The following is a 72,089-nucleotide window of genomic DNA, read 5'->3' as shown; positions in this document are numbered from 1 at the left end:
CTCAGCAATTAGCATGATGTGATCAGAAATTATTATTAATCGTTTTGATTTCCCTCTTAAGAAATCGTAAAAAGTCAGACTTAGTATTTATGCTAAGATATCAGACGCAGGGCTGCAAACAATCACTGTCTTTACTGAAGAGGAGTCAAGGTTCACACTTGTACAAGTGTTTACGTATTCGACTGAATAGAGAGCAGAAATGAGGTTCACAGAAATGGCTGTACCAATCTTCGTAAGTAGAAGTTATGATAAGATAATCTATCAAAGACAACTCTATAATGCAGTCTGGTAGTCTGTATCAAAATTTAAAGTCTAGCGAAAACGATAAGAAATTCTCAAGTCTAGTAACACGTATATTCTCTTACAATATCTATCAGAAATTATCAGGATATATTATAAAGAGAACAACACAAAGTTCTCTCTCTCCAAATGCTTACCCCAGCCATGTGATGTGACATTGACTGACGATTAATCTCTTGTGAGACAATGATGTTATTCCCTTTAGCTATCAACTGGCTAGCTGCCAGGGAAGACTACTATTTCTAATTAGTATCACATGGCTTGATGTCAGGGAAAGATTACTGTCTCTATTTATTACCACATGGCTTGTTGATAGGAAAGACTTTACTGTTTCTTTTTAGAGAAATCTCCCATAGTAGAAAATACATGTGACGACCTTCTTGACCATTCCAGTCCCTTGAATAACCTTTAACTGATGTTACAAATTATGACAAAATCCAAGAAGCACATTAAAAATCCGAAAAGCATTATTTGTCGATTAAGAAGTTATAAAATATTTGAAATACTCGAATATCACATTGATTACTATTTAAAAAAAGTAGTAATGCATGAATAAACACAGGGTAAGTGTGTGTGTGTGTGTTTTTCTTATAGTAAAGTAACATCGGCCTATCTGCTATGCCCACCGAAAGAAATCGAACCCTTAATTTTATAATTGTAATTTCGTATACTTTTTGCTGTCACAAATAAACATACGACACTTACAGAATTTCCCATTGGATTATTTGTTATTATATATATATCAAAATAGCATCGTTTGTTTGCTATCGGACAAAGCCTTATTAGTCTATCTGCTGTGTCCATTTCGAGGAATCGAGCAATGGATTTTCGCGATGTAACGCAGTTAGCTTAACGCTGTCCAATCAGAGGACAAAATATCATTGAATTGTCCATATTTAGGGATCAATATAAACACTGAAAATTTTAGGGGTGACATGTCTCTCTCTTAGTTTTGTTGGGCTCTACCGTCAAGGCAGCTATGAAAAACAATATATTTTTAGGTGATCAAGTATTTGCTGACAAGGAAGTAAAATTATATATTAGTATTATGATACAATAAAATTTTAGGAATTAATAGTTTGATTTCGACTTTTAAAAGCTATTACGCATTTAAAGTATTGGTGCTGAAATAACTTTTTCATAAATATATATAATGTATAGCAAGATTCTCAAGAGTTATTTACTTAGTAATTTTTCATTTTGGAAGATCCTGAAAATGTTATAATTCTTAGGAAGAACGATTTTATTATTATGATTATTTTATAATATTATAGCGCGTTTCTATTTGTTATTAGCAGAGGGAGTATGGGTTTCAAAGTTACAGGTGTGTTTGTTTAGTATAAGGTTAGGGTTATTTTTGGCATTGATGTAATCGAAGTTGTGTAGAATTTTGTTCATGCCTTAAAAAGCCTTTTTATTTTTGACAGGCCTTGTGTAATTTCATAATGATCCTCAACAAACTATTTATTGTAATAATATCGGCTTCTGCTTTCATTCTTTCTTTTGCGACAGTCTGGCAGTTTGTTGTATTTTTATCTTCTCATGATATACTCCGTTACTACCGTTTTAAGCATGTGGGTGCGGCTGGTCAAGAAATTCAGTATCAGTATTCAAGTATGTTACTCACACTACTATTAGTATTAGTAATAATACTAGTAAAATATAAGTATTTAAAGTAATAATAATTAATATGTTGTCGACCTTTGTCTTGGCATCTGTTTAACTCCACAATGTTTTTAAAAGAGCCTCAAACAAGTAGAAAATATGAAGTTTTTCCTTGTGTGAGAATTACTGATTGGTTGTACGTAATAATATCGATGAATGAGTCCGATGATCAGTAAGTAAGGATGTTCCACTAATTGCCTAACTTTATCAAATATAAATTAATACAAGACGTATGTTAATGTTAGTGATCTATTTCAGAAGATAGATAATACAAGTAACAAAATATTCTAATGAAGTGTACACAGCTATTCAAACTTTGTATCTCAGAACGGTTGGTATGGGTGTTAACATTTTTATTGATATGGAGAGAACAACGTTTTGACCTTCCTTGGTCATCTTCTTATCCTGAGATACATTTTTATTTCTAGTGGGTTTCTCGTCATCAAGAATATTCAAACTTTGTATTTGGAAACAATCTCACACATGCTAAGCATATTCACATAGATGAACTAAGGTCACCCATAAATCCTGTAGGCAAGCATTCCAACACTACAGACAATAAAGTAAATGACCATTAACAGAATCTGAGAAAGTATACTAACCAGCTAACCATCTTGGCTACATCAACATATCTGAAAACACAACTTACACTATAATTTAAAACTTAATAGAAAAAAAAAGTAAATATTAAATCACAAGTCTAGAAGCCATGAAATGATAATCCCACTTTAATATCAACTTAACAGAAAAAGTAAGTTCCTTAGGAACATAGCCAACATAATGTCAACAGTACTACAAGCAAATAAAAAGGTATTACTACTGTAATTGTGGATAAAGAATTAAAATGCCAAGAAGTATAAAATTAACCATTACATGAAGTCTAACACAATGAGTAACCTAATAAGAAACATCAAAGAACTTGAAACAGAAGTTGCCAAAGACATTAGTAGTATTCCAGAATATCACCCACATCTATTTGTAGTCAACCTAAAATTCAAAAGGAAGTCTACCTTCTCCATTCCTTAGTTAACTGGAGAAATTCATCATGCCATCCATCAGCTACATATTTGGTAGATATAATAGATAAATCATCAAATATTAAGAACTATGTTAATAAAATGTCATGACACAAAAACAATGTGAATCACACATGAGAACAAGAAGCTTTATACCTCCATGCAACTCATAACACAGTCAGCTAGTATTGGATGGAAGATACTTTAGAGTATTCAAACAAGTTAACTGTGCCAAGACTAGTGGATGGGACACCAGCTTCTGTGATGATGACCCAAAATTGAATCTCAGCCTGTGCTACAACAAAAACTGTAGATTTCTCTAGAGGTGGCAGCATATTAAAATCTAAGATTTAGGATAAAAAGTAGTTAATAACTAACAAAAAGTAATAAATTTTAAGACAAATTAAGAATTAATGACTGTATAAGCTACTAATTGTGGCAGCAATATCTGACTGTTGCAAACCTACTAAATGTAAGTAACAGATTTGCTCATTTTTAATTCTTTGATTAATGATTTTGTAGGTGTGAAAAGATTTTATTCACATGTAGAAAATATTATTTATTTTTAAATCCAGGGAATACTAATGAGGAAAGCCAATGAGACTCGGAATGTATTGTGGTTGTAGACATGAATTTTGTGTATGTGTAAGTATAATTAAGTGACTAAAGCACTTTCTTTGCACATATACAGGTAGTGTTCTGTGGGCTGCTACAGTGGATGTAATCCTGGTTCTTTTGTTTGTTGGACAGCATTCAGTTATGACTCGTCAGTCTATCAAGGAACGTTTAAATCAGTTGAGTCTTGGCATGTTGGCCCGGTCCCTGTATGTTCTCGGGACTTGTTTGACTTTACAAGTAAGTATTTTCGTCAGTGAGTATGATTCAATGTGAAAAATGTATTCCTTAATGGACTTAAGCAGTTTCATAATAAGTCGTTTCTGCTGTTCAGACTACTTCATTTAAATAAATGATGGATACAGTGTGGTAAAACTTTGGTGTAGATCAAAACGGCATTTTGGAAAACAGTGCAGGTACTTGTGATGTGTTGTGATGATATGGTCACACCACATATTAGACATGAGGTACAAAAGCCATCATTCAGGATCCTATTCAGGGAGTTTTGAAAAGTCACCACAACATGTACATTGTCTTCTGCATGATAAATTAGTCTGACACAATTGTTTCTTTAATTCAGTGGTTTTGAACAGTGAAAGTGATTTTCAAAACATCCAAGATAATTTTGGTTGAGTATGCTCCCATTTCAACTAGTTTTGTTATGTTTTAGAAACTCTCCATTATTGAATAAATCTTCTGTATGAAACATGTATCTTTTATTAAGAAAGAGGAGATTAGGTGAAACTATTTAGGAAGACCTTGAAAATGTGTATACATGATGACTGAGAGCTATTCTAAAAATGTGAACCTAAGAGCATGGTTAACGTCCATCTGTACAAGACTTGTTAGACTTCAGCATGGTCCTCCAGTGTGACAGTCTATGGATTTACACACTAAAATCAGGGGCTCAATTCCCCTCGGTGGACACAGCAGATGGTCTGATGTGGCTCGATTCTCCTTTGTGGACACAGAAGATAGCCTGATGTGGCTCAATTCTCCTATATGGACACAGTAGATGGCCTGATTCTCCTCGATGGACACGGCAGATAGCCTGATGTGGTTTTGTTGTAAGAAAACACACACATTACCAAGGCTAATGAAATGTTTCTTATTTCGTATGAAAGTTATTTTACCCATTAATCCTAATAAATATGGCAGTGATTGTATAAACATCTAACAGTGTTTCTATACGATAATAATTTTAAAAAATGCAGTTTATTGGTTCAACATTTGTAGTCACCACTGATTTTCAAAGGATATAGCTTACATTCTATATTCTAACAATGTATTTTATAATAAACATGTTAATAACAAAAAATATTGGATGAAAGAATAATTCTTGACTCATTAATACTGAAGAAAGACCATAATTTAATAACAGCTGTTCTACACAGTGATGTTTTGAACCAGAGCTAATGTGTGCACATCAAAGTTTCTGATAAATAATTTTCTTCTTTCCAACTTGAATGGATGAGAGGGGTAAATCTGAGAAAAGTCTTATATCTAGGCTTTCAAATCTTTGAACTTTAAAAATGAAGTGACCACATTCATATACTAGTAAGCCTTTTTAACTTTTGTCAGTGAAATAAATAGTAATTACTTTAGTCTTCTCTAGTTTTTCCTAATTCCCAAATCTTGTTAGATAACTAGAATATTTTAGTGATTAATTTTCAAATCCTAATCACTTACAAAACATTGACCTATAACTCAGTTGAAACCTTCTTAAAACTAACCATTTGTCAGAGAAGGTATATTTTATTATTATTTTGATATCTCTTGAGAAAGTAAAACCTAGCAGTTAAGTTTTGTTAAAGGTGTGTATGATTTAATAAAATGGTGTTTCTATGAACAGTGTAATGTTAGAAGAACCTCATGTTTACACCTGAATTATCTGTGGTAGCATTACGAGTGTAATTTTTATTCTTATTTCACTAGATTCTAATGAAGTACTGGCACCCACTTCTTTGTGGAACGTTGTGGGAAATAGATACAGTGAATCATCCATTGTGGTGGTGGCTCTTTGTACTGACCCATATAGCAGCATGGGTTGTTGTGTATGGTGGCTCTGTCATGATGGATCTTCCAGAAATGCTTGGAGTTAAACAGGTATTAAAAAAGAAAGTTTTTGAAAATCTATTTTCTTAAATATTTAATTAATATTGGTGCATGTAGTAAAGTTAATATATTTCTTTTCACACAGAATTTGTAAAATACAGGAACTAATTAGTCATAAATTTTTTAAAAACTTTGAAAATTTGAAAAACCACTCAGGTGGCAGCCAGCTACACTACAGATATTCTTCATGAAATAAATATATATGTGCTTCGTAGATATAGGTTCCTGAATACACAATTTCAAAACTGTTTAACAGTAACATTTTTATACTAGTACACAAAGTAGTCTTAGTCGAGAGAAAGGATGAGCTGGGACAATAACTTATAAACTTTTGTGGCACTTAACTAACTGGCTAGTACTGAACTAACTACTCATTTATATTGTGCTTGTTTTTTCAGCTCTTAACTTTCTTGACATTTTCCATTTATAACATCCTGTGTCTTCTAACAAACATTTAAAATATAGCTAAGAATATTACATACAAGTATAAAATCATTAAGTTAATTTTATAGAAGTATTTTCAGGCTGTTTTTTTCTTGGTTTTGTTAAGTATTTTAAATTGAGTAAAAGCTATATTATTAAAAGAATTTTGAAAGCTGGGAACTATTCACGAATTTTGTTTCTTTTCAGGTTTATTACCATGTACAAGGCCTTCCTTCTCCACTTACTCAAAAGTCTGCTTATTTAGTTAGATTGTATAGTCACCTTCGTCATCCAAGTTTTTCTGCTTTAACCCTTATCCTGTGGTTTCACCCAATAATGAGAATTGATCGTTTCCTACTTGCTAGTGGGCTCACACTTTACATGCTCATAGCTTTCAGACCAGATAACCATGACTACAGATACCAACAAGAGCAACTGGAAAGGAAAAAGGTAGAATTATCTCTTTTATAGAGGCTGTTTTCATCATGTGAGAAACAAAGCTAACTATTCTGGAAGTAAATAGATTAGAATTGCCTTACTGCTTCATGAAAAAGCAAAAGTGATATTTAGTTATTTATAAGACTAGCAGATCTGCATCTATTTATTTTGAAGGTAATATGTGAAATCACATGCAATAATATACAAGGGACAGCCTTTTTCTAGCAGGAATTTAATCTAGCATGTGGTCTGAAGTACGTCGTTACAACACTATTAATCCCATCCATGTTCAAGTTACTACTCATAACTTTGAGAAAACTTGGAAATAAGATAACATATACTGCATCTGTCATATCTGAGAGCATCACAGAGACTCAGTTCATCAAACTACTTATTGAATATTTTGAGATGAAATAAGTTTTTAAATGGAATATGTGTGAACTTGCCCAATATTTTTAAAATGGACAGTTCATACTTGCATCCATATATATCTATGTATTATGGAGAATGTAATGTTAGTTAAACATGTTTGAATGTTTTGGTTCAAAGTATGTTGCATTTTTACACGATTATATTAAGCTGTAGTTAGAATTGTCACTAATAATTTACTCTCATTTCAAGAAGTCTTATCCTGAGATTAGTTTTTATTAGTCTGAGTTAGTCGGAAATAAAATTTGTATTTTTTTAGTAATGAATAAATGTATCTGTGTGTGTGTGTGTGTGTGTGTGTGTGTATATATATACTTTTCATAAATTGTGCACACTTAAACAGTCATTAAGATATTCCTTTTCAATGTGATTTTCCTTTTATTACTATAGTAATTACATTGCACAAACATCATGTTAGGAATGTAACATTTTGCATTTTAAATTTTTTAAATGTTTTATTAAATTCCTTCTGGTATCTTTAGTACTGGCCCAGGATGGCCAGGTGGTTAAGGCTGTAATCTGAGGGCTGTGGCTTCAAATCCTCATCACACCAAACATGCTCGCCCTTTCAGCTGTTGGAGCATTATAATGTGATGGTCAATCCCACTATTTGTTGGTTAAAAAAAGTACCCCAAGAGTTGGCAGTGGGTGGTGATGACTAGCTGCCTTCCATCTGGTTTTATACAGCTAAATTATGGACGGCTAGCACAGATAGCCCTAGTGTAGCTTTGCACAAAATTCAAAACAAACCAGTCTTTAGTACTTGAATAAAGTTGAATACTTGGTTCCACAATAAAATGTAATAAAAACAATATGTGTTACAGACATTTTCTATTGATACTCTTTATCAAAGTTTTGTATTACTAAATTTTTTATTAAACATTTAATACACATTTCTTCAAATGTATCAGTTTTAAACAAAGGTAATGGTGATAGAAGTGAAGGTGACATTTGATATGGGTAATTCTTAACTTGGTGGACAGAAATAGCTTATGCATAATTTGTTAAAACACCTTTTGGTGTTAAGAGTTGCTGGTAAAATGAATTATGAAGTTTTAATTATAATTTGTTTTGATCTATTAAAGTTCAGATGTAAATTTGTTACCCAATTAGAGGAAAACTATTGAACAGTTTTTATTTTTTGTAGGATGTTGTACACACTTATTTTTGTAAACGTAGCTTTTGTTTGTGTGTGTTATGTGTATGTGGCCTGGCATGGTCAGGTGGGTTAAGGCGTGTGACTCGTAATCTGAGGGTCGCAGGTTTGCATCCCCATCGCACCAAACATGCTCACCCTTTCAGCCATGGGGGTGTTATAATGTGATGGTCGATCCCACTATTCATTGGTCAAAGAATAGCCCAAGAGTTGGCGGTGGGTGGTGATGACTAGCTGCCTTCCCTCTAGTCTTACACTGCAAAATTAGGGACAGCTAGTGCAGATAGCCCTCAAGTAGCTTTGCATGAAATTCAAAAACAAACAAAAATATGTATGCAAATGTGTAAATCAGAATGTGGTGATAATTGTTAATATACTACCAGCTATCAACATGCTTATAACAGTTTGAATAATCATTAAAACTACAGAACACTATTTATTACAAGTTATAGGTTTTACAGAAAGGAATATTTTTAAAACAGATGTGATGTTTTGATTGGTGATCATTCTCAAGTGTACAAGTTTTAAAGGTAAAGAATGTTTGTATGAAACTTACTGTAACTTGTCATAAAGTAACTGTCTGAGATTACTTGTGTAAAAACTAAAGGTAAAGAATGTTTGTATGAAACTTACTGTAACTTGTCATAAAGTACTGTCTGAGATTACTTGTGTAATTCTCAAGTGCACAAGTTTTAAAGGTAAAGAATGTTTGTATGAAACTTACTGTAACTTGTCATAAAGTACTGTCTGAGATTACTTGTGTAAAAACTAAAGATTTTAAGGCTTGAATCAACATTTCAGTAATCTCAAAAGGAAACTACAGAACACAAATATTTTATTACAAGTTACAGCTTTTACAGTAAATTTCACACCAAAACCTTCTTTACCATTAAAACTGTCCCCCTGCTAGTACAGTGGTAAGTCTACAGATTTACAATGCTAAAATCAGAGGTTTGATTCCCCTTGGTGGACCCAGCAGATAGCCCAAAGTAGCTTTGCTAAATGAAAACTCACTCACTCACCATTAAAACTCGTGTACTCGAGAATGATTGAACCTTTGTTTCTGTTCTCAAAAACAAATCTTTCTTAATGTAAAAACCATACTGCAAAATGCAATGTTTGAGGAAATTAAAGTTCACATATCTGTTATGGTTATCCCCAAATTAGTAGTAAGTTATAACAACAGAATCCAGTGTTATCTTTCAGATAGGTCATTATACATCTTTGTGTTCAAACAAATCCTGTAATAGATCATTTCACAGCATTAACTGTGTGTTGCATGATACAGCTGTACTGGGTCAACAATCTTGAAAGATTACTTTAGTTTCAAACCAAAAACTTGGTAACATCCGATCTTGTAATATAATCAGATTCTTTTTGGGTTCTTGCTTTAAAAATGTATCAACCATTTTGTTATTTACACATCTTTCTTTATTATTACAAAATACTAACTTATATTTGACTTGTGCTCACAGTTGAACCTCAGAACATAAGTCTCTGTGTGGTGTACTTAATTTATTAATCAGGAAACTCTAATATTTACTCAGCTGATAAATGGTTTATAATAGAAGTTTATGATAGTTTTCCCATTATTTAGGTTTGTAGTTTTTGTTTTGTTTTTACCATATTAATGTTCTGAAGACTACAGTTAGGAAGAATATTAATAGCATTCAGAGCTGTTGGAATATAAACATTCTACATCAATATTTAGTTCAGAGTTCCTCAGAACTGTTCTTTAACAATCCAACCCAAACAAGTAGCTTCGAAATGTGAGATACATCATAAAAATCAATACAATGAATAATGTTGGACATGTTAAAACCATCCATCTAGACATGTATAGATAATAAATCTTCTCTGCAAGAGATGCTGTAGGTTTAATTGATGTCTCTTGTAAGACTAGCTAACTGAGACTCTCATACAAAAAGACAACATGAACAGTCAGTTCAAATATTATTACAAATTTTTCTTAAAAGATAACAATGGCCAAAATGAAATCATTCAAAGAGCTAATTTAGTCTTAGAATATATATATACACATATATATATTACACAGTTCATGTTATTTTCAGCAGCATGATCTAGTGATAGTTAGAATCAATTTTGTTAAACCACAGCCTTGGAATGGAAGGGGGGAGAATTGTATATTTGAGATGTTGGTAATGTAACAAACTTTATCATTTTTGTAAGGTATGTAAATGGAGATTAACAGTAGCAATACTGCTTTATAACAGTCATCTACACAGTGAAGTCACATTTTCTCCATTTATTCTATTCATGGTTTGTTGGTGTTGTGATTAAAATACTAATTTGACACTCAATCTTTAAAAATACTCTGATTATTTTTGTAGCTATTTGTACAAAAAAGCATTTCTGTATATTTTAACGTTGTAACATACCTATCTTTCATAAAATAATCAAGGACATAAATTACTACAAAAATAATAATTAACTGATGTTGCAAAGGTTATTGTGTTACTTTTGTCATCACTGACGTTAGGAAGGTTATTGTGCTACTTTTGTTATCACTGATGTTACAAATGTTACGTTTTACATAAAGTACATTAAAATCAGTCTCTGTCTGTCTGAAACTAAGTATTCACATCACTAATTCTTGGATAACTTTTAATTTATATACAGAGGTTTTTACTTCAGCAGACAGAAATCTTTAGGGGTTGTTCACACTTTCTTCAAAAGCACGTGAAACGTACACCTTTTCAGAGCTTTTTTGATAGTATACATATAAAATGGCAAGGTTTTATATTAGATTATCACACTTTAGTCATTGTCAACAAGGTCTGAGGAAAAACAAAGTTGTTTAAGCCCACAAAATTTATTACTTTGAAAAGTATGTTTATTAATAACAAATCACTTTTGATTAGATTTTTTAAAATGTATATGGGATTTGTTTCCTGCATATCTATTTATTTTAAATTATATTACGTAAAAAGAGCATGTTTAATAAATAAATTCAGGACAGAAATATGAAACTCTACAAATTAATAACCTTACTTTTCAGGAGGAATATGAAACTCTACAAATCAATAATCTTACTTCTCAGGAGGAAACTGAGAATAGTTATGTTGATATTCGTGTGTGTGGGTGTGCTTTATAAATGGTACCTTGAGTCCCTGTTTACAATTTTTTTTAAATTTGAGTTATAGACATTTTATAGATTATGAAATGCTTATCAAACACATATTTCCAAATTAGACCAATCCACCTTCTCTCCAGTATTAGTTGAAATAATTTTAAGAAAATATATTGTATTTCTTAGACTATTGTCTGATCCAGAGCAATATTCTACAAGTGTTAACTTTCAGTGTAAATATCATGGTAAAAGATTTAACATGTACATACAAGAATGATTTCAAATTGGAAAAAAAACATGTTAATTTCTTGTTAAAAAGATCAAAACAGTTTTTCTTTAAAAATAAAAAACAATCTTCTATGTAATCATATATTTTACAAAGATTGTAATATACATCATTAAATAATGTTGACTTGAAATGTGACACATTGTCTATAAATATCCAATCCAAAACTGAAGAAATGCACTTTTTAAAATTAGGAATTCAATGCTGTACTCAAATAACTATGTTAAAACACCTGAATACTTGTCAAACATTCTACGCTTTATGCTTTTTGTTGAGCAAACTTTTATATAATAGGTTTTCTGTTGGTATCAAAACTCAATTTTTAGAATTATAAACCTTTAGACTTACTGAGGGAATCCAAGCTTTAGAAACTTAATGTAAGACATCATTTGTAATGATTCACTTCTGTCTTTAGAGTGTTACTAAAATATCTTCCCATTACTTACTTGAAGTGCAAAGTAAGTCACATAAACAAATGAATAAAGATGGAAAATATATGATAATGTGAATAATCGTGGAGATGTATTCCTTTATATCTTGAAAAAAAATGTTCATTTCTACGATGCCCCAAATGTTTTCCAGTTTTCAAAGAGTACAAACTTTTCCATCAAATAAAGTAACACATTTATGACAATCATGTATACAACAGCAAATAAAATCATAAGTAGTTTTTTCACAATTCTTTAATAAATTGTGTTAAAATAACTTATCAAAATAAGTGAATATTAGAAACTTTACAATCCTGTAGGAAATACTGGTTTTGACTTTCATCAGTTTAACCACAAATTTAAGAAACCACAAACAAAATGACCAGTTCTTAGGCCTAAATTTCAGGTGTGGCAAACACAATAATATTAACAAAATATAAATTGTTAACAAGAAATAAACCTACAGCTACATTAATTACACCACCAAAATATTCCAATGTTGCTAATTTCAAATATATAAGAAGTCACTTCCTTATAAAAAAAACAAAAAACTTTTACATAATTCTATATTTGAGGTAAACTTTAAGATTTTGTATTGTACTTTTAATATATTTTAAAAAGTTAATAGTGAAATTAAATAATAAACGTATCTGATACATCAAACACTAGGCAAGTTCTGAAGGATCATGTAACGTCAGAAAGAATTATGTATGATGGGAATATGCAATAGTTAAACTTGTTAGTTTGCTTAGAAAAACATGGCTTAAATAAAGTTTAGTCCAGAATTTCTAAATTCAGCTATACACACATGCAAACACACTGTTAGCATTGTTTTCCATTATTAACCCTGTCAACACCACTGCAACAAGGAATAATTGACAAGTGAAAATTGAAACAGTAGCCTACACTTTATTGTTACTTCTTCAACCTATATTTACACTAATTAGTAGTTTTCAACACAGAGTTCATTAATTGTGTTTACGTACAATTCATTTAATTATTACACTGTAAATACTCCTTTCAATTATTTTACACATTAACTGTCTGACAGATTTACTCAGAGGACATCATTAGATGGGAACTGTTTACAAAGAGACTGTCATTTTATTTCATCTTTGCACACAAAAAAAATATTGTTCTTAACACAATGAAATTCTAAGTTTATATTAACTATTTCTTTAAATATAAAAATCATACTAGACCTGACAGATACATAATGTAATGTGACAGACATCTGAATCAGGTAGTTCTTAAATTTTTTATACTGCTGCAGCTGATGGGAAAGAGATTTGAGATTACTTCACATTCCTCTGAATGAATCCCAAAACAATATGCTACAGGACTGAAGCAGATATTTGATTAGATGGAGGAGATGCTATTATCAAAAAAGGATTTTCTAGGTTTTGTCTGAGAAGCTTGAGAAATCTGGCGGCAACTTCATCGTCTACGGCTCGTACATCGTACGACAAAGAGATGGTGATTGTGGCTTCAGGTTGTCCATCTTCACCAAGACTAAGCTGTGTTGAGCCAATTCCTAAGATAGCTGCTTGGTGAGTGTTAACTATGTCAATTAGCTCTCTTACACCCTCTACGTCTACACTGGAGATGCTACACCAAGAAATAATATTAGCTTCTAATTAGGATAAGCCATATACTTAGAGCAAAACTACAAATTAATCTGGCCATTAACATAGCTAATTAAACATACTTTTATTCGTATTTACTTATAATGATTAGAATGGTAACAATATTTTCAGTTGTATAAACCCATTAACATCTTACTAGGTTTGGCCAGCCTAGAATATTAAGGTTAATTCTAAACTAACAATACAAATCAATCTTTATAGTGAAAGCAGAGCAACAATCAAAAAATTAAAATAAAGTAAAAGTAAGACTGAACAATTCAAAATTAGTACACAAAAAACATAGATAACATCTTCAGGCCTAATCATCACAAAATACATAGACAACATCATCAGGCCTCATCATCTATGGAAAATACAGGAAAATAATCAAATTTTGTACAATTTAAGCTTCTGACAACAAGTTAGGTCTGTTGTGGATCCTACTTATTAATAATAGAGTTCATTTTGAAAATTAAAATGACTAATTGACATTTTTAAACCAAACATTTATTCACCCCACAAACTTATCCCAAGTAATATTTTTATCAACATACTTGTTATACAATAAAATAGACTTTTTCCGATACTTCCTGCTAAAGCCATCAAATGTCAAAATGTTTTCAGAGCTGACTAAAGAATGGAAACCATTTTTAATGAAGGCAAACAACTTCAGATAAATGTTTTTTTCTACTTAACTGTTATGGAATGTGTGAAATTCATAGACCCTTGAAAAACATGTAAATTGATATGTTGGGTAGAGTAAAAAAAATATTATCCGAAGTTGTTTGTTGTCTTCATTGAAAATATAAAAAACATCTACAAGTCACTGACATTTTTTAATGATGTTCCAAGAAATGCTGAAAAACCATGAATAGTCATACATGTCTTTAAATCTACTGTTTTTTTACTACTGCATGATTCATTATGTATCTCAGAACAACTGATAATGGTATTAACACTTTTATTGACAAACAAAACCTTTTTGTTGACCTGAGGATGACCTAGGAAGGTCAAAACATTATTCTCTGCTTATCAATGTGTTAACACCCATACCAGCCATTCTGAGATACATTTTTATTTCAAGTGGGTTTCTCGTCATCAAGCATGATTCATTAGTTTCTGCAGGTTCTAGGAATGGCAGTTTACCCTCTTCTCTATTTTAGGTTCTAGTGTACCTCAGAGATAATGTAAATGTGGCCAAGTATTTGCATCAGCAATAACTCTGGCTTTATTAGAAAAGATAGTTAATGTACAGCTCACATTGAATAAACTTTCCTTTTAGTAAAGTTTGAACTCAGTTGAATATTCTGCCTTCACCATCCCTGAAGGCAGCTCATTCCAAAAGTTAACTACCCTGTTTGGAAAGTAATACTGTCTAAGTTGTGGATGACAGTACAAACTAACTATGTTGCAGATGACTATACACTGCCAAAAATTGAATTTTTGACCCCTTATCCTATTTTTTTCACTGTTAAAACACAAAGTTTGATGGATGTATATTATCAGTACCATTAATCTTAAACACCAAAATCATGTCCTCTCTGAGTCTTCTCTTCTCCAGAGAAAACAAGTTTAGAGATTTTAATCTCTCCTGATAGAACAATCCCATCATCCTAGTGGCTCTCTGAACCTTCTCCAACAATTCCAGGTACATCTTGAGGAAGGGAGCCCAGAACTATACACACTACTCTAACTGAGGCCTTACAAGTGATCTATACAGTGAGACAGTAATAAACCTTGTCTTGTATTCAGTATTTATATACATAATACCCAAAATTCCATTAGTCCTATAGCTAGATACAATACAATAAAATTGCTAATAATTTAATGCACTTCATAATTTACTAGCCCTCAATAACTTTTCATTGAGAATGTTGAACAGTTTCAAAAACAAAACTCTTCAGGCCAGCTGGGGTACATCATGCAAAGTCTTATTTGATACTATTTATATCTGTGAAAAATTGAAAAGAAACTGGTAAAACAACCTGATGGTTTTATTTATGTGTACACCAAGAAATAGAATCACTAAATAAATTACTAACATAAAAAAAGACATTCATTTTTATAGATTCTGTAATGGATCAGTGATTATGGAGCTCTCCACTAATCAGCTTTCTCTTCCTGCATTAGTTAATAAAAAATTAACCAATCACAGCTTATTTTGATTATTAATTTTTCCTACGTCTACACTATTCAACAAAACTTGTGACATTCTATAAAACGTTTCTATTTTGTTAAAGTTTACTTTTGGTTTCTCTCTGATCAACATTTGTTTGGATTTGGAGTGGAGACATGTTCTCAAGTGTCACAGAATATAAAATTACATTTAAAAAAAATCGTCTATTTGTTTTTTTGTATCTGAAACAAACTGACCTGAATGATCCGTCAACAGTGTCATGTGGCTCAAGTGTCCCTTTGTGAGCTTTATCTGACAGTTCCTGAAAAATAAAATATATTTTTAGCTATATAAATGATTGTAACCCATAAATAACAGTTTAAACTTGTGTTTAGGACTGATTAAACAATAATATTTTCCTTTTAGTTATTATTCAAAAGGTAGGTATGATTGGGCTCAAAATGGCATACTTTAGAATGGCCAGCAAACACAAATTTATAATGTATCTGTGGAATTTATATCACAGAAAAGTGGATCATAAATGGGTTAAAATAACTAATTCAAGAGTCCCACATTTTGAAAAATGAAATAAAGTTAATTTACTTTAGTCTACTGAAAGTTACCAGTTGAGAACAATCTTTACCTATCAACAGAAACAATTACTATTCACATATTATATACAACAATAAAATAAAAATAGTTGTCACTGTCCATTTTTTTTTTCAGAACAGTGAATACTTTCCAGTTTCATCTACATCACCCAGTTGGTCCTAAAAATAACAACTTTGTAGATGTTCTAAAAAATAGTGGTCACTGTCTAGTTTAACAAGACAGTTTGAAAATGGTGGACACTATCTAGTTCTACAAAACAGTGGTCACAATCTAGTTCATTCAACAAAATAGTGGTGTCCCTCCAATTTGTTCTAAAAGTTACTTATAAGTTATAGATTCACATCATGTATATATTACAATTGTAGCACTATTTTTGGAATGAAATTAATGATAAATTTCAAGTTTCTGTTTGTTGTTTGTGAATTTTTGTTGTGACTTCTGAGTAAGTTATCAAACCAACCATACCTTTCATGAAATACAAGTTTCACTATTTAAGGTATTTCCAAATCCATACTGACTTAATGTATTGTCAAAAATCATTTTGGAATTAGAACAGTACTTCAGGCTTTTCCAATAAAAGGTATCTTTTCTGAAATGTTTTGACCAACCTTTGAAAATTAAGCTAATGGTTTTTTTTTAATTTCAGTCTATAACATTTATTTCAATTATAGATCAGTATAAGATATGAAAAACATATCAAGTAAACATTTTTGTGTCTTTGACCATGGACCTCTATCCACTGTGGTACTCAATTTTTCAAAGAAATTTCCTTGATCAGAAGATGCTAGACAGAGAAGTACACGTAGATTAGAGCAGGTTTTAAATAAATAAAAAAAACATATATTGTATTACAAAAATTATAATTCACGTTAATATAAATAAAAAGAACAAACTACATGTTTAGTACCAAAATGCAAGTAGGGGTTATTAGCCAATGAGGTATAATAATAGAGCTGTACTGAATAAATAAATGATGAAATGTTAGAAAGACCACTTGTTTTCTTGTATATGCTAAAAACCAAAGAAATATTTGATTAGATTTGCTGGTCTGTTTGAAATAGCTCATCGGTGTTAAAAGTGTAATTTCAACCGAATAACTGAAAATATATGAATGGATATATATTTGGTAAAGCAGAGAATCCTTGAATACCACAGCCACGCTTTTACATCTAATCCTTGACGTTGACAAGCTGGAACTGTTATTTATTATTTTCCTTTTCATCAAGTACTACAATACCAGTGAAATCGTTTAACCCCTTTCAGCACTGTTCATAATGTTTCAATCTTACTGTGCAGTGCCTTCCTGGTTACTGGTCAAAGACATTTCCTGCTGTCACCTTGCCGTGCAGTGCTTTCCTGGTCATTCATCAAAGATGTTTGTGGCCGTCACATAGATTTTTATCTCCAAAACTAATGAAAGTTTGTGCTCATATGGCTGGCCAGTCTCTAATTACATCTACTCAGCAGAATGTTTGTGGGACTCATCAGGCATACTGCAGCAAAAACAAATTCATCTTCTTTGACTGATTGTTTAGGTAGACATGATGAGTTCAGTGGAATGGATGACAACTGCCCTTTTGCAGAAAAACACGAATGTAGAAGATATAAAATTCTTTTGTCTAATTCTCCTTTATAAAATCACCAACACTTTTCACACAAAGGTTATCCAAATTACTATGATTTAAATATTCAAACACAGGCCATGCTAGCAAAGTCAAATGGTATACTTCATGTGGTACCAAGCAAGATGGTAACATGCATCAACATCTTAATGGTTATAGAATTTCCATACTTCATATATGTTTCCATACATTACTCTCATTCATTCCTTAAACCCCAACACACTTCTAACCAAATTACAAACATCAATAAGCCAAGAAAGATTAACAACCAAGAATAATATTTGTTTTTTTGTGCTTGCACAAGAAGTTTTAATAACCTAATAACTTTACAATAAAGTCACTAGTCTTTAATGTTAAAACTAATACACAATAAGGAATCATAGATTTATTCTTGATAAATTAAAGATATGCAAAGCACGACTACTAATTTTCCAAAGCAGTAAAACCACTGGTACCTTTTCTCACAAACTGGCTGTTAAAAAAACCCAGTTGTCTGTGATAGTTACATACAATCTCTAAGACGTTATTTTGTTCTCAAACAAATGAAATTTATATCACGTCTGATGAAACAGATATCAACCTAAACAGTGCCCCAAAACCGTAACATATTACATTCTCATTCTACTATAAATGTACATTCTAATTCTTACCTTTACAATATCTGCTATATCTACAATACCCATACTGCTGACATTCCTTAGAGTTGGGGTGACCATTCCAAATGCTGTGGAGACATTGAAAGAAATGTTTATAGAGGGCAATACCTGTACACTTTCTCCAGTCCAGGTTACATTGACTTCTGGAACAGACTATGTGAAGAAAGTTATAGCATTAATAGTTGCAAATTGATTCACAAAGTAAACAGTTTCCATAATTTATTCACTCAGGGAAGAGTATTCCACAGAAAAGCCAGCTTTGAAAAAAGTTTTTCAAGTACAGCACCTGAGTACTTCTTGTTCTTTATTATTTTTGTATAAATAATGAACACCATGCATGTTTTAGTCTTTAGCATTAAAATAAAAACTCTGTAGCTGAGTGTTTATGAAAGGTGGACCTTTCTTCTTCAGGGATAATCTGGGAGTTTATAGCGAGATAAAGACATCTTTATATACCATACAATACATGGTATATAACATAATAAATTCAAGATTCCTGCATTTTGAAAAATGGCAGTTACATACATGTTTTTAATCAGCTATAAACTCTTATTTATCAATATTTATATTGGTTATAACAAACTAATATATATATATATACATACACATACAAGTCTTTTAAATCTAAAGTAACCAAATGTGTAAAGTGGAAACAAAGAGAGAAGTTGCTTTACCTGAATCGTAGCAGCGACAGCCTTAATGATACATTCGTTTACAGTCACCTCAACGCCTTCATCTGGAACAAACATTCATAGTTCAGTTTCTCTAACATATAATTTATGTCACAATTCTTACTGCTTGTTTTAATTATTCTTATGATACTTTATAAATTACAAGGTTAGTCCTTTCTTATACACAGCTATTTTGAAGCATATTCTTAAACCACAACTAACAAGCTCAAAACAAACTGGATGCCTCGCTCCACCATTAACTGTATCATACATAACAAACACTTAAACCTTATCATGGAAGATTTTCATACTTGGGGGAAAAAAAAAATCCATCATTAAATATGTTGGTTATACATTACATGAAACCAACACCCATAAAAACATACTAATACTAGTTCTGTTCTTCAAAGACATTATACATAGTTAATAAAAAAACCTGTAAATATGCAAATTGTAGAATTTGTGATGACGAGAAACCCACTTGTTGAGAAATTTATATGCAAAAACGGCTCGTTTGGGCTGAGAAAACACTTTTACATAGAAGAGCGAACAACGTTTCGACCTTCTTTGGTCATCGTCAGGTTCACAAAGAAAGAGGTAACTGACCGGAAGCTGACCACATGTTTGAAAGGGGTTGTGTAACTGTGTGTTGAAATGTATAAATGCCTTTATACCTATATTAATAAAATAAAATAAATAAAATTATATATTCAAACATCTAATACCGCCCTCTACATTTCGACACACAGTTACACAACCCCTTTCAAACATGTGGTCAGCTTCCGGTCAGTTACCTCTTTCTTTGTGAACCTGACGATGACCAAAGAAGGTCAAACGTTGTTAAGCTCTTCTATGTAAAGTGTTTTCAGCCCAAACGAGCCGTTTTGCATATAAATTATAGAATTTAATTACTAAATGTCTAGCCTAACTGTATTTATTGTCAATAACATTTCCATAGTTTAAGGAACAAATTCCATTAGAATTTAAAGTAAAAACACCATTTTGGTAACTCACAAGCTGCTATATTAACAATCAATATCTTTCACTATTAGGTTGTTCATAAAATAATGGTGGATTTTTATAATAAAATTTTAGTCTTTTATAGGTATAAAAAAACCTCTCTTTTTATGACTTCATATATACCATTGAAAACTAAAGCTTCCTTCTATTCATTAATGTTTTTATTCTAAACCTTTATTTCCAATATTTCAAACCCTTACAATTAATGATGGATAAAAAAATGTTATGCATCACAAACAGCTTGCAACATCGACCAATCATGCATAGTGCATCACAAACAGCTTGCAATATTGACCAATCATGCACAGTGCACCACAAACAGCTTGCAATATTGACCAATCATGCACAGTGCATCACAAACAGCTTGCAACATCGGCCAATCATGCATAGTGCATCACAAACAGCTTGCAATATCAACCAATCATGCACAGTGCACCACAAACAGCTTGCAATATTGACCAATCATGCACAGTGCACCACAAACAGCTTGCAATATCAACCAATCATGGTGTGAAGGAACCACTTATGAATGTACAGTACAGCATTGGCTCCAAAAGTTTTGTAACGTAGATGTGAGTCTTGAACATGAGGAGGGCAGAGAACATCCTTCTGCTATTGAAAACTACTAACTGAAAGCATTAGTGCAAAGAAATCTACCCCGAACTGTTCCAGAAATAGCACATGAATTGAGTGTTGCCATTTCCACAATTTCAAACCGTCTTGAGCAAATTGGTAAAGTTCATAAGTGCGATAAGTGAGATCCACATGAACTCAGTAAAAACTGGAATAAGTGCCATTCTTGAACTGTATTCTATGCTGATTTTGTGCAACAGAAATGACCCATTCTTAATCGAATTGTCACTTGTGACTAAAAGTGGATCTTTTACAACAACAGAAAGTGGTCTGCACAATGGCTCAATCATGACAAGGCTCCAAAACATTTTCCAAAGCCAAAGTTGTACCAACAGAAGATTATGGTCACTGTATGGTGGTCTGTGGCCATTATTATCTATCACAGCTTGCTAAACCAGAGCCAGAACATCACTGCAAAGGTTTACTGTAGAACACTAGAAGAAATGCATAGAATGCTGCATGAGAAACTATCAGCATTAGTCAATCGAAGAGGACCAATCTTGCTTCATGACAATGGTCAGCCACATGTTGCTCAAATGACCCTCCAGAAGCTCAACGAATTGGGCTATGAAATATGCCTTATCCTCCTTACTCCCAAAACCTGTTGCCTGCTCACTTCTACTTTTTGAAGCATTTAGACAACTGTTTACAGGACAAAAGTTTTAAGAACACAGTAACAGCAAAAAATGGCTTTAAAGAATTTTTTAGTCCTAGGACTTCAGAATTTTATTGTCATGGCAAAAATAATCTTGTTTCTTATTGTTTAGATTCACTGGATCCTTTTTAATTAATAAAGCTGCTTTTAATTTTTTAATTTCTTATTAAAGTTAAAATTTAATATCCACCATTATTTTTCAAACAATCCAATAGTAAAGCAGTGTTTTGGTTTGAGATTAATAGACGTTACTTTAAATACAAGATAAATAAAAAATTTTGTTTTCATTGAAGAAAACATCTCTAACATAGTATATCTTTTTCCATAATTTTATTAAACAGACCAAAAAATTTGTCCTGTATAAATGTGCATCCAAATCCATCACTCACTTACTCTGTATAGGAACTGTTTAATAACCGATACACCTTAGTGTGGTTCTCAAAATAACTCTTGTTTCAAATACTCACCTTCGAATTTCTTGCAAATTTCATTCAGTTTTCCTACATAACAATCGATATTCATGTAAGAGTGAGGAATTGTTTTCTGGAATAAAAGTCACATTAAGTTTTTAAATAATTACACACCAGTCAGTTATACATTAATTTCACATTTTAGACACAAATGTTTTCTATTCAAACCATACTAAGTTTTAAAAACAACAATGTTTTCTATTCAAATCATACTAAGTTTTAAAATCAATGTTTTCTATTCAAACCATACTAAGTTTTAAAATCAATGTTTTCTATTCAAACCACACTAAGTTTTAAAATCAATGTTTTCTATTCAAACCATACTAAGTTTTAAAATCAATGTTTTCTATTCAAACTATACTAAGTTTTAAAATCAATGTTTTCTATTCAAACCATACTAAGTTTTAAAATCAATGTTTTCTATTCAAACCATACTAAGTTTTAAAAACAACAATGTTTTCTATTCAAACCAAACTAAGTTTTAAAATCAATGTTTTCTATTCAAACCAAACTAAGTTTTAAAATCAATGTTTTCTATTCAAACCATACTAAGTTTTAAAAACAACAATGTTTTCTATTCAAACCATACTAAGTTTTAAAATCAATGTTTTCTATTCAAACTATACTAAGTTTTAAAATCAATGTTTTCTATTCAAACCACACTAAGTTTTAAAATCAATGTTTTCTATTCAAACCATACTAAGTTTTAAAATCAATGTTTTCTATTCAAACTATACTAAGTTTTAAAATCAATGTTTTCTATTCAAACCATACTAAGTTTTAAAATCAATGTTTTCTATTCAAACCATACTAAGTTTTAAAAACAACAATGTTTTCTATTCAAACCAAACTAAGTTTTAAAATCAATGTTTTCTATTCAAACCAAACTAAGTTTTAAAATCAATGTTTTCTATTCAAACCATACTAAGTTTTAAAAACAACAATGTTTTCTATTCAAACCATACTAAGTTTTAAAAACAACAATGTTTTCTATTCAAACCATACTAAGTTTTAAAATCAATGTTTTCTATTCAAACTATACTAAGTTTTAAAATCAATGTTTTCTATTCAAACCATACTAAGTTTTAAAAACAACAATGTTTTCTATTCAAACCATACTAAGTTTTAAAATCAATCTTTTCTATTCAAACTATACTAAGTTTTAAAATCAATGTTTTCTATTCAAACCATACTAAGTTTTAAAAACAACAATGTTTTCTATTCAAACCATACTAAGTTTTAAAAACAACAATGTTTTCTATTCAAACCATACTAAGTTTTAAAATCAATGTTTTCTATTCAAACTATACTAAGTTTTAAAATCAATGTTTTCTATTCAAACCATACTAAGTTTTAAAAACAACAATGTTTTCTATTCAAACCATACTAAGTTTTAAAAACAACAATGTTTTCTATTCAAACCATACTAAGTTTTAAAATCAATGTTTTCTATTCAAACTATACTAAGTTTTAAAATCAATGTTTTTTATTCAAACCATACTAAGTTTTAAAAACAACAATGTTTTCTATTCAAACCATACTAAGTTTTAAAATCAATGTTTTCTATTCAAACCATACTAAGTTTTAAAAACAACAACGTTTTCTATTCAAACCATACTAAGTTTTAAAAACAACAATGTTTTCTATTCAAACCATACTAAGTTTTAAAATCAATGTTTTCTATTCAAACCATACTAAGTTTTAAAACCATACTAAGTTTTAAAATCAATGTTTTCTATTCAAACCATACTAAGTTTTAAAATCAATGTTTTCTATTCAAACCATACTAAGTTTTAAAAACAACAATGTTTTCTATTCAAACCATACTAAGTTTTAAAATCAATGTTTTCTATTCAAACCATACTAAGTTTTAAAATCAATGTTTTCTATTCAAACCATACTAAGTTTTAAAATCAATGTTTTCTATTCAAACCATACTAAGTTTTAAAATCAATGTTTTCTATTCAAACCATACTAAGTTTTAAAATCAATGTTTTCTATTCAAACCATACTAAGTTTTAAAATCAATGTTTTCTATTCAAACCATACTAAGTTTTAAAAACAACAATGTTTTCTATTCAAACCATACTAAGTTTTAAAATCAATGTTTTCTATTCAAACCATACTAAGTTTTAAAATCAATGTTTTCTATTCAAACCATACTAAGTTTTAAAACAACAATGTTTTCTATTCAAACCATACTAAGTTTTAAAATCAATGTTTTCTATTCAAACCATACTAAGTTTTAAAATCAATGTTTTCTATTCAAACCATACTAAGTTTTAAAATCAATGTTTTCTATTCAAACCATACTAAGTTTTAAAACAACAATGTTTTCTATTCAAACCATACTAAGTTTTAAAATCAATGTTTTCTATTCAAACCATACTAAGTTTTAAAATCAATGTTTTCTATTCAAACCATACTAAGTTTTAAAACAACAATGTTTTCTATTCAAACCATACTAAGTTTTAAAACAACAATGTTTTCTATTCAAACCATACTAAGTTTTCTATTCAAACCATACTAAGTTTTAAAATCAATGTTTTCTATTCAAACCATACTAAGTTTTAAAATCAATGTTTTCTATTCAAACCATACTAAGTTTTAAAAACAATGTTTTCTATTCAAACCATACTAAGTTTTAAAAACAATGTTTTCTATTCAAACCATACTAAGTTTTAAAATCAATGTTTTCTATTCAAACCATACTAAGTTTTAAAATCAATGTTTTCTATTCAAACCATACTAAGTTTTAAAATCAATGTTTTCTATTCAAACCATACTAAGTTTTAAAACAATGTTTTCTATTCAAACCATACTAAGTTTTAAAACAACAATGTTTTCTATTCAAACCATACTAAGTTTTAAAATCAATGTTTTCTATTCAAACCATACTAAGTTTTAAAATCAACTATTCTATTCAACCATACTAAGTTTTAAAACAATGTTTTCTATTCAAACCATACTATTCAAACCATACTAAGTTTTAAAATCAATGTTTTCTATTCAAACCATACTAAGTTTTAAAATCAATGTTTTCTATTCAAACCATACTAAGTTTTAAAATCAATGTTTTCTATTCAAACCATACTAAGTTTTAAAATCAATGTTTTCTATTCAAACCATACTAAGTTTTAAAATCAATGTTTTCTATTCAAACCATACTAAGTTTTAAAATCAATGTTTTCTATTCAAACCATACTAAGTTTTAAAATCAATGTTTTCTATTCAAACCATACTAAGTTTTAAAATCAATGTTTTCTATTCAAACCATACTAAGTTTTAAAATCAATGTTTTCTATTCAAACCATACTAAGTTTTAAAATCAACAATGTTTTCTATTCAAACCATACTAAGTTTTAAAATCAATGTTTTCTATTCAAACCATACTAAGTTTTAAAATCAATGTTTTCTATTCAAACCATACTAAGTTTTAAAATCAATGTTTTCTATTCAAACCATACTAAGTTTTAAAACAACAATGTTTTCTATTCAAACCATACTAAGTTTTAAAATCATACTAAGTTTTAAAATCAATGTTTTCTATTCAAACCATACTAAGTTTTAAAATCAATGTTTTCTATTCAAACCATACTAAGTTTTAAAACAACAATGTTTTCTATTCAAACCATACTAAGTTTTAAAATCAATGTTTTCTATTCAAACCATACTAAGTTTTAAAATCAATGTTTTCTATTCAAACCATACTAAGTTTTAAAATCAATGTTTTCTATTCAAACCATACTAAGTTTTAAAAACAACAATGTTTTCTATTCAAACCATACTAAGTTTTAAAATCAATGTTTTCTATTCAAACCATACTAAGTTTTAAAATCAATGTTTTCTATTCAAACCATACTAAGTTTTAAAATCAATGTTTTCTATTCAAACCATACTAAGTTTTAAAACAACAATGTTTTCTATTCAAACCATACTAAGTTTTAAAATCAATGTTTTCTATTCAAACCATACTAAGTTTTAAAATCAATGTTTTCTATTCAAACCATACTAAGTTTTAAAATCAATGTTTTCTATTCAAACCATACTAAGTTTTAAAATCAATGTTTTCTATTCAAACCATACTAAGTTTTAAAATCAATGTTTTCTATTCAAACCATACTAAGTTTTAAAAACAATGTTTTCTATTCAAACCATACTAAGTTTTAAAATCAATGTTTTCTATTCAAACCATACTAAGTTTTAAAATCAATGTTTTCTATTCAAACCATACTAAGTTTTAAAATCAATGTTTTCTATTCAAACCATACTAAGTTTTAAAATCAATGTTTTCTATTCAAACCATACTAAGTTTTAAAATCAATGTTTTCTATTCAAACCATACTAAGTTTTCTAAAAACCATACTAAGTTTTAAAACAATGTTTTCTATTCAAACCATACTAAGTTTTAAAATCAATGTTTTCTATTCAAACCATACTAAGTTTTAAAATCAATGTTTTCTATTCAAACCATACTAAGTTTTAAAATCAATGTTTTCTATTCAAACCATACTAAGTTTTAAAATCAATGTTTTCTATTCAAACCATACTAAGTTTTAAAATCAATGTTTTCTATTCAAACCATACTAAGTTTTAAAATCAATGTTTTCTATTCAAACCATACTAAGTTTTAAAATCAATGTTTTCTATTCAAACCATACTAAGTTTTAAAACAACAATGTTTTCTATTCAAACCATACTAAGTTTTAAAATCAATGTTTTCTATTCAAACCATACTAAGTTTTAAAATCAATGTTTTCTATTCAAACCATACTAAGTTTTAAAACAACAATGTTTTCTATTCAAACCATACTAAGTTTTAAAACAACAATGTTTTCTATTCAAACCATACTAAGTTTTAAAATCAATGTTTTCTATTCAAACCATACTAAGTTTTAAAATCAATGTTTTCTATTCAAACCATACTAAGTTTTAAAACAACAATGTTTTCTATTCAAACCATACTAAGTTTTAAAATCAATGTTTTCTATTCAAACCATACTAAGTTTTAAAATCAATGTTTTCTATTCAAACCATACTAAGTTTTAAAATCAATGTTTTCTATTCAAACCATACTAAGTTTTAAAACAACAATGTTTTCTATTCAAACCATACTAAGTTTTAAAATCAATGTTTTCTATTCAAACCATACTAAGTTTTAAAAACAACAATGTTTTCTATTCAAACCATACTAAGTTTTAAAATCAATGTTTTCTATTCAAACCATACTAAGTTTTAAAAACAACAATGTTTTCTATTCAAACCATACTAAGTTTTAAAACAACAATGTTTTCTATTCAAACCATACTAAGTTTTAAAATCAATGTTTTCTATTCAAACCATACTAAGTTTTAAAATCAATGTTTTCTATTCAAACCATACTAAGTTTTAAAATCAATGTTTTCTATTCAAACCATACTAAGTTTTAAAATCAATGTTTTCTATTCAAACCATACTAAGTTTTAAAATCAATGTTTTCTATTCAAACCATACTAAGTTTTAAAATCAATGTTTTCTATTCAAACCATACTAAGTTTTAAAATCAATGTTTTCTATTCAAACCATACTAAGTTTTAAAATCAATGTTTTCTATTCAAACCATACTAAGTTTTAAAAACAATGTTTTCTATTCAAACCATACTAAGTTTTAAAATCAATGTTTTCTATTCAAACCATACTAAGTTTTAAAAATGTTTTCTATTCAACAATGTTTTCTATTCAAACCATACTAAGTTTTAAAAACAACAATGTTTTCTATTCAAACCATACTAAGTTTTAAAATCAATGTTTTCTATTCAAACCATACTAAGTTTTAAAATCAATGTTTTCTATTCAAACCATACTAAGTTTTAAAACAACTATTCAAACCATACTAAGTTTTAAAATCAATGTTTTCTATTCAAACCATACTAAGTTTTAAAATCAATGTTTTCTATTCAAACCATACTAAGTTTTAAAATCAATGTTTTCTATTCAAACCATACTAAGTTTTAAAACCATCAAGTTTTAAAATCAATGTTTTCTATTCAAACCATACTAAGTTTTAAAATCAATGTTTTCTATTCAAACCATACTAAGTTTTAAAATCAATGTTTTCTATTCAAACCATACTAAGTTTTAAAATCAATGTTTTCTATTCAAACCATACTAAGTTTTAAAATCAATGTTTTCTATTCAAACCATACTAAGTTTTAAAATCAATGTTTTCTATTCAAACCATACTAAGTTTTAAAATCAATGTTTTCTATTCAAACCATACTAAGTGTTTTCTATTCAAACAATGTTTTCTATTCAAACCATACTAAGTTTTAAAATCAATGTTTTCTATTCAAACCATACTAAGTTTTAAAATCAATGTTTTCTATTCAAACCATACTAAGTTTTAAAACCATACAAGTTTTAAAATCAATGTTTTCTATTCAAACCATACTAAGTTTTAAAACAACAATGTTTTCTATTCAAACCATACTAAGTTTTAAAATCAATGTTTTCTATTCAAACCATACTAAGTTTTAAAACAACAATGTTTTCTATTCAAACCATACTAAGTTTTAAAATCAATGTTTTCTATTCAAACCATACTAAGTTTTAAAACAACAATGTTTTCTATTCAAACCATACTAAGTTTTAAAATCAATGTTTTCTATTCAAACCATACTAAGTTTTAAAATCAATGTTTTCTATTCAAACCATACTAAGTTTTAAAATCAATGTTTTCTATTCAAACCATACTAAGTTTTAAAATCAATGTTTTCTATTCAAACCATACTAAGTTTTAAAATCAATGTTTTCTATTCAAACCATACTAAGTTTTAAAACCATACAATGTTTTCTATTCAAACCATACTAAGTTTTAAAATCAATGTTTTCAAAACCATACTAAGTTTTAAAATCTATTCAAACCATACTAAGTTTTAAAATCAATGTTTTCTATTCAAACCATACTAAGTTTTAAAATGTTTTCTATTCAATGTTTTCTATTCAAACCATACTAAGTTTTAAAATCAATGTTTTCTATTCAAACCATACTAAGTTTTAAAATCAATGTTTTCTAAAACAACTAAGTTTTCTATTCAAACCATACTAAGTTTTAAAATCAATGTTTTCTATTCAAACCATACTAAGTTTTAAAATCAATGTTTTCTATTCAAACCATACTAAGTTTTAAAATCAATGTTTTCTATTCAAACCATACTAAGTTTTAAAATCAATGTTTTCTATTCAAACCATACTAAGTTTTAAAATCAATGTTTTCTATTCAAACCATACTAAGTTTTAAAATCAATGTTTTCTATTCAAACCATACTAAGTTTTAAAATCAATGTTTTCTATTCAATGTTTTCTATTCAAACCATACTAAGTTTTAAAATCAATGTTTTCTATTCAAACCATACTAAGTTTTAAAATCAATGTTTTCTATTCAAACCATACTAAGTTTTAAAATCAATGTTTTCTATTCAAACCATACTAAGTTTTAAAATCAATGTTTTCTATTCAAACCATACTAAGTTTTAAAATCAATGTTTTCTATTCAAACCATACTAAGTTTTAAAATCAATGTTTTCTATTCAAACCATACTAAGTTTTAAAATCAATGTTTTCTATTCAAACCATACTAAGTTTTAAAATCAATGTTTTCTATTCAAACCATACTAAGTTTTAAAATCAATGTTTTCTATTCAAACCATACTAAGTTTTAAAATCAATGTTTTCTATTCAAACCATACTAAGTTTTAAAATCAATGTTTTCTATTCAAACCATACTAAGTTTTAAAATCAATGTTTTCTATTCAAACCATACTAAGTTTTAAAATCAATGTTTTCTATTCAAACCATACTAAGTTTTAAAACCATACTAAGTTTTAAAACAACAATGTTTTCTATTCAAACCATACTAAGTTTTAAAACTGTTTTCTATTCAAACCATACTAAGTTTTAAAATCAATGTTTTCTATTCAAACCATACTAAGTTTTAAAATCAATGTTTTCTATTCAAACCATACTAAGTTTTAAAATCAATGTTTTCTATTCAAACCATACTAAGTTTTAAAATCAATGTTTTCTATTCAAACCATACTAAGTTTTAAAATCAATGTTTTCTATTCAAACCATACTAAGTTTTAAAATCAATGTTTTCTATTCAAACCATACTAAGTTTTAAAATCAATGTTTTCTATTCAAACCATACTAAGTTTTAAAATCAATGTTTTCTATTCAAACCATACTAAGTTTTAAAATCAATGTTTTCTATTCAAACCATACTAAGTTTTAAAATCAATGTTTTCTATTCAAACCATACTAAGTTTTAAAATCAATGTTTTCTATTCAAACCATACTAAGTTTTAAAATCAATGTTTTCTATTCAAACCATACTAAGTTTTAAAATCAATGTTTTCTATTCAAACCATACTAAGTTTTAAAATCAATGTTTTCTATTCAAACCATACTAAGTTTTAAAATCAATGTTTTCTATTCAAACCATACTAAGTTTTAAAATCAATGTTTTCTATTCAAACCATACTAAGTTTTAAAATCAATGTTTTCTATTCAAACCATACTAAGTTTTAAAACAATGTTTTCTATTCAAACCATACTAAGTTTTAAAATCAAATGTTTTCTATTCAAACCATACTAAGTTTTAAAAACATCAATGTTTTCTATTCAAACCATACTAAGTTTTAAAATCAATGTTTTCTATTCAAACCATACTAAGTTTTAAAATCAATGTTTTCTATTCAAACCATACTAAGTTTTAAAATCAATGTTTTCTATTCAAACCATACTAAGTTTTAAAATCAATGTTTTCTATTCAAACCATACTAAGTTTTAAAATCAATGTTTTCTATTCAAACCATACTAAGTTTTAAAATCAATGTTTTCAAAACCATACTAAGTTTTCTATTCAAACCATACTAAGTTTTAAAATCAATGTTTTCTATTCAAACCATACTAAGTTTTAAAATCAATGTTTTCTATTCAAACCATACTAAGTTTTAAAATCAATGTTTTCTATTCAAACCATACTAAGTTTTAAAACAACAATGTTTTCTATTCAAACCATACTAAGTTTTAAAATCAATGTTTTCTATTCAAACCATACTAAGTTTTAAAATCAATGTTTTCTATTCAAACCATACTAAGTTTTAAAATCAATGTTTTCTATTCAAACCATACTAAGTTTTAAAATCAATGTTTTCTATTCAAACCATACTAAGTTTTAAAATCAATGTTTTCTATTCAAACCATACTAAGTTTTAAAATCAATGTTTTCTATTCAAACCATACTAAGTTTTAAAATCAATGTTTTCTATTCAAACCATACTAAGTTTTAAAATCAATGTTTTCTATTCAAACCATACTAAGTTTTAAATTCAAACCATACTAAGTTTTAATGTTTTCTATTCAAACCATACTAAGTTTTAAAATCAATGTTTTCTATTCAAACCATACTAAGTTTTAAAATCAATGTTTTCTATTCAAACCATACTAAGTTTTAAAATCAATGTTTTCTATTCAAACCATACTAAGTTTTAAAACAACAATGTTTTCTATTCAAACCATACTAAGTTTTAAAATCAATGTTTTCTATTCAAACCATACTAAGTTTTAAAATCAATGTTTTCTATTCAAACCATACTAAGTTTTAAAATCAATGTTTTCAAAACCATACTGTTTTCTATTCAAACCATACTAAGTTTTAAAATCAATGTTTTCTATTCAAACCATACTAAGTTTTAAAATCAATGTTTTCTATTCAAACCATACTAAGTTTTAAAATCAATGTTTTCTATTCAAACCATACTAAGTTTTAAAATCAATGTTTTCTATTCAAACCATACTAAGTTTTAAAATCAATGTTTTCTATTCAAACCATACTAAGTTTTAAAATCAATGTTTTCTATTCAAACCATACTAAGTTTTAAAATCAATGTTTTCTATTCAAACCATACTAAGTTTTAAAATCAATGTTTTCTATTCAAACCATACTAAGTTTTAAAATCAATGTTTTCTATTCAAACCATACTAAGTTTTAAAATCAATGTTTTCTATTCAAACCATACTAAGTTTTAAAATCAATGTTTTCTATTCAAACCATACTAAGTTTTAAAACAACAATGTTTTCTATTCAAACCATACTAAGTTTTAAAATCAATGTTTTCTATTCAAACCATACTAAGTTTTAAAATCAATGTTTTCTATTCAAACCATACTAAGTTTTAAAATCAATGTTTTCTATTCAAACCATACTAAGTTTTAAAATCAATGTTTTCTATTCAAACCATACTAAGTTTTAAAACCATACAATGTTTTCTATTCAAACCATACTAAGTTTTAAAATCAATGTTTTCTATTCAAACCATACTAAGTTTTAAAATCAATGTTTTCTATTCAAACCATACTAAGTTTTAAAATCAATGTTTTCTATTCAAACCATACTAAGTTTTAAAATCAATGTTTTCTATTCAAACCATACTAAGTTTTAAAATCAATGTTTTCTATTCAAACCATACTAAGTTTTAAAATCAATGTTTTCTATTCAAACCATACTAAGTTTTAAAATCAATGTTTTCTATTCAAACCATACTAAGTTTTAAAATCAATGTTTTCTATTCAAACCATACTAAGTTTTAAAATCAATGTTTTCTATTCAAACCATACTAAGTTTTAAAATCAATGTTTTCTATTCAAACCATACTAAGTTTTAAAATCAATGTTTTCTATTCAAACCATACTAAGTTTTAAAATCAATGTTTTCTATTCAAACCATACTAAGTTTTAAAATCAATATTCAAACCATACTAAGTTTTAAAATCAATGTTTTCTATTCAAACCATACTAAGTTTTAAAATCAATGTTTTCTATTCAAACCATACTAAGTTTTAAAATCAATGTTTTCTATTCAAACCATACTAAGTTTTAAAATCAATGTTTTCTATTCAAACCATGTTTTCTATTCAAACCATACTAAGTTTTAAAACAACAATGTTTTCTATTCAAACCATACTAAGTTTTAAAATCAATGTTTTCTATTCAAACCATACTAAGTTTTAAAATCAATGTTTTCTATTCAAACCATACTAAGTTTTAAAACAACAATGTTTTCTATTCAAACCATACTAAGTTTTAAAATCAATGTTTTCTATTCAAACCATACTAAGTTTTAAAATCAATGTTTTCTATTCAAACCATACTAAGTTTTAAAATCAATGTTTTCTATTCAAACCATACTAAGTTTTAAAATCAATGTTTTCTATTCAAACCATACTAAGTTTTAAAATCAATGTTTTCTATTCAAACCATACTAAGTTTTAAAATCAATGTTTTCTATTCAAACCATACTAAGTTTTAAAATCAATGTTTTCTATTCAAACCATACTAAGTTTTAAAATCAATGTTTTCTATTCAAACCATACTAAGTTTTAAAATCAATGTTTTCTATTCAAACCATACTAAGTTTTAAAATCAATGTTTTCTATTCAAACCATACTAAGTTTTAAAATCAATGTTTTCTATTCAAACCATACTAAGTTTTAAAATCAATGTTTTCTATTCAAACCATACTAAGTTTTAAAATCAATGTTTTCTATTCAAACCATACTAAGTTTTAAAATCAATGTTTTCTATTCAAACCATACTAAGTTTTAAAATCAATGTTTTCTATTCAAACCATACTAAGTTTTAAAATCAATGTTTTCTATTCAAACCATACTAAGTTTTAAAATCAATGTTTTCTAAATCAACTAAGTTTTCTATTCAAACCATACTAAGTTTTAAAATCAATGTTTTCTATTCAAACCATACTAAGTTTTAAAATCAATGTTTTCTATTCAAACCATACTAAGTTTTAAAATCAATGTTTTCTATTCAAACCATACTAAGTTTTAAAATCAATGTTTTCTATTCAAACCATACTAAGTTTTAAAATCAATGTTTTCTATTCAAACCATACTAAGTTTTAAAATCAATGTTTTCTATTCAAACCATACTAAGTTTTAAAATCAATGTTTTCTATTCAAACCATACTAAGTTTTAAAATCAATGTTTTCTATTCAAACCAAGTTTTAAAATCAATATTCAAACCATACTAAGTTTTAAAACAATGTTTTCTATTCAATGTTTTCTATTCAAACCATACTAAGTTTTAAAATCAATGTTTTCTATTCAAACCATACTAAGTTTTAAAATCAATGTTTTCTATTCAAACCATACTAAGTTTTAAAATCAATGTTTTCTATTCAAACCATACTAAGTTTTAAAATCAATGTTTTCTATTCAAACCATACTAAGTTTTAAAATCAATGTTTTCTATTCAAACCATACTAAGTTTTAAAATTTTCTATTCAAACCATACTAAGTTTTAAAACCATACAAGTTTTAAAATCAATGTTTTCTATTCAAACCATACTAAGTTTTAAAATCATTCAAACCATACTAAGTTTTAAAATCAATGTTTTCTATTCAAACCATACTAAGTTTTAAAATCAATGTTTTCTATTCAAACCATACTAAGTTTTAAAACCATCAATGTTTTCTATTCAAACCATACTAAGTTTTAAAATCAATGTTTTCTATTCAAACCATACTAAGTTTTAAAACCATACTAAGTTTTAAAATCAATGTTTTCTATTCAAACCATACTAAGTTTTAAAATCAATGTTTTCTATTCAAACCATACTAAGTTTTAAAATCAATGTTTTCTATTCAAACCATGTTTTCTAAAATCAAACCAACCATACTAAGTTTTAAAATCAATGTTTTCTATTCAAACCATACTAAGTTTTAAAATCAATGTTTTCTATTCAAACCATACTAAGTTTTAAAATCAATGTTTTCTATTCAAACCATACTAAGTTTTAAAATCAATGTTTTCTATTCAAACCATACTAAGTTTTAAAATCAATGTTTTCTATTCAAACCATACTAAGTTTTAAAATCAATGTTTTCTATTCAAACCATACTAAGTTTTAAAATCAATGTTTTCTATTCAAACCATACTAAGTTTTAAAATCAATGTTTTCTATTCAAACCATACTAAGTTTTAAAATCAATGTTTTCTATTCAAACCATACTAAGTTTTAAAATCAATGTTTTCTATTCAAACCATACTAAGTTTTAAAATCAATGTTTTCTATTCAAACCATACTAAGTTTTAAAATCAATGTTTTCTATTCAAACCATACTAAGTTTTAAAATCAATGTTTTCTATTCAAACCATACTAAGTTTTAAAATCAATGTTTTCTATTCAAACCATACTAAGTTTTAAAATCAATGTTTTCTATTCAAACCATACTAAGTTTTAAAATCAATGTTTTCTATTCAAACCATACTAAGTTTTAAAATCAATGTTTTCTATTCAAACCATACTAAGTTTTAAAATCAATGTTTTCTATTCAAACCATACTAAGTTTTAAAATCAATGTTTTCTATTCAAACCATACTAAGTTTTAAAATCAATGTTTTCTATTCAAACCATACTAAGTTTTAAAATCAATGTTTTCTATTCAAACCATACTAAGTTTTAAAATCAATGTTTTCTATTCAAACCATACTAAGTTTTAAAATCAATGTTTTCTATTCAAACCATACTAAGTTTTAAAATCAATGTTTTCTATTCAAACCATACTAAGTTTTAAAATCAATGTTTTCTATTCAAACCATACTAAGTTTTAAAATCAATGTTTTCTATTCAAACCATACTAAGTTTTAAAACAATGTTTTCTATTCAAACCATACTAAGTTTTAAAATCAATGTTTTCTATTCAAACCATACTAAGTTTTAAAATCAATGTTTTCTATTCAAACCATACTAAGTTTTAAAATCAATGTTTTCTATTCAAACCATACTAAGTTTTAAAATCAATGTTTTCTATTCAAACCATACTAAGTTTTAAAATGTTTTCTATTCAAACCATACTAAGTTTTAAAATCAATGTTTTCTATTCAAACCATACTAAGTTTTAAAATCAATGTTTTCTATTCAAACCATACTAAGTTTTAAAATCAATGTTTTCTATTCAAACCATACTAAGTTTTAAAATCAATGTTTTCTATTCAAACCATACTAAGTTTTCTATTCAAACCATACTAAGTTTTAAAATCAATGTTTTCTATTCAAACCATACTAAGTTTTAAAATCAATGTTTTCTATTCAAACCATACTAAGTTTTAAAATCAATGTTTTCTATTCAAACCATACTAAGTTTTAAAAATGTTTTCTATTCAAACCATACAAGTTTTAAAATCAATGTTTTCTATTCAAACCATACTAAGTTTTAAAATCAATGTTTTCTATTCAAACCATACTAAGTTTTAAAATCAATGTTTTCTATTCAAACCATACTAAGTTTTAAAATCAATGTTTTCTATTCAAACCATACTAAGTTTTAAAATCAATGTTTTCTATTCAAACCATACTAAGTTTTAAAATCAATGTTTTCTATTCAAACCATACTAAGTTTTAAAATCAATGTTTTCTATTCAAACCATACTAAGTTTTAAAATCAATGTTTTCTATTCAAACCATACTAAGTTTTAAAATCAATGTTTTCTATTCAAACCATACTAAGTTTTAAAATCAATGTTTTCTATTCAAACCATACTAAGTTTTAAAATCAATGTTTTCTATTCAAACCATACTAAGTTTTAAAATCAATGTTTTCTATTCAAACCATACTAAGTTTTAAAATCAATGTTTTCTATTCAAACCATACTAAGTTTTAAAATCAATGTTTTCTATTCAAACCATACTAAGTTTTAAAATCAATGTTTTCTATTCAAACCATACTAAGTTTTAAAATCAATGTTTTCTATTCAAACCATACTAAGTTTTAAAATCAATGTTTTCTATTCAAACCATACTAAGTTTTAAAATCAATGTTTTCTATTCAAACCATACTAAGTTTTAAAATCAATGTTTTCTATTCAAACCATACTAAGTTTTAAAATCAATGTTTTCTATTCAAACCATACTAAGTTTTAAAATCAATGTTTTCTATTCAAACCATACTAAGTTTTAAAATCAATGTTTTCTATTCAAACCATACTAAGTTTTAAAATCAATGTTTTCTATTCAAACCATACTAAGTTTTAAAATCAATGTTTTCTATTCAAACCATACTAAGTTTTAAAATCAATGTTTTCTATTCAAACCATACTAAGTTTTAAAATCAATGTTTTCTATTCAAACCATACTAAGTTTTAAAATCAATGTTTTCTATTCAAACCATACTAAGTTTTAAAATCAATGTTTTCTATTCAAACCATACTAAGTTTTAAAATCAATGTTTTCTATTCAAACCATACTAAGTTTTAAAATCAATGTTTTCTATTCAAACCATACTAAGTTTTAAAATCAATGTTTTCTATTCAAACCATACTAAGTTTTAAAATCAATGTTTTCTATTCAAACCATACTAAGTTTTAAAATCAATGTTTTCTATTCAAACCATACTAAGTTTTAAAATCAATGTTTTCTATTCAAACCATACTAAGTTTTAAAATCAATGTTTTCTATTCAAACCATACTAAGTTTTAAAATCAATGTTTTCTATTCAAACCATACTAAGTTTTAAAATCAATGTTTTCTATTCAAACCATACTAAGTTTTAAAAAACAACAATGTTTTCTATTCAAACCATACTAAGTTTTAAAATCAATGTTTTCTATTCAAACCATACTAAGTTTTAAAATCAATGTTTTCTATTCAAACCATACTAAGTTTTAAAATCAATGTTTTCTATTCAAACCATACTAAGTTTTAAAATCAATGTTTTCTATTCAAACCATACTAAGTTTTAAAATCAATGTTTTCTATTCAAACCATACTAAGTTTTAAAACAACAATGTTTTCTATTCAAACCATACTAAGTTTTAAAATCAATGTTTTCTATTCAAACCATACTAAGTTTTAAAATCAATGTTTTCTATTCAAACCATACTAAGTTTTAAAATCAATGTTTTCTATTCAAACCATACTAAGTTTTAAAATCAATGTTTTCTATTCAAACCATACTAAGTTTTAAAATCAATGTTTTCTATTCAAACCATACTAAGTTTTAAAATCAATGTTTTCTATTCAAACCATACTAAGTTTTAAAATCAATGTTTTCTATTCAAACCATACTAAGTTTTAAAATCAATGTTTTCTATTCAAACCATACTAAGTTTTAAAATCAATGTTTTCTATTCAAACCATACTAAGTTTTAAAATCAATGTTTTCTATTCAAACCATACTAAGTTTTAAAATCAATGTTTTCTATTCAAACCATACTAAGTTTTCTATTCAAACCATACTAAGTTTTAAAATCAATGTTTTCTATTCAAACCATACTAAGTTTTAAAATCAATGTTTTCTATTCAAACCATACTAAGTTTTAAAAACAATGTTTTCTATTCAAACCATACTAAGTTTTAAAAACAATGTTTTCTATTCAAACCATACTAAGTTTTAAAATCAATGTTTTCTATTCAAACCATACTAAGTTTTAAAATCAATGTTTTCTATTCAAACCATACTAAGTTTTAAAATCAATGTTTTCTATTCAAACCATACTAAGTTTTAAAATCAATGTTTTCTATTCAAACCATACTAAGTTTTAAAATCAATGTTTTCTATTCAAACCATACTAAGTTTTAAAATCAATGTTTTCTATTCAAACCATACTAAGTTTTAAAATCAATGTTTTCTATTCAAACCATACTAAGTTTTAAAATCAATGTTTTCTATTCAAACCATACTAAGTTTTAAAATCAATGTTTTCTATTCAAACCATACTAAGTTTTAAAACAATGTTTTCTATTCAAACCATACTAAGTTTTAAAACAACAATGTTTTCTATTCAAACCATACTAAGTTTTAAAACAACAATGTTTTCTATTCAAACCATACTAAGTTTTAAAATCAATGTTTTCTATTCAAACCATACTAAGTTTTAAAATCAATGTTTTCTATTCAAACCATACTAAGTTTTAAAATCAATGTTTTCTATTCAAACCATACTAAGTTTTAAAATCAATGTTTTCTATTCAAACCATACTAAGTTTTAAAATCAATGTTTTCTATTCAAACCATACTAAGTTTTAAAATCAATGTTTTCTATTCAAACCATACTAAGTTTTAAAACAACAATGTTTTCTATTCAAACCATACTAAGTTTTAAAATCAATGTTTTCTATTCAAACCATACTAAGTTTTAAAATCAATGTTTTCTATTCAAACCATACTAAGTTTTAAAATCAATGTTTTCTATTCAAACCATACTAAGTTTTAAAATCAATGTTTTCTATTCAAACCATACTAAGTTTTAAAATCAATGTTTTCTATTCAAACCATACTAAGTTTTAAAATCAATGTTTTCTATTCAAACCATACTAAGTTTTAAAATCAATGTTTTCTATTCAAACCATACTAAGTTTTAAAATCAATGTTTTCTATTCAAACCATACTAAGTTTTAAAATCAATGTTTTCTATTCAAACCATACTAAGTTTTAAAATCAATGTTTTCTATTCAAACCATACTAAGTTTTAAAATCAATGTTTTCTATTCAAACCATACTAAGTTTTAAAATCAATGTTTTCTATTCAAACCATACTAAGTTTTAAAATCAATGTTTTCTATTCAAACCATACTAAGTTTTAAAATCAATGTTTTCTATTCAAACCATACTAAGTTTTAAAATCAATGTTTTCTATTCAAACCATACTAAGTTTTAAAATCAATGTTTTCTATTCAAACCATACTAAGTTTTAAAATCAATGTGTTTCTATTCAAACCATACTAAGTTTTAAAACAACAATGTTTTCTATTCAAACCATACTAAGTTTTAAAACAACAATGTTTTCTATTCAAACCATACTAAGTTTTAAAATCAATGTTTTCTATTCAAACCATACTAAGTTTTAAAAACAATGTTTTCTATTCAAACCATACTAAGTTTTAAAATCAATGTTTTCTATTCAAACCATACTAAGTTTTAAAATCAATGTTTTCTATTCAAACCATACTAAGTTTTAAAAACAATGTTTTCTATTCAAACCATACTAAGTTTTAAAATCAATGTTTTCTATTCAAACCATACTAAGTTTTAAAATCAATGTTTTCTATTCAAACCATACTAAGTTTTAAAATCAATGTTTTCTATTCAAACCATACTAAGTTTTAAAATCAATGTTTTCAATGTTTTCTATTCAAACCATACTAAGTTTTAAAATCAATGTTTTCTATTCAAACCATACTAAGTTTTAAAATCAATGTTTTCTATTCAAACCATACTAAGTTTTAAAATCAATGTTTTCTATTCAAACCATACTAAGTTTTAAAATCAATGTTTTCTATTCAAACCATACTAAGTTTTAAAATCAATGTTTTCTATTCAAACCATACTAAGTTTTAAAATCAATGTTTTCTATTCAAACCATACTAAGTTTTAAAATCAATGTTTTCTATTCAAACCATACTAAGTTTTAAAATCAATGTTTTCTATTCAAACCATACTAAGTTTTAAAATCAATGTTTTCTATTCAAACCATACTAAGTTTTAAAATCAATGTTTTCTATTCAAACCATACTAAGTTTTAAAATCAATGTTTTCTATTCAAACCATACTAAGTTTTAAAATCAATGTTTTCTATTCAAACCATACTAAGTTTTAAAATCAATGTTTTCTATTCAAACCATACTAAGTTTTAAAATCAATGTTTTCTATTCAAACCATACTAAGTTTTAAAATCAATGTTTTCTATTCAAACCATACTAAGTTTTAAAATCAATGTTTTCTATTCAAACCATACTAAGTTTTAAAATCAATGTTTTCTATTCAAACCATACTAAGTTTTAAAACAACAATGTTTTCTATTCAAACCATACTAAGTTTTAAAATCAATGTTTTCTATTCAAACCATACTAAGTTTTAAAATCAATGTTTTCTATTCAAACCATACTAAGTTTTAAAATCAATGTTTTCTATTCAAACCATACTAAGTTTTAAAATCAATGTTTTCTATTCAAACCATACTAAGTTTTAAAATCAATGTTTTCTATTCAAACCATACTAAGTTTTAAAATCAATGTTTTCTATTCAAACCATACTAAGTTTTAAAATCAATGTTTTCTATTCAAACCATACTAAGTTTTAAAATCAATGTTTTCTATTCAAACCATACTAAGTTTTAAAATCAATGTTTTCTATTCAAACCATACTAAGTTTTAAAATCAATGTTTTCTATTCAAACCATACTAAGTTTTAAAATCAATGTTTTCTATTCAAACCATACTAAGTTTTAAAATCAATGTTTTCTATTCAAACCATACTAAGTTTTAAAATCAATGTTTTCTATTCAAACCATACTAAGTTTTAAAATCAATGTTTTCTATTCAAACCATACTAAGTTTTAAAATCAATGTTTTCTATTCAAACCATACTAAGTTTTAAAATCAATGTTTTCTATTCAAACCATACTAAGTTTTAAAATCAATGTTTTCTATTCAAACCATACTAAGTTTTAAAATCAATGTTTTCTATTCAAACCATACTAAGTTTTAAAATCAATGTTTTCTATTCAAACCATACTAAGTTTTAAAATCAATGTTTTCTATTCAAACCATACTAAGTTTTAAAATCAATGTTTTCTATTCAAACCATACTAAGTTTTAAAATCAATGTTTTCTATTCAAACCATACTAAGTTTTAAAATCAATGTTTTCTATTCAAACCATACTAAGTTTTAAAATCAATGTTTTCTATTCAAACCATACTAAGTTTTAAAACAATGTTTTCTATTCAAACCATACTAAGTTTTAAAATCAATGTTTTCTATTCAAACCATACTAAGTTTTAAAATCAATGTTTTCTATTCAAACCATACTAAGTTTTAAAATCAATGTTTTCTATTCAAACCATACTAAGTTTTAAAATCAATGTTTTCTATTCAAACCATACTAAGTTTTAAAATCAATGTTTTCTATTCAAACCATACTAAGTTTTAAAATCAATGTTTTCTATTCAAACCATACTAAGTTTTAAAATCAATGTTTTCTATTCAAACCATACTAAGTTTTAAAATCAATGTTTTCTATTCAAACCATACTAAGTTTTAAAATCAATGTTTTCTATTCAAACCATACTAAGTTTTAAAATGTTTTCAATGTTTTCTATTCAAACCATACTAAGTTTTAAAATCAATGTTTTCTATTCAAACCATACTAAGTTTTAAAACAACAATGTTTTCTATTCAAACCATACTAAGTTTTAAAATCAATGTTTTCTATTCAAACCATACTAAGTTTTAAAATCAATGTTTTCTATTCAAACCATACTAAGTTTTAAAACAACAATGTTTTCTATTCAAACCATACTAAGTTTTAAAATCAATGTTTTCTATTCAAACCATACTAAGTTTTAAAATCAATGTTTTCTATTCAAACCATACTAAGTTTTAAAATCAATCTTTTCTATTCAAACTATACTAAGTTTTAAAATAAATGTTTTCTATTCAAACCATACTAAGTTTAAAAAAAATCAATGTTTTCTATTCAAACCATACTAAGTTTTAAAATCAATGTTTTCTATTCAAACCATACTAAGTTTTAAAATCAATGTTTTCTATTCAAACCATACTAAGTTTTAAAATCAATGTTTTCTATTCAAACCATACTAAGTTTTAAAATCAATGTTTTCTATTCAAACCATACTAAGTTTTAAAATCAATGTTTTCTATTCAAACCATACTAAGTTTTAAAATCAATGTTTTCTATTCAAACCATACTAAGTTTTAAAATCTATTTTTCTATTCAAACCATACTAAGTTTTAAAATCAATGTTTTCTATTCAAACCATACTAAGTTTTAAAATCAATGTTTTCTATTCAAACCATACTAAGTTTTAAAATCAATGTTTTCTATTCAAACCATACTAAGTTTTAAAATCAATGTTTTCTATTCAAACCATACTAAGTTTTAAAACATCAATGTTTTCTATTCAAACCATACTAAGTTTTAAAATCAATGTTTTCTATTCAAACCATACTAAGTTTTAAAAACAATGTTTTCTATTCAAACCATACTAAGTTTTAAAATCAATGTTTTCTATTCAAACCATACTAAGTTTTAAAAATCAATGTTTTCTATTCAAACCATACTAAGTTTTAAAATCAATGTTTTCTATTCAAACCATACTAAGTTTTAAAATCAATGTTTTCTATTCAAACCATACTAAGTTTTAAAATCAATGTTTTCTATTCAAACCATACTAAGTTTTAAAAACAACAATGTTTTCTATTCAAACCATACTAAGTTTTAAAATCAATGTTTTCTATTCAAACCATACTAAGTTTTAAAATCAATGTTTTCTATTCAAACCATACTAAGTTTTAAAATCAATGTTTTCTATTCAAACCATACTAAGTTTTAAAAACAATGTTTTCTATTCAAACCATACTAAGTTTTAAAATCAATGTTTTCTATTCAAACCATACTAAGTTTTAAAATCAATGTTTTCTATTCAAACCATACTAAGTTTTAAAATCAATGTTTTCTATTCAAACCATACTAAGTTTTAAAATCAATGTTTTCTATTCAAACCATACTAAGTTTTAAAATCAATGTTTTCTATTCAAACCATACTAAGTTTTAAAATCAATTCAAACCATACTAAGTTTTAAAATCAATGTTTTCTATTCAAACCATACTAAGTTTTAAAATCAATGTTTTCTATTCAAACCATACTAAGTTTTAAAATCAATGTTTTCTATTCAAACCATACTAAGTTTTAAAACCAACTAAGTTTTAAAATCAATGTTTTCTATTCAAACCATACTAAGTTTTAAAATCAATGTTTTCTATTCAAACCATACTAAGTTTTAAAATCAATGTTTTCTATTCAAACCATACTAAGTTTTAAAATCAATGTTTTCTATTCAAACCATACTAAGTTTTAAAATCAATGTTTTCTATTCAAACCATACTAAGTTTTAAAATCAATGTTTTCTATTCAAACCATACTAAGTTTTAAAATCAATGTTTTCTATTCAAACCATACTAAGTTTTAAAATCAATGTTTTCTATTCAAACCATACTAAGTTTTAAAATCAATGTTTTCTATTCAAACCATACTAAGTTTTAAAATCAATGTTTTCTATTCAAACCATACTAAGTTTTAAAATCAATGTTTTCTATTCAAACCATACTAAGTTTTAAAATCAATGTTTTCTATTCAAACCATACTAAGTTTTAAAATCAATGTTTTCTATTCAAACCATACTAAGTTTTAAAATCAATGTTTTCTATTCAAACCATACTAAGTTTTAAAATCAATGTTTTCTATTCAAACCATACTAAGTTTTAAAATCAATGTTTTCTATTCAAACCATACTAAGTTTTAAAATCAATGTTTTCTATTCAAACCATACTAAGTTTTAAAATCAATGTTTTCTATTCAAACCATACTAAGTTTTAAAATCAATGTTTTCTATTCAAACCATACTAAGTTTTAAAATCAATGTTTTCTATTCAAACCATACTAAGTTTTAAAACAACAATGTTTTCTATTCAAACCATACTAAGTTTTAAAATCAATGTTTTCTATTCAAACCATACTAAGTTTTAAAATCAATGTTTTCTATTCAAACCATACTAAGTTTTAAAATCAATGTTTTCTATTCAAACCATACTAAGTTTTAAAATCAATGTTTTCTATTCAAACCATACTAAGTTTTAAAATCAATGTTTTCTATTCAAACCATACTAAGTTTTAAAAACAACTAAGTTTTAAAATATTCAAACCATTTTTTAAAACCATACTAAGTTTTAAAATGTTTTCTATTCAAACCATACTAAGTTTTAAAATCAATGTTTTCTATTCAAACCATACTAAGTTTTAAAATCAATGTTTTCTATTCAAACCATACTAAGTTTTAAAATCAATGTTTTCTATTCAAACCATACTAAGTTTTAAAATCAATGTTTTCTATTCAAACCATACTAAGTTTTAAAATCAATGTTTTCTATTCAAACCATACTAAGTTTTAAAATCAATGTTTTCTATTCAAACCATACTAAGTTTTAAAATCAATGTTTTCTATTCAAACCATACTAAGTTTTAAAATCAATGTTTTCTATTCAAACCATACTAAGTTTTAAAATCAATGTTTTCTATTCAAACCATACTAAGTTTTAAAATCAATGTTTTCTATTCAAACCATACTAAGTTTTAAAATCAATGTTTTCTATTCAAACCATACTAAGTTTTAAAATCAATGTTTTCTATTCAAACCATACTAAGTTTTAAAATCAATGTTTTCTATTCAAACCATACTAAGTTTTAAAATCAATGTTTTCTATTCAAACCATACTAAGTTTTAAAACAACAATGTTTTCTATTCAAACCATACTAAGTTTTAAAATCAATGTTTTCTATTCAAACCATACTAAGTTTTAAAACAACAATGTTTTCTATTCAAACCATACTAAGTTTTAAAACAACAATGTTTTCTATTCAAACCATACTAAGTTTTAAAATCAATGTTTTCTATTCAAACCATACTAAGTTTTAAAATCAATGTTTTCTATTCAAACCATACTAAGTTTTAAAATCAATGTTTTCTATTCAAACCATACTAAGTTTTAAAATCAATGTTTTCTATTCAAACCATACTAAGTTTTAAAATCAATGTTTTCTATTCAAACCATACAAAGTTTTAAAAACAACAATGTTTTCTATTCAAACCATACTAAGTTTTAAAAACAATGTTTTCTATTCAAACCATACTAAGTTTTAAAATCAATGTTTTCTATTCAAACCATACTAAGTTTTAAAACATTCAAACCATACTAAGTTTTAAAATCAATGTTTTCTATTCAAACCATACTAAGTTTTAAAATCAATGTTTTCTATTCAAACCATACTAAGTTTTAAAATCAATGTTTTCTATTCAAACCATACTAAGTTTTCAATGTTTTCTATTCAAACCATACTAAGTTTTAAAATCAATGTTTTCTATTCAAACCATACTAAGTTTTAAAATCAATGTTTTCTATTCAAACCATACTAAGTTTTAAAATCAATGTTTTCTATTCAAACCATACTAAGTTTTAAAACAATGTTTTCTATTCAAACCATACTAAGTTTTAAAATCAATGTTTTCTATTCAAACCATACTAAGTTTTAAAATCAATGTTTTCTATTCAAACCATACTAAGTTTTAAAATCAATGTTTTCTATTCAAACCATACTAAGTTTTAAAAACAATGTTTTCTATTCAAACCATACTAAGTTTTAAAATCAATGTTTTCTATTCAAACCATACTAAGTTTTAAAATCAATGTTTTCTATTCAAACCATACTAAGTTTTAAAATCAATGTTTTCAAAACCATGTTTTCTATTCAAACCATACTAAGTTTTAAAATCAATGTTTTCTATTCAAACCATACTAAGTTTTAAAACAACAATGTTTTCTATTCAAACCATACTAAGTTTTAAAATCAATGTTTTCTATTCAAACCATACTAAGTTTTAAAATCAATGTTTTCTATTCAAACCATACTAAGTTTTAAAATCAATGTTTTCTATTCAAACCATACTAAGTTTTAAAATCAATGTTTTCTATTCAAACCATACTAAGTTTTAAAATCAATGTTTTCTATTCAAACCATACTAATTTTAAGACAACAATGTTTTCTATTCAATGTTTTCTATTCAAACCATACTACTAGTTTTAAAATCAATGTTTTCTATTCAAACCATACTAAGTTTTAAAATCAATGTTTTCTATTCAAACCATACTAAGTTTTAAAATCAATGTTTTCTATTCAAACCATACTAAGTTTTAAAATCAATGTTTTCTATTCAAACCATACTAAGTTTTAAAATCAATGTTTTCTATTCAAACCATACTAAGTTTTAAAATCAATGTTTTCTATTCAAACCATACTAAGTTTTAAAACAACAATGTTTTCTATTCAAACCATACTAAGTTTTAAAATCAATGTTTTCTATTCAAACCATACTAAGTTTTAAAATCAATGTTTTCTATTCAAACCATACTAAGTTTTAAAATCAATGTTTTCTATTCAAACCATACTAAGTTTTAAAATCAATGTTTTCTATTCAAACCATACTAAGTTTTAAAATCAATGTTTTCTATTCAAACCATACTAAGTTTTAAAATCAATGTTTTCTATTCAAACCATACTAAGTTTTAAAATCAATGTTTTCTATTCAAACCATACTAAGTTTTAAAATCAATGTTTTCTATTCAAACCATACTAAGTTTTAAAATCAATGTTTTCTATTCAAACCATACTAAGTTTTAAAATCAATGTTTTCTATTCAAACCATACTAAGTTTTCAATGTTTTCTATTCAAACCATACTAAGTTTTAAAACAACAATGTTTTCTATTCAAACCATACTAAGTTTTAAAATCAATGTTTTCTATTCAAACCATACTAAGTTTTAAAATCAATGTTTTCTATTCAAACCATACTAAGTTTTAAAATCAATGTTTTCTATTCAAACCATACTAAGTTTTAAAATCAATGTTTTCTATTCAAACCATACTAAGTTTTAAAATCAATGTTTTCTATTCAAACCATACTAAGTTTTAAAATCAATGTTTTCTATTCAAACCATACTAAGTTTTAAAATCAATGTTTTCTATTCAAACCATACTAAGTTTTAAAATCAATGTTTTCTATTCAAACCATACTAAGTTTTAAAATCAATGTTTTCTATTCAAACCATACTAAGTTTTAAAAATCAATGTTTTCTATTCAAACCATACTAAGTTTTAAAATCAATGTTTTCTATTCAAACCATACTAAGTTTTAAAATCAATGTTTTCTATTCAAACCATACTAAGTTTTAAAATCAATGTTTTCTATTCAAACCATACTAAGTTTTAAAACAACAATGTTTTCTATTCAAACCATACTAAGTTTTAAAATCAATGTTTTCTATTCAAACCATACTAAGTTTTAAAATCAATGTTTTCTATTCAAACCATACTAAGTTTTAAAATCAATGTTTTCTATTCAAACCATACTAAGTTTTAAAATCAATGTTTTCTATTCAAACCATACTAAGTTTTAAAATCAATGTTTTCTATTCAAACCATACTAAGTTTTAAAATCAATGTTTTCTATTCAAACCATACTAAGTTTTAAAATCAATGTTTTCTATTCAAACCATACTAAGTTTTAAAACCATACAATGTTTTCTATTCAAACCATACTAAGTTTTAAAACCAACAATGTTTTCTATTCAAACCATACTAAGTTTTAAAATCAATGTTTTCTATTCAAACCATACTAAGTTTTAAAATCAATGTTTTCTATTCAAACCATACTAAGTTTTCTATTCAAACCATACTAAGTTTTAAAATCAATGTTTTCTATTCAAACCATACTAAGTTTTAAAATCAATGTTTTCTATTCAAACCATACTAAGTTTTAAAACAACAATGTTTTCTATTCAAACCATACTAAGTTTTAAAATCAATGTTTTCTATTCAAACCATACTAAGTTTTAAAATCAATGTTTTCTATTCAAACCATACTAAGTTTTAAAACAACAATGTTTTCTATTCAAACCATACTAAGTTTTAAAACAACAATGTTTTCTATTCAAACCATACTAAGTTTTAAAACAACAATGTTTTCTATTCAAACCATACTAAGTTTTAAAACAACAATGTTTTCTATTCAAACCATACTAAGTTTTAAAATCAATGTTTTCTATTCAAACCATACTAAGTTTTAAAATCAATGTTTTCTATTCAAACCATACTAAGTTTTAAAATCAATGTTTTCTATTCAAACCATACTAAGTTTTAAAACAACAATGTTTTCTATTCAAACCATACTAAGTTTTAAAAACAACAATGTTTTCTATTCAGACCATACTAATTTTAAGACAACAATGTTTTCTATTCAAACCATATAAAGTTTTAAAAACAACAATGTTTTCTATTCAAACCATACTAAGTTTTAAAATCAATGTTTTCTATTCAAACCATACTAAGTTTTAAAATCAATGTTTTCTATTCAAACCATACTAATTTTAAGACAACAATGTTTTCTATTCAGACCATACTAAGTTTTAAAAACAACAATGTTTTCTATTCAGACCATACTAATTTTAAGACAACAATGTTTTCTATTCAAACCATACTAAGTTTTAAAATCAATGTTTTCTATTCAAACCATACTAAGTTTTAAAATCAATGTTTTCTATTCAAACCATACTAAGTTTTAAAATCAATGTTTTCTATTCAAACCATACTAAGTTTTAAAACAACAATGTTTTCTATTCAGACCATACTAAGTTTTAAAAACAACAATGTTTTCTATTCAGACCATACTAATTTTAAGACAACAATGTTTTCTATTCAAACCATATAAAGTTTTAAAAACAACAATGTTTTCTATTCAAACCATACTAAGTTTTAAAATCAATGTTTTCTATTCAAACCATACTAAGTTTTAAAATCAATGTTTTCTATTCAAACCATACTAAGTTTTAAAACAACAATGTTTTCTATTCAAACCATACTAAGTTTTAAAACAACAATGTTTTCTATTCAAACCATACTAAGTTTTAAAACAACAATGTTTTCTATTCAAACCATATAAGTTTTAAAAACAACAATGTTTTCTATTCAAACCATACTAAGTTTTAAAATCAATGTTTTCTATTCAAACCATACTAAGTTTTAAAATCAATGTTTTCTATTCAAACCATACTAATTTTAAGACAACAATGTTTTCTATTCAGACCATACTAAGTTTTAAAATCAATGTTTTCTATTCAAACCATATAAAGTTTTAAAAACAACAATGTTTTCTATTCAAACCATACTAAGTTTTAAAATCAATGTTTTCTATTCAAACCATACTAAGTTTTAAAATCAATGTTTTCTATTCAAACCATACTAAGTTTTAAAAACAACAATGTTTTCTATTCAAACCATACTAAGTTTTAAAATCAATGTTTTCTATTCAAACCATACTAAGTTTTAAAATCAATGTTTTCTATTCAAACCATACCAAGTTTTAAAAACAACGTTTTCTATTCAAACCATACTAAGTTTTAAAATCAATGTTTTCTATTTAAACCATACTAAGTTTCAAAATCAATGTTTTCTATTCAAACCATACCAAGTTTTAAAAACAACGTTTTCTATTCAAACCATACTAAGTTTTAAAATCAATGTTTTCTATTCAAACCATACTAAGTTTTAAAATCAATGTTTTCTATTCAAACCATACTAATTTTAAGACAACAATGTTTTCTATTCAAACCATACTAAGTTTTAAAATCAATGTTTTCTATTCAAACCATACTAAGTTTTAAAAACAACAATGTTTTCTATTCAAACCATACTAAGTTTTAAAATCAATATTTTCTATTCAAACCATACTAATTTTAAGACAACAATGTTTTCTATTCAAACCATACTAATTTTAAAAACAACATTTTATATTAAAATCATACTAAGTTTTAAAATAAATTTTCAAACTACATGATAAGTTTTTGTAAATCATTTTTAAAAAATGCAACATCACGTAACTGAAATAAACCAATTCAAAAACTATAATATAACAACATGAATACAATTCAGATAAAATAAAAAATTCTAATTAGATTTTATTTGTGATATATGTAACTGAAGTCTCTGTATTATTGATGATGAGAAACCCACTTGAAATAAAAATATATCTCAGAATGGGTGGTACGGGTGTCAACACTTTTATTGGTAAGCAGAGAACAACGTTTCCACCTCCCTAGGGCATCTTCACGTTAACAATGAGGAGTTTGCAATTGATCACTGCCAGGCATGCCTTAGAATCTCATACCTAACTCTCTCTTTGTTAACCTGAAGATGACCCAGGAAAGTCGAAACATTGTTCTCTGCTTATCAATAAGTGTTAGTACTCATACCAGCCATTCTGAGATAAATCCGAAGTCTCTCTAAATACAAATTTTGTAAATTAAAACTTTCTTAGGAATATAAACAGGTTAGGCACCCAAGGAATATTAACACATGAGGTACCTTCATAAAATAAAGAGGTTTGCTATCTGAATAATATAAATAGGTTAAGCACTCAAGGAATATAAACGTGTGAAGTACCTCCATAATATAAACAGGTTTGCTATCTGAAGAATATAAATAAGTGAGGTTCCCAAAGAGTATAAACATGTGACTTACCTTAGACCATGCAAATGCATTAGCAATAGTTGACTTTGAATCAGTCAATGGGATGTCTACGTATTCCTCTTCCTTCCTACTAGAGGGCACCATCATTTTCTGACGAGGCAAAGTGCCTTTAACTATAGGACTGGTTTCTTTTGGTGCCTTAGGTTTCAAGTTCTGTTTCTTTATATATTCCAGTACATCACTAAACAGCAGAATAAAAAAATAACCATATGAGTCTTTTCATCCTAAAATACATTTAGAAATAAGAAAATCTGTGATAATCTCACTGTGTTGTGTAAGTAAAGTATATCGTATTCCTTCTTTAATGTTACTTTGATAAACAGTATTGGTCACATCACTTTACATATCTATTTTTATCATTACTAATTTTATGTTGTTATATATTTTTATTATAAGGATTATTTTGTACTGTTGGCTTGAAACAAGGATCCAGGACTGATCTAAATACCTTTATCTTGCACAACTTCATAAGATATTATTGGGTTTATGGCTTTAAACACCACTAAGAGTTAGGATAATCAACTGATGAATGACATCAGTTTATAATTAACAATATAAGAACTGTATTCCAAATTAGCTATATTCAATACTGGCTTAATATTTTATTGTGATATATGCAAGTAGCTTGCTTTGATTAGAAGTTAAATACAAAATGTTCCACTGTTTTTATTACATAAATATGGTCAAAATACCTTTTAATATTTTTACATTTTTCTAGTAAACATTAAGCAAGCATAGTGTTTGTTTTTTGTTACTAAGCACAAAGATATACAATGAGCTATCTGTTTTGCACTCATCAGGAGTATCAAAACCCAATTTTTAGGATAATAAATACCCAGAAAAAGATTATTAACTTAAAAATAAAGTTATAATTATGTGAATATGATGCTTAGTTTAATGTAAAATTATTTAGATTGTTTTTGTTTCTTATTAAGCACAGGTACTGAAATTTGGTTTCTAGTCTGCAGACATACCACTGTGCCACTGGGGACAGTTGCTTGGAATAAAAAACATATGGCTAACTACAGGAAACTAAAGATATGGTTGTTCTCTGAGAAAGAAAATTTATTTTTAGAACTAAACTTCCATTATAATAAAAACTTCTTGTAAATCTTTTATTGTTACTATTTTTATGCAACCATGGAATGCAATACTAACAGTTTAATTTACATTGTGAGATAACTTTCCTAAAACAAATTTATTCTGACGTAAGGAAAAAGTGATGCAAAAAGTATATCATGACAAAGGTACCAAAACATACAAACCCTAAATTCAAATGCTCTAGAGCTGTGGGCAGTCTGAAAGTACTTCAGAAAGCATAATGTTGGTATAGAAGTCTTGAAACAGTCCCTACTTTTGCCACTGTGGGAAAAACTTAAATTATTCTAATAATGGGAAACTATCAGGGTGAGAAACCACACAAATCCAGTGGAATAGATTGGTCAAATACTGGTAATCTATTAAGTTTATGAGACATACCAGACTTGGATTAACAAACTGTTTTTCCCTTTATATCCATTACTCTGGAGAACCCCAAGCTAAATAATCAGTTCAACCACATACTTCCCAAGGGTTAGTGAATAATCTGGTATAAGACGACAATCGAAGGAAATGAGGTCCATAAAGACGACAACTATCTGATGACAACTATCAGACATTAAGAATGAAAAAAATAAAACAGGAGAAACTTTAATTTTAATTTTCCAATACACCAAGATGTTTGGAGAGCATCTATAAATAGTTAATAATAATAATATGGAGCTGAGATCACTTTGCAATAATAAATTTTACAAGACTGGATGGTTGTATTTAGAATACAATCTTTATCCAATCAATCCCTTCTTATTTTTATCAGACACAAAGAAGCAAAACTGACAAGCCACATCTTTTTGAACAAAATGATGAGGTATATGGAAACTATATTTATATAGAAAATCAAACCTATCATGTGTTTGGTTTGAGAATTCTGACCTGAACAAGGACCAATCTAAAATAAATAGATTGTGGTTTTTATAATGGTGGACTATATATCATATTGTTCTATTGTTTATCATGTTCTGTTGAATTATTTGGTCCAAATAATCCAAAGTCTAGTCCATGTAATAATGATATAAATACTTTATTTGTCCTTTAACATTTGCTACAGCCTACGTTCAGTTTGACACAAGTGAGAGACCTAAGTTTAGAAGCAAATTTTTCAACACAAGATCTGAAAATTCTGTTGACATAATGCACTAATAACATTTAACAGAAAACATTCTTGTTTGAGAACAAACTCTGAATAACTTACATACAGTCAACATTTCAATGAATTCTCAATCACAACTCAACAACTTCTAAATAAATGACTTCTCATATTTATGAACAATGGACTCTTATCCAGATATTAGTCAAAGTTACCAGATCATAGTTGAACCTTTGCTATTATAGGACTAATTTGACAAACTTAACATCAAGAACTCTATAGCTAATATTTAAAACATTAAGATAAAGTTTATGATAATACATATGGCTTTATGTTTATTTTAGTATTTCACACAGCTTGCTTGTTGAATAATAAAACAAAAAACAAGAAGGTTGTATCAATCTTACAAATCATATATAAATATAGGTTGTCTGCAATGATCAACAGTATGTATGTATCAATCTTACAAATCATATATAAATATAGGTTATCTGCAATGATCAACAGTATGTATGTTCTTAAACAGAACTGATATACTCTCCCATCTTGGGTATCAAAACCCAAGTTTTAATGTCATGAAGGAGGGGGGGGGGGGTTGTAAGTAAAAGACAATTAAAAACACCATATATATAATATAGAAATTAGGATAGAGAAATATGAGTATAGTTATCATGAAAAAAACATCTAACACAACCACTAAAACAACTTAAGTGTTTAAACAACAGAAGGTTCCACTTCAATGAATTGACCACAAACTCTCAATCTTTTAATCTTTGAGAAACAAAAGAAAAAATATAGTCAGTTTGAAAAGCTCTGTTTTATGATTTCTTCTTAGTTTTTGGCCAAATCATCAATAGCTTTCTGATCCCCTATACTTTAGTAGAGCATGTTGGAGACAGAAAACTCCGATACATCCAAATAACACACAAAAAGTAGATAGGAGTGAAGTACAGGTAGGCCTATGTCTTACACAGTACAATGTCATTTAAAACACAGAGTTAAGATTCTGAACCAGGAACATTTAATAAAAGACACAAAGACAGGAAATGGTTATCTTACTGGAAGAGAAACACAGTAAAGAGTTCCACAACATGTGCAAAAACATAAGTACATACTTGTAGCAAATTTACTTGTAATAAATTTTAGACCATAGTAAAGTCATAACACACAAAATCACTTGAGCCAAACTCCAATGTAAACTGGTTGCAAATATGTATAAAGAAAAGATTAACCAAAGTAAGGTAAAGTTGAAAGAGCAGCTAGCCTACTATAGGAAGCAAAAACCTACTTGGAAAACTTTCCAATAATGGCTATAATCTAAAAGCCAATAAGTTACATTTAGTTTTTAAATAAATCAAGTTTTTAAAATCTATATATGTAATATTAAGGTTATAAAATATAAATAACCTGTATAACTAAGCTTTACATGAAACAAAACTATGATATACTTTTCCTGCTGTTTGGAACTTACCCCTTTATAAGGTTATTGTGTGGACCAGAAGGAGGTATTTGACTAGATTCAAGTCCATAAAGCTCAAGCAATCCTCTCACTGCAGGTCCCACCATACTAAGAAAAATAAACACTCTCATCTTAGACAATGTGCAAACATGATCTTTTAAAAACTTTTCATAAATGTTTACCACATCAAATGAAGTTATAATTTTTCCGAAATATAAAATGTATTTAAAATAGGTACTTCCCTCCTTCCACAAGATTAGCTATTTCCATTTTTTGTTTACCCTTTATATGCAAACTTTTTTATTACATGTCCCAAGCCTTCTGCACCTCCCTACTTGAGTCAAATGATTCCAACAGTTCTCTCGTGCAAAACATTGTGCATCATTTTCAGTATAGGAAAATGATAACTTTTGATATAGTACTTCCCTCTGTTCACAAGACTAGCTAGAATTCCACTTTGATTAAGAGGAACGATTGGTGCATGAAAAGAATGTTTGTACCCACCAAGAATTGTCTGAAGGATATCTCCACAGATGAGACAGGTCAGAAGATCAGACGAAGAGAACCACACCATTTCTGATCCAGGTATATTCTTCACCCATTTGTGTCACGTGGAAGAAATCAGTACAGTAAATGAGAGGAGTGGGTGAAAATGTGGTGGGAAAGATAAAATAACTCAATCCAACAATAAGAAAATTTGGTAAACAATAATGCATCTAATGGTGTAGACTGGATAGGGCATGGCAAACTGTCAACTACATCAAAACCTCCTCATGGGGTACCAAGATCCAAGTGAAAATAGAATGAGAATCATACTGTCTTAACCTCACACCCAAGAACTTGGGAAATGAGAACCACTATGATTCCTTGGTATGACACAGGATTAGCTCTGAGCAACTGATCCTAGGATGAGACAACCAGTATTCAAAGAACAATAATATCCATGCAATAAGAGAACAAAAGAGAGCCAAGGATAGAACTGGAACAATCCCTGATGTTACTCACAACACAGAAGGAGAAATCAAGAGACGAAGATATACAACCCGAAACCTGTATGAGGACTTATGTTGATTGGTTCATTCTAAATCCTAAAAAAACCTAAAGGGATGCAAGAGTAGAATGAGTATATCTGACTGAATCCTGTTCAGAATGAGTAAGAAGTAGTTAGTCGTATATGTAAAAATAAAATTGCAGCATCAGGGAATGATGATGAAGAGCTGAAGCCAGCCTAAAGAGTATGATCTGAAATTGATATACTACCCCTTGATGGGCAAACCTAAGACACAAACAAGATTGTACAGAAATGGGAATAAATAGATAAGTATAGGAGACATTCATCTTGGTTATCCATGGATCCAGAGAAAATTACCACCACAGAGTAAGGCAGGACTCGGAGTAAAATGTAGGAAATGAAGGAAACAACCGAAGCAAGACAGATCAATGTGAGGCCTCAAGTGCACAGTCTTCAAGAGAACCACAAAAATGTAAAGGTAAAAACCCTGGTGACTGATGTGAAACAAGTTCAATACCTTGTTATGTGAAGAGATCCTGTATTGCTCCTGCTAGAAACTAGCAAGTTGTGAGACCCTCAGTAGAAGGAAAAGAAACAGGTACCTGAAACAAGGCTGAGAAATGTAATTTTTGAGCCCCTCTGATAAAACCTGAAGTATCCAAACATAAGTGGTGAAAGAATGCTACTGATGAATGAAGACTGCAAGTTAAATTCTCACCAGGCTTGAACCCACCAGGTAGTCGCCAAAATGTTGGAGACTTGTCATTCGTTGTCCAGAAAAACAAAGAATCACGGCACAGCAAGTAGGAGGGACAGATAAATGGGCTACCAGAGGTGAAAAGGTAAACTGTTGTTGAACAGATGCAACCTAAGACTCCAAGAACTGTATCAAAGACAAAACATCTTAAAAACTTAGCCATATACAAATCCCAGAGATAGAGAGCAGATAAATGAGTTCAAGATTAGAGCATCATGACCTAAAAGGTCCCAACAACAAATAAACTACACTTGCAAAGCCAGATGATAAATGAGCCAACATGGAGCTAAGGAGGGAGAGGATGTTCCCAGAAAATCCTTCAGGATTTCTGTGAAGAGCCTCAGGCAGGAAATGAATTATGAAAAGTTACAACAAAAGAATCGTTCGAGTTGGGAAATAACAAAGGACTTGGGTCATAAGATACAGGAACAAGGGGTAAAACAACACAACTGTCTAAGTAAAATCGTCATGAAGGGTATGGGAAGCACAGCAAATTGTGGAGGTAGAAATAGGCTATCAAAGTCCTTGTCAGCTTGTCCAGATCACATGTGTTCAGGAGAAAGAGGTGCAATGTCAGGTGCAAAGGCTGATCCAGATGGCATTCAATCTTCCTGCAAATAAATGTAGGTAAGTCTCTTGGCAGGTTGTCAGCACCTGAAATCTGTGGTAAAGAATATGTTGAACATGAAACACCCAAAGTGTTTTGTATCAGCTAACAAAAGGATTTGAAGTAAGATGTAAATGTGAGTAATATAAGGGTAATGGATCCTGAATGAATAAAAAAAGAGAGTTGTTAAATGAAAATATTTTGAAAATGAATTCAATCTAAAACACTAATCAAGATGAAAGAGAATGACATCAGAGAAGAAACACTGTCAAACAAGAAGTAATAGTTCAGTAGAATTATGTAGAGGGAGTCACATGCACTATGTGAGTGTACTATACACCTGTTAGTGGTGAAGTAATGCATGATGATTTGCATGAGACACATGTTTGAATCATTTGATTGTAATAGTGGGGCGCAGAAGGCATGTGGCACGCATAATAAAAATGTTGAACGTAGAGGGAAGCAATAAACAGAAACATCTAATCTTGTGACAGGAGAGAAGTACCACATACGAATAATTATTTGACACATTATGGGTTTCTGTACAATTTTATTTAACATGCAAAATACATTTATTACCAAATGTGTATCATTACATTAACTTACAGAATAAATAAAATAAATACATCCTGGTTTAAAGAAATAAGTTCAAAGTCATCCATAATCATAAAGTCTAAAAAATACAAAAAATAACATTTTTACAATGAAAGGTAACTAGTTTTGCTAACACAGTTAAAATCATCAGGGATAACATTGTTATCAAAACTAGTCAGCTCTAAGTAATAATAAATATTTTACCTTTCATTATGCCAAAACATGTTGGTTTTTGTGTTGTGTTTTTTATTATTAACATAGTAGCATAACGTACCTGAAAATAAACTGTGTTATCCATATATCTCAGAAATAAATTTATTATTATTTTCACAAACCTACAGAAATACACACTCAAGTTTTTCAATACAATAATTAATACAGTTCTCTTCTTTTTAAAAACATCACATTTAATGAACAAAGGCAGTGGTACTGAAAGAGTTAATAGATTAACATGCTAGCAATTACTAAACAAATATGAGCAACCTCACAACACACAGAACTTTAACAATTAACATCTATAATATTAACATCCTTTAACTGAACGTGCAAAATACTCGGTACCAAATCAGTTAACTGATTGATAACAATGTTTTTTAGAAACCAATGCACAACACATAGGATTACAAAAAGTTAAGATATTTATTAACAGAAAATCAAGTCATCCTCTCCCTGTAATGGCTGTATGAAATTAACAAATTACTTTTAAATTTTCCTTAAAAAAAGTTTTCTATATAGATATATCATGCACATTAATATAACACTTCATACCTGAACTTAGAAACCCTTTCAGAAGTTTCTGGTTTTCTGGGAGGTTCAGGTTCTGTTTTTTTAACAGGTGTTGTTGTTTCACTGGTTGAAGATGTGTCTCGAGTCCCTCCATCAGGAACTTCTACATCCTTCCAGTCTTCTCCTTCACCAACCATCAAAGCAATACAAGTCCCAACCTTAATGTCTTTAGTATCTGCTGGAACCTACAGTTAATTAACAGAATTTTTTTCACACTATTCTTGAAAAGTCAATTATAAAAGGAAGTATAGATCTGTGAATTTTAAAAATTAAATACAAACAATCACTTGATTATTGGATTAATAAGTTCATATATTTTCTATGTTGAAAAATGGCTCTGGTTACCTACCAATAGTAAACTAAAGTAGACAAAGACTTGATGTAAGAAAAAACAAAACAAAAAAACAAATACTGACCAGAGTAGAATTACAATAAAAACCATTTGTGACAAGAGGTAGAAAATTATTACATTTGGAAAACTGTTTAAATTTAAGTGAAAAAAATACAATTTATTTATTTATTAAAACAAAACTGTAGCAAACTGAAAATAACATCATGGTTTAGCTGAACTGGGTTTGAGTTGTTTGGATTATAACTTGAAAACTGTTTACAAGCATAGTCAGAGATTGAAGCACTGATCCCAAGAAAGAAAAAAATACAAACCAGACTTTGTGACACCTGTCACATCTGATAAATAAATCTCTAAAAGTGTCAAATCACTTTTATAATATACATTTCATCAAGAGCTTGACCAATAACACAAAAATATTACATTAATTTGATACTATTTCACATAGCATGTGAGTCATCAAAATAGTTTTCTATAATACAAGACATTCAGTCCTACCATACAGAATAACACCTAGAGCTAACTTCCTACAACAGCTATACTCAATATAGACATTCAGTCCTACCACACAGAATAATACTTAGAGCTAACTTCATGCTACAGCTATACTGAATATATTGGGTTCTGAGTTACTAAGCACACAAACTAAAAGAGAATAGAATATATGTGTATTAAGTGCAAGCTATAGAGAAAATGATATATCTTAAAATGTATTCATTTTGAGAAAGTTACTACCATGTTAAATTACAAAAATTTAAGATATTAGTTAAAGATGAGGAAGAATGTCCTGTGTTTTTGGAAAAATCAAATAACACAACTGAAAAAATCAAGTAAAAATGACACTACTCAAGAAAATCAAGTAAAAGTGAAACTACTCAAGAAAATCAAGTTAAAGTGAAACAACTGAAGAAAATCAAGTTAAAGTGACACTACTGAAGAAAATCAAGTTAGAGTGACACTACTCAAGAAAATCAAGAAACACTACTGAAAAAATCAAATAAATATGACACTACTCAACAAAATCAAGTAAAAGTGAAACTACTCAAGAAAATCAAGTTACAATACTCAAGAAAATCAACTTACATTACTCAAGAAAAATCAAGTTACAATACTCAAGAAAATCAAGTTACACTACTGAAGAAAATCAAGTAAAAATGACACTACTCAACAAAATCAAATTACACTACTGAAGAAAATCAAGTTAAAGTGAAACAACTAAAGAAAATCAAGTTAAAGTGACACTATTGAAGAAAATCAAGTAAAAATGACACTACTCAACAAAATCAAGTAAAAGTGAAACAACTAAAGAAAATCAAGTAAAAATAACACTACTGAAGAAAATCAAGTAAAAATGACACTACTGAAGAAAATCAAGTAAAAGTGACACTACTCAAGAAAATCAAGCAACACTACTGAAAATAATCAAGTAAAAATGACACTACTGAAAAAATCAAGTAAAAGTAACACTGCTCAAGAAAATCAAGTAACACTACTGAAGAAAATCAAGTTAAGGTGACACTACTCAAGAAAATCAAGTAACACTACTAAAGAAAATCAAATAAAAATGACCCTACTGAAAAAAATCAAGTAAAAGTGACACTACTCAAGAAAATCAACTTACACTACTGAAGAAAATCAAGTTAAAATGACACTTCTCAAGAAAATAAGTGACACTACTGAAGAAAATCAAGTTAGAGTGACACTACTCAAGAAAATCAAGAAACACTACTGAAAAAATCAAATAAATATGACACTACTCAACAAAATCAAGTAAAAGTGAAACTACTCAAGAAAATCAAGTTACAATACTCAAGAAAATCAACTTACATTACTCAAGAAAAATCAAGTTACAATACTCAAGAAAATCAAGTTACACTACTGAAGAAAATCAAGTAAAAATGACACTACTCAACAAAATCAAATTACACTACTGAAGAAAATCAAGTTAAAGTGAAACAACTAAAGAAAATCAAGTTAAAGTGACACTATTGAAGAAAATCAAGTAAAAATGACACTACTCAACAAAATCAAGTAAAAGTGAAACAACTAAAGAAAATCAAGTAAAAATAACACTACTGAAGAAAATCAAGTAAAAATGACACTACTGAAGAAAATCAAGTAAAAGTGACACTACTCAAGAAAATCAAGCAACACTACTGAAAATAATCAAGTAAAAATGACACTACTGAAAAAATCAAGTAAAAGTAACACTGCTCAAGAAAATCAAGTAACACTACTGAAGAAAATCAAGTTAAGGTGACACTACTCAAGAAAATCAAGTAACACTACTAAAGAAAATCAAATAAAAATGACCCTACTGAAAAAAATCAAGTAAAAGTGACACTACTCAAGAAAATCAACTTACACTACTGAAGAAAATCAAGTTAAAATGACACTTCTCAAGAAAATAAGTGACACTACTGAAGAAAATCAAGTGAAAGTAACACTACTCAAGAAAATCAAGTAAAAATGACACTACTCAAGAAAATCAAGTAACACTACTGAAAAAAATCAAGTAAAAGTGACACTACTCAAGAAAATCAAATAAGAGTGACAACAGAGGAAAATCAATTTAATGTGATACTACTCAAGAAAATCAAGTAAAAGTGACACTACTCAAAAAAATCAAGTAACACTACTGAAGAAAATTAAATAACAGTGACAACAGAATAAAATCAAATAAGAGTGACAACAGAAGAAAATCAAGTGAAAGTGGCACTACTCAAGAAAATCAAGTAAAAAAGACACTACTCAAGAAAATCAAGTAAAAGTGACACTACTCAAGAAAATCAAATAAGAGTGACAACAGAGGAAAATCAATTTAATGTGATACTACTCAAGAAAATCAAGTAAAAATGACACTACTCAAGAAAATCAAGTAAAAGTGACACTACTCATGAAAATCAAGTAAAAGTGACACTACTCAGGAAAATTAAATTACACTACTGAAGAAAATCAAGTAAAAGTGACACTACTCAAGAAAATCAAGTAAAAGTGACACTACTCAAGAAAATCAAATAAGAGTGACAACAGAGGAAAATCAATTTAATGTGATACTACTCAAGAAAATCAAGTAAAAATGACACTACTCAAGAAAATCAAGTAAAAGTGACACTACTCATGAAAATCAAGTAACACTACTGAAGAAAATAGGTAAAAATGACACTACTTAAGAAAATCAAGTAAAAGTGACACTACTCAGGAAAATTAAATTACACTACTGAAGAAAATCAAGTAAAAGTGACACTACTAAAGAAAATAAAGTAAAAGTGACACTACTCAAGAAAATCAAATTACACTACTGAAGAAAATCAAGTAAATGTGACATTACTCAAGAAAATCAAGTGACTCTACTGAAGAAAATCAAATAAGACTTTCAACAAAAGAAAATCAAATAAGGGTGACAACAGAAGAAAATCAAGTAAAAGTAACACTACTGAAGAAATTCAAGTAAAAATAACACTAATCAAGAAAATCAAATAAGAGTGACAACAGAAGAAAATCAATTTAATGTGATACTACTCAAGAAAATCAAGTAAAATTGACACTACTGAATAAAATCAAATAAAAGGTATACTACTCAGAAAAGTGAAGTATAAATAATACTACACATAATAAGAAAGTTTATCCTTTCTCAAGACTACATTAAATACAATATATGATACTTCTATGTTTTGGTCTCTGTGCACCAACAATTTAGACTGTATAGTTTAAACGAATTAAAGTACATTATGCTATGGTAAATAACCAATCATACTGTTTTCATTAGACTAAATTATAAAATTATGTAGTCATTTTACCTGCTATAAATGTATATATAGTGATCTTAATTATATTCGTTACACAAGAGAGTAAGCAAGGGACATTGAACAACAACTCAAAAATTCTAAAATGTCCACTGCCTTCTGAGTAAAATAATAATAAATACTGGACTGTTGTTTAAGACATTTAAATTCTTTATGTAGAAGGACCAAAATGGTTTGTAAAAATACCCCTTACCACAGAACATACACACCTTGCAGTAGTACTGGTTTCACCCTTGTAGTATCAGTACATCTAAAGAAAACATCACATTAGAATGATTAGTAATTACATCATCATCAAACCTTAAGAGTAAATTTGAATCATGAAAATTTCCTTACTAGAATTTTTGCAAGAATTCCATCTTCATCTACTTCATATCCAACAACAGCCTTATCAGTTTGGATCTCACAAATTAGGTCTCCTGCCATTACAGAATCTCCTGTAATTATTCATTTATTCAATGTAGGTGGTGCTACCAAAGAAACTTGTCTGACAAACAGACAATAAACAGCTTCTCTGCAATACATTTATAAGCTTGTTCAAACAAAATATTTTGTGACTCATAACACAACATTAAACAAAGAGGTATGATTGACTAGTGTTTATTTCAAAAAATAAATTATTGGTGCTAACAACACAGTAGTTACCAAATAAGTGGACCTCACTCTGTATTATTTTGTGTAATACAAGCTGAAATGCAACTGCTACAAACAGTGATGATTAAGATAGGATGTTTAGTTAACACTGATGTTCAACTTGTTGATTTTATTACCTTATACAGTATTTAACTTTTATAAAATACTGTAAGTCCTAACTAATGGCCAAGGATATTAACTTATTGGTAAGTGTCAAAGAAAAGGTTACTTGGACAACTCCAAATATGAAAAGGTTACCTCATGAGACAGGCTGACATCTTTTAACTAATCTTCTTCTGAGAGAATACAGGTTAAAACTGATCTTACCAATGCTGGCAAGGTTAACTGGAAGAACAATATGATTGCTTTGTGGTGATTTATAAAGACAAGAATACAATGTGGAAAAGACAGACCAGGCTCCAGTTAGGAGAGTTTTATTCTTATAATAGAGATAGACTTATGGAATAAGTTGGTAAATGCAGTAGTTTAGAGTTTAGATTAGCACCATACAAGAGTTTAAGTGGGAAATCATAAGTTCACCAAAAATAAAAGATGGGTTTGATATTTACTTTTCTTTTCCTTGGGGTGGGTGTGGAAAGTCAGTTTTGAAAGACTAAATATTCCTTAGTAGTCCACTTGTTATTTCTGTTTTACGAAGCACATACAATATAATTTATTTAAAGTACTTTTAGTTTTCTCTGAAGTATGACTATATTTATTTTAAAAATATATCTTCCAGCTATAAGCTAAATCTATTAAGTAGTTGAAAAAAACAATATACAAGACTCAAATCTGTTATGAACAAAATGTAAATATACAACACTGAAAACCTTGGTAAGCATTCTTAAAATAATCTGTCTGCTCATTATTTATAGCATAATTTTCATTATAAATATGTACCCTTAGTATTAACAATTACTGAAAAATACAACAGACAACAAGAAAGTCTCACATCACATAATTATCATGTGAATATTTATAACCAGAAGCTCCAATGTACATGTGGTGTACAAATACTACTTTTTGCCATTGATTCTGGACAGAAGAAGAACATATATATATATTTAATGTAAAATGCATGGCAGTTTCATAATAATTCCATCAGACACTTGAGATCTGGATAAGTTTTGTGCATATTACAAGTGTTCTAAGGCACTTTAGATAAAACAAATTCCTTCCTTTACAGGAGAAACAAACACTGTTTTACAGTTAGAGAGAACGTACCTTCAGTTTTCATCCACTTGATTATAGTTCCTTCTGTCATAGTTGGGGAAAGTGATGGCATCTTTATTTGTAGTCCTTTAATTCCTGAATTAAAATGTTTTATATTTTTAATTAAAATATTGATAGAATCTGCACCAATAATCTCACTATTTTTTGCTCTATATCTACTCAGTATATGCAAATTTTTATTCTTACAATTTATTGTTGATGGGAGGGGGAAATTATATTATATTCTATCATTTTAAAGATAATATAACAAAGTATTCAAGTTAAAGCACACAGAAACAAACAGCTTGGGACAATGTGAAATAAACTACCAAACTGTAAAAAATGGAACCAGCAACATAACAGATTAAAGATCTCCACACTATGTTCCTTGTACAAAATTTTAATTTTAGCCTGAGACAAGTGAAAGACTGATTCAACAAGTAGCTTCACAAAGTCATCACTCATTAAATTTTATTTGTCACTACTAGCACATAATCATTTTATGTTTTAGAATAAAAATACTGATAAGAAATCTTAAACTAACAGTTTCTGTTACTGTGTATTTGTGTTGATGCACTGCTCTGCCTATCATCTAGTATATAAACTACTGTCTTTGGGTATAATTAATTTTTTATTAGCATGCTGTCATTTGGTTCCTAATTGTACTTAATTCATTGTGATTATCAGATATTGCTGATAATTAACTGTTATTGTAGAAATGATTTCATTTTCAGAAGCAAACACCTTTATTATCAAATGATTTGTTTAACAAAAGAAATATCAGATATGGACAAATGTGTCACAATAGTTTGACTTTTTTGTAATACAAAATTTTAAGAGTTCTTTATTTATGATGATAAATGATGTGCCGTTTTGGAAAATCTTCAATTAATTTACATTACAATAAAATGTTGTGTTTGTGTACACGTTGTGCAGGTGAAATTAACATTTACTTATTCTACGTATACAAACAACATGCCTATAAAGTATTACAAAGTTTAGATGTAGCGACATATAACCTATCATAAACCACTAACCTACATTACACGTTAACACTGACATAGAAAACCTGCACAACCAAAATACTGTAAATGTGTTATATGGAAAAGACTACCATTGATATATAAACAAAAATCAGTTTGTTCCATCAGATGTATTTATGTCCAAAATTACACGTGCTTATATTTTGTACCTTTATTTTAGCCTTCGACGTTTTATCCTGGTGCAATTTATAAATTACTACTGACAGTAATGATACGAGCGAAGCCCTCCAACTTCAAAATTTATTCAAGTTACTAAAATATATATATATATTATTTTTAGGTAAATTTAATAATAACTGCTGGAAGAAAATCTTTATTTAGTTACCTAAACACGGAAAATTTCTGTGAATCCAGTGTTTGGAAAAAGTAAACGGTGATAACCGCCATTCTACGGATCTTAACGTTCTGCAAATTCCGAAATATTTCGGTGTTAAGCTATTTATTACTAGCTTACTGGCTAAGACTGCCGCCATGTTTCACCTCACACTTTCGCCATCTAGTATAGTAATTTTGTGTAACTGTTGTATTTATTCTTTAAAAACTTAATAAATTGGAAATTAGCTTGAATTAGCAAATATCGCAGATCTGGTTACGCAAATATATACATGAGATGAGATTAAAAGATTATTGGACATGTTTTTTCACATCACAATGGAAAGTCACGAAACTAAATTTAACCAATTGTATATTTTCAAGAGTTTGAACAACATTCATTATGAGCAACATTAATATATATATTTTACAACTTATTTCAACATCTCGACTTACTTTTTATTGTAATAACGTTCTTCCAAGAGCACGTTAGAATTAGAGGATAATTTTTTGATCGTTATAAGTATGGAACTGAGTTTAGTGGCTCAGCGGTACTTCAATGGGCATTAACGTTAAAAAAACGTGTTTTGATAACAAAAGTGCGAAGAGTACAGATGGTTCATGGTATAACTTTATGTTTTACAAAGAACAAATAGAAAAAAACACACAGTTTTGCAGGGATTATATAACAAGTTTAGTTTATGTTGACTTAGGGTTAAAGCTGTCTTATTCTTACCAACTATGAGGCTAGAGTGTAAGTTATTTTCAAATGGAAATTAAGAAAATAAGTAATGTTTCTTATTTTGTTAACTAATAACCACGAATCTATAATTTTTATAAATTTGGATACTGCCAGCATATTATAAATAAAAGGTATTATTGAATCTCGATTTATCCTATTATTTCATTAATGATGAATAAATAAGGAATGAGAGTTTCTTGTTTGATCAATCTTTCACTTGTATTTCTAGAATGTTTATATATATTTATACACAGTCTTATTCTTTCATTCTTTTTCGTATTATACTTTCATTATAGAGATTGTTTCACACTGTTAACTTAGCTAACCGAAGTTGGTTGAACTTCGTGAGGTATTATTGGGTTATCGACCGAAAACATCGTTAACAATAAGAGTGCTCAAATGATAAAACAATATATTTTAATATTTACGTGTAAGAATAGTATATTACTTACCTATAATTATTACCGACGTTACTTTTATTTCGATCTAAGTATGTAACTTGCTCTAATCGGAAATTAATATTACAATTGTAGTCTTTACCAGTTCGAGACCATGGGTGCGATATAAGTGTTGGTCAACCCCTACTATCTGGTCAGACAAGAGCACAATAATAACTAGGCCACGACCAGGTACACGTGGTGTGACAATAAAATATTTAAAGCACATTTTCTACAAGAACTATGAAAACAAATTAATGGGTGTTTGTTTCTATCAAAAATCAACTGTATGTTTTTAAAGTTGTAGAAACTGTGTAGAGTTGTTCTGAATATTTTAATAGAAACAGCAGAAACAGCGTAAAATGTTTGTATTTATAAAGAATATGAAGATTAGTAGTGGAATCGAACAACGTTTACGATAAAGGACAATAACTGAATTTTTAAGTATCAAAATTTCCTGTTAGCAAATTAACGTTACCTACACATAATAAGAATAAAGCTAACTCCACCTTTAGCTATAACTCCAGTCCATTCTATGTACTCTGAGAAGAGAAAACAATGAATTAAAATTTTTAAAATTTTTTTCCATTTAATGGAGTTTGTGTCACATTGACATATACCTACGTAGATTGTAACTAACAGGTGCAGGTGATATAGACTACAATAACCACGTTTCAATATCGTAAAACGTTAGTTTTGGGTATCTTCCTTCGTTGTCATGGTAACGGTTGTCATCGGTATAGTGTACTATGCAGTTACAGATGAGTTGAAATATCCAACACATCGACGGGTATGTGTTTTATAATAAAAAAAACAAACAAACGTGTATTTTAGATGTCTGAAACTTCATTTCACTTTTAAGTTTCTTTGACAGTAAGTTATGATCGATTATTGGCTTATACCATTTTTACTTCGCGTATTGACACATTAGATAGCATGGTTGTAACAATAGGGGAGGCAGCAAAAATAGTAACTTCCTTCTCAACAAAATCAGAGATGATAACCAATAATATTTCTCAACTTCCCTTGTCTGTCGTTGGGTCAGCAGTAAGTTCTCGGACATATAATGTTAGAATCCAAGGTTCGGTTCCCAGCAATGAACAGAGTGGAGACAGCCTGTTTTGTAGAGTTGCGCAAAAACCAAAACCCTGCAGCATCTGAAAAAAAAGACATAGAGAGTGAACTACTTCAAATCAAGTGGTAATTTTTAAGTATTTATGAAGAAAAGCAAAAAAAAAAAATTAAAAGTAGCAGTTTTAACTTAAATTTATCACAAACATGTGTTAAGAGGAAGCATCAGCTTATGGGCACAGTTTTATCCCAACAGAGCGTGTGAGTGACGTTTGTTGGAATAATTTATCATACAAAGGAAAATAACTTCAACAAACGCATTAGTGTGCTGAATTCAACCAGCAGGTGGCGAGCTGTCATTCCAATTTAATTTATTTGGAGGAACTGGAAAATTTCCGAAAAGAGTCTTTTTTTTTTTACACAGATAGGAATTTGTTGCTATTAGTTTAAATTCAAAATATCAGTTTTTCAGACATGAAATAATAAGCTTAGGGTTTTTAAAGAAAAAAAACACAACTAAAAATGATATACATATATGTTTGTATATTTCCGGTTATAGAAGTAAAATAATGATTTCAGATAACGTGTTCTTGGTGCTTTTCAGTATAAAGTCGAATTTGTTTGTTTGCTTGTTTTCGAATTTCGCGCAAAGCTAGCCGTCCGTAATTTAGCAGTGTAAGACTAGAGTGAAGGCAGCTAGTCATCACTATCCAAACTGTTGGCCTACTCTTTTACCAGTCATCACTATCCAAACTGTTGGCCTACTCTTTTACCAACGAATAGTAACATTATAATGCCCCCATGGCTGAAAGGGCGAGCATGTTTGGTGTGATGGGGATTCGAACCCGCGACCGTTGGATTACGAGTCGAGTGCCTTAACCATCTGGCTATGGCGAGCCATTAAACTTTGTAATTATATATACATGGAATAAATTGTATTTTCTCGCTTTCAGTAACAAATATCTATCCAATTATAGTCAACGTATTTTCTTTCGTTTTATTTTTTAGTATAATAAGTTAAGAGTTTTTGCAACTGATACAGTTAGCTAAATAAAAAGGATTATAAAATATGGTTTGTAATTCAATAAGAAAAACTTTGCAAAACAAATTGTTTTAACATATAGTGTGAATGTTGTATAAAGAGATAAATTATTGTAATTTCTATTTAACATTTGTGCCAATAGATGGGGCGAAATACTTCACCTGTCTGGACGTAATAGCAGCAGCTCAGCTGTATGCCTGAAGGCTTCTAACATTAAAAATCGTGTTTCGATACCTGTGGTGGACACAGCACAAATAGCCTATTGTGTAGCATTATAGTTAATAACAAATAAAAATAATAATAAAATCAGTGCATTTTATTTTAACCAATTAACTATGCAATTAAATGTTATGGTGGGTTATGGTTTGTATGACATTTCGCGCAAAGCTACGCAAGGGATATCTGTGCTAGTTAGCCGTCTCTAATTTAGATGGATTGTTTGTTTGTTTGTTTGTCTTTGAATTTCGCACAAAGCTACTCGAGGGCTATCTGTGCTAGCCGTCCCTAATTTAGCAGTGTAAGACTAGAGGGAAGGCAGCTAGTCATCACCACCCACCGCCAACTCTTGGGCTACTCTTTTACCAACGAATAGTGGGATTGACCGTAACATTATGATGACCCCACGACTGAAAGGGCGAGCATGTTTGGCGCGACGGGGATGCGATCCTCAGATTACGAGTCACACGCCTTAACACGCTTGGCCATGCCGGGCCTAACTCCAATGCCAAAAAAAACATTTAGTATGTAAATAATGTCCAGTGTGAATAGTTTTCGTGTCCATTATAACTTTCTCTCGTGAGAGGACTTGGTACACAGTTGAATGATAATGTCCAACAATTCGTGACTTGGGGTGGTGCGATATCTTTTAAGTCCATTAAGGTTGTGAACAAGCCACGCTAAAAGTCCATTAAGGTTGTGAACAAGCCACGCTAAAAGTCCATTAAGGTTGTGAACAAGCCACGCTAAAAGTCCATTAAGGTTGTGAACAAGCCACGCTAAAAGTCCATTAAGGTTGTGAACAAGCCACGCTAAAAGTCCATTAAGGTTGTGAACAAGCCACGCTAAAGTCCATTAAGGTTGTGAACAAGCCACGCTAAAGTCCATTAAGGTTGTGAACAAGCCACGCTAAAGTCCATTAAGGTTGTGAACAAGCCACGCTAAAGTCCATTAAGGTTGTGAACAAGCCACGCTAAAGTCCATTAAGGTTGTGAACAAGCCACGCTAAAAGTACATTAAGGTTGTGAACAAGCCACGCTAAAGTCCATTAAGGTTGTGAACAAGCCACGCTAAAAGTCCATTAAGGTTGTGAACAAGCCACGCTAAAGTCCATTAAGGTTGTGAACAAGCCACGCTAAAGTCCATTAAGGTTGTGAACAAGCCACGCTAAAGTCCATTAAGGTTGTGAACAAGCCACGCTAAAGTCCATTAAGGTTGTGAACAAGCCACGCTAAAAGTACATTAAGATTGTGAACAAGCCACGCTAAAAGTACATTAAGGTTGTGAACAAGCCACGCTAAAAGTACATTAAGGTTGTGAACAAGCCACGCTAAAAGTACATTAAGGTTGTGAACAAGCCACGCTAAAAGTCCATTAAGGTTGTGAACAAGCCACGCTAAAAGTACATTAAGGTTGTGAACAAGCCACGCTAAAAGTACATTAAGGTTGTGAACAAGCCACGCTAAAAGTCCATTAAGGTTGTGAACAAGCCACGCTAAAAGTCCATTAAGGTTGTGAACAAGCCACGCTAAAAGTACATTAAGGTTGTGAACAAGCCACGCTAAAAGTCCATTAAGGTTGTGAACAAGCCACGCTAAAAGTCCATTAAGGTTGTGAACAAGCCACGCTAAAAGTTCATTAAGGTTGTGAACAAGCCACGCTAAAAGTACATTAAGGTTGTGAACAAGCCACGTTAAAAGTCCATTAAGGTTGTGAACAAGCCACGCTAAAAGTCCATTAAGGTTGTGAACAAGCCACGCTAAATAAAACAATGAACCGAGGTGGCCCCACGCTTAAAAATAAGTAAGAATGAGGTCGGGAAACTTTGTTGGGTACGTGTGGGGAAGATTCTGATTACTCAATTCTTGAAATAAGTTCCTGATAGTTCGAGTGGTGTGGAGGCCAGTATTGCATCAGTTGGAGTGGTGTGGAGACCAGTATTGCATCAGTTGGAGTGGTGTGGAGACCAGTATTGCATCAGTTGGAGTGGTGTTGAGGCCAGTATTTCATCAATTGGAGTGGTGTGGAGACCAGTATTGCATTAGTTGGAGTGGTGTGGAGGCCAGTATTGCATCAGTTGGAGTGGTGTGGAGACCAGTATTACATTAGTTGGAGTGGTGTTGAGGCCAGTATTGCATCAGTTCGAGTGGTGTGGAGGCCAGTATTGCATTAGTTGGAGTGGTGTGGAGGCCAGTATTGCATCAGTTGGAGTGGTGTGGAGACCAGTATTACATTAGTTGGAGTGGTGTGGAGGCCAGTATTGCATCATTTGGAGTGGTGTGGAGACCAGTATTACATTAGTTGGAGTGGTGTGGAGACCAGTATTGCATCAGTTGGAGTGGTGTGGAGACCAGTATTACATTAGTTCGAGTGGTGTGGAGGCCAGTATTGCATTAGTTGGAGTGGTGTGGAGGCCAGTATTACATTAGTTGGAGTGGTGTGGAGACCAGTATTGCATCAGTTGGAGTGGTGTTGAGGCCAGTATTGCATCAATTGGAGTGGTGTGGAGACCAGTATTGCATTAGTTGGAGTGGTGTGGAGGCCAGTATTGCATCAGTTGGAGTGGTGT

General features: G+C 28.1%; 2 protein-coding genes across 2 annotated transcripts; one reads left to right on the top strand and one right to left on the bottom strand.

Annotated features, from left to right (window-relative positions):
• The first annotated feature begins 1,598 nt into the window (after positions 1-1,598).
• Positions 1,599-7,366, top strand: LOC143256445 (nurim homolog). The gene is made up of 4 exons (XM_076513689.1): positions 1,599-1,914; positions 3,673-3,836; positions 5,532-5,702; positions 6,342-7,366. The coding sequence occupies exons 1-4, from the start codon at positions 1,746-1,748 to the stop codon at positions 6,603-6,605; spliced, it is 768 nt and encodes a 255-aa protein (XP_076369804.1). The 5' UTR covers positions 1,599-1,745; the 3' UTR covers positions 6,606-7,366.
• A 5,485-nt stretch (positions 7,367-12,851) lies between these two features.
• Positions 12,852-66,206, bottom strand: LOC143256444 (pyruvate dehydrogenase protein X component, mitochondrial-like). The gene is made up of 11 exons (XM_076513688.1): positions 66,026-66,206; positions 64,670-64,753; positions 63,149-63,249; positions 58,640-58,842; positions 54,914-55,009; positions 51,249-51,438; positions 22,040-22,115; positions 19,268-19,329; positions 18,588-18,746; positions 15,961-16,025; positions 12,852-13,570 (listed from the first exon to the last, which is right to left on the bottom strand). Exons 1-11 carry the CDS (start codon positions 66,171-66,173, stop codon positions 13,297-13,299), a joined length of 1,458 nt encoding a protein of 485 aa, XP_076369803.1. The 5' UTR covers positions 66,174-66,206; the 3' UTR covers positions 12,852-13,296.
• Between the last annotated feature and the right edge of the window lie 5,883 nt (positions 66,207-72,089).

This window comes from Tachypleus tridentatus, chromosome 7, assembly GCF_004210375.1.
Source record: "Tachypleus tridentatus isolate NWPU-2018 chromosome 7, ASM421037v1, whole genome shotgun sequence".
In the NCBI taxonomy this organism is placed as follows: domain Eukaryota; kingdom Metazoa; phylum Arthropoda; class Merostomata; order Xiphosura; family Limulidae; genus Tachypleus; species Tachypleus tridentatus.
This window is presented reverse-complemented; position numbering and strand designations above follow the sequence as displayed.

Bases quoted from the DNA above. Each gene is read 5' to 3' on its own strand.
- LOC143256444 (XM_076513688.1), bottom strand. From the start codon at position 66,173: ATGGCGGCAGTCTTAGCCAGTAAGCTAGTAATAAATAGCTTAACACCG. The intron at 55,010-58,639 runs GTATGAAGTGTT...TATTTTTCTTAG, and splicing joins GAAAGGGTTTCTAAGTTCAG to TATGGTGGGACCTGCAGTGA. The intron at 19,330-22,039 runs GTGAGTATTTGA...TGTTTGTTCCAG, and splicing joins AATTTGCAAGAAATTCGAAG to ATGAAGGCGTTGAGGTGACT.
- LOC143256445 (XM_076513689.1), top strand. From the start codon at position 1,746: ATGATCCTCAACAAACTATTTATTGTAATAATATCGGCTTCTGCTTTC. The intron at 1,915-3,672 runs GTATGTTACTCA...GCACATATACAG, and splicing joins AATTCAGTATCAGTATTCAA to GTAGTGTTCTGTGGGCTGCT. The intron at 5,703-6,341 runs GTATTAAAAAAG...GTTTCTTTTCAG, and splicing joins AAATGCTTGGAGTTAAACAG to GTTTATTACCATGTACAAGG.